At 40.8% G+C, this 72,089-nt stretch overlaps 1 protein-coding gene across 1 annotated transcript; it reads left to right on the forward strand.

Moving 5' to 3' along the window:
• The first annotated feature begins 661 nt into the window (after positions 1-661).
• Positions 662-51,595, forward strand: UBE2E3 (ubiquitin conjugating enzyme E2 E3). Its single transcript, XM_080927010.1, has 6 exons — positions 662-1,186; positions 2,264-2,485; positions 4,197-4,247; positions 43,716-43,848; positions 48,249-48,396; positions 49,579-51,595. Exons 2-6 carry the CDS (start codon positions 2,292-2,294, stop codon positions 49,674-49,676), a joined length of 624 nt encoding a protein of 207 aa, XP_080783136.1. The 5' UTR covers positions 662-1,186; positions 2,264-2,291; the 3' UTR covers positions 49,677-51,595.
• The last annotated feature ends 20,494 nt before the right edge of the window (positions 51,596-72,089 follow it).

Genomic DNA, 72,089 nt, shown 5'->3' on the forward strand with positions numbered 1-72,089 from the left:
TTGATCCCTCCCATGGCTTCTCTATCCAGAAGTGGCTGTCCCTCTTGCAAAGCAGAGCCTGCCGTCGGACGGGTCAGGTTATAGCCCCTAAACTCCCTTGCTCCACTTTTTCCATCTTGAGCGGGACGTTTAAAAAACCAGTTTGGGGTTTTTTAAGTTTCCAGAGCGTCCAGAGGGCAGTCCCCTTTGGATGAGCTGAGGTTGGTCCCCTGGTCTCAAAAGCCGATCCACCTCGCTCCAGCTCAGGACTCTCTACCTTGCCACTTCCCTTCGACTCACAAGGGCCAGAAAGCAGCTTTCCTCCGCCTGTGCGCCTGGCTCCTCAGTATCACCATTCATCTCCTGCCTCTCCTCTCGGGGCACTGGGGGGGAAGCCCCAGCCACGCGCCTGGGTTCTCGCTCAGGTACGGGAATCCCGGGGAACCGCCGGCCCCTAACCTCGGGGGAGGTGGGGGGGGGGGAGTGGAGAGGGGGAGGGGCGGGCAGTCCAATGGGCAGCGTCGGCGGGGAGGCGGGCTCAGGCCGGAAGCCACCCGCGGCCCCGCGAGACCGCGCCCCCGCCTCCTCCTCCCTTTCCAGGACGAGCTCCGGCGGCCAAGGGCGCAGGGGCCAGCCCGCCGGTCCCCGCCGCGCTCTTTGTCCCGGCCGCGCGCGGGCGGGCGCGTGCGCATCGGCCCCCACCTCCCCCCCCACCCGCACCGGAGGAGCGGCGGGAGCGCGCTCGCGCGGGGGCGCGCCGGAGCAGCTCGCGGGCTTCGCTCCCCCCCCTCCGCCAGGCGAGCGGCGAGCACGCGCGCCGCCGCGCCCGCCCCTCCCCCGCCCGCCCGCCCGCTCGGAACTTGCTGACTGCGCGCCCGGGAGGAGCCGAGCGGAGCCGAGCGGGGCGGCGGGAGGCAGAGCGCGCGGGGGGCTCCCGCGTCCCTGCGCCTCGGCCGGCGGAGCGCCCACCCCACCGTGGCTCCCGGAGCGCGGGGCGGCGCCACCCTCCGGCCGCAGCGCGGCACTGCACGGCCGCCTGCGACTTTCGATGTTCCACACTCCCGGGCCGGAGCCTCGGCGGCGGCTTTTTTTTCCCGCCCCCCCGGTCCCCCCCCCAGGCTGCCTCCATTTCCTCAAGGAAGGTTCCTCGGCGCTCTCCCTCCCCCACAGCGTAGCGGCGCACGAGCGGGCCGGGCGGGCGGCCGAGGTAAGGCGGCGGGGCCGGGGCCCGCGTGGGGGGCGGCGGGGGCGGGGGCGGCAGCTTTGTTCGCGCGGGCCGGGCGCCGCGCTCCTCAGTCAGCCGCGCTCGGCGGGCAGCGGCGCGGGGCGGCGGGTCCCGCATCCCCCGGCGGGCGGGCGGGCGCCGTGGCGCGGTCCCCTGCGCGGCCCTCCCCACAAAGGACCGCGGGGCTGCGTGGCCCTGCGCTCGCCCCGGGGCGGGCCGCGCCGGTTTGTTGCACTTCTGGGGTGGGGGGGTGGCGGGCCGGGGGTGGGGAGGGCTTTTGTTTGTTTGTTTGTTTGTTTTGCCCTCGGGCTTTTCTGGCCGCTTTGCGGATTTTTTTTTTTTTTTTTTTTTTGGACAAAATGTCGGTCGGTGAGGGAGGAATCGAGCGGGGAACGTCGATGGCACCGGGAGCTTTGCAGAAGGTGCAGTTTGAATCCTGCCCTTCCCTGGGTGGCAGCTCGGGCTCGGCCCGGTGAATCCTCGTCGCCGCCGACCGTGGGGACGGCCGTGGGGTGGCTGCCAGTTGATTTTTTTTTTTTTTTTAAATTCGAGTGCTGTGTTCAAAGGCTTTCGGTGCGCACGGGAGGACCCGCCACCGTAAATAAGCATATGGGCGACTAAGGGTATGTTTTCCTCTGGGATGGAGGATTTGGTGGCTCAGACCGGTGTCAGCCTGTAAATATTTAGACGCTATCAGTGACTTCTGAACATTCTCAGCGAGATCTGTTATTTACAGTTGTCATATGTTATTAATGCCCGTTGCCCAAGTTCCCTGGCAAATCTGTTTCATGCCTTCTGAGAAAGTAGACAATTGATAGATTGTCTAAGGGATGGGGGAAAAATGTGAGTGGGTTCTCTAACTTGCATTTGGTAAATCCCTCAAGGACTGCTTTATAATACATAGCAGGCTCCCTGTAACCTTGCTGTACCCTAAGTCCAGGGACTTTCGAATCCCTTTCAATAAAATACTCTCAAGGGTGATTACTGAGAGAGGAGATTGTTTTTTCTCCCCCCACTCCCAAGATCTAATATTTATCTATGGGTTCCTTCCCTCCTTAGAAGTTTTCCCAGAGATAACTTCACCAAGATGTCCAGTGACAGGCAAAGGTCGGATGATGAGAGCCCCAGTACCAGCAGTGGTAGTTCAGATGCAGACCAGCGAGACCCTGCCGCTCCAGAGCCTGAGGAACAGGAAGAAAGAAAACCTTCTGCTACCCAGCAGAAGAAAAACACCAAACTCTCTAGCAAAACGACTGCTAAGTTATCCACTAGTGCTAAAAGGTAATGTCTGTAAGGGAGGACTCACATTGTCAGCCTGACTTCCCTCCCATTGGTTGCTTTTGTTGGCTTAAGTTTGGTGGCAATAGTTCAGAAATACTTCTCCGTCAAACGTATTTGAACCGGAATGAGCTGTCATTCTGCGTGTGGGATGCATGCGGTTCTACAACTGTTGACTTGAAGGCAAGTGTACTTTGTTCTGTACTGTGGTAACTCGAGGATCTCCTCAAGAGGAGCTGGGGCTCCTTCTGACAGATGAAGGAGTTGGCAAGGGAAATTTGGTGAACCCAAATTAGATGGTCCATTGGAGAGGTTTCCCTTTGTGAGTCATGCTTGGGTAAAATTGGCAATTCTAGAGATCAGCAGCGCTTCCCTCCATAAAATTGAATGGTCAGAGATGACAATATTCACCAGAAAATTGGTAAATAACCAGGCTCGGCTATAGCGCAAGGCAGGTCTTGAAGTGTGCTTTAAATTGGCTTCCAAGTTCTAGGAAGAGGACTTTCAATCTCCCAGCACAGGTGTGGCTGCGGGTGAGTGATTGTTTCCTACCTTCTTGTGAGGGCAGATAAAACAGAAGTCCTGTCACAGTTGTAGATGTGACCTTCCTCCTCACTCCAGCACCCTGGATGAGCTTGACAGGTTAACAACAGGGGGAGCATTTCTGAGCTTCCTTGAAAGATCAGTTCTCTGGTGGCTTTTATTTTCGTGGTGTCTGAAAGGATTCTGCCAGTGCAACCCTAAGTGGTAGCAGTGTTGGGGTATCTAGAGAAACTAGTGATTAGGAGGAAATGTGCCCACTTTACCCGGGACAGGCGTTTTGCTGATTTTTTTAAAAAATTGGAGATAAATGAAGGAAGAAAAAATGTAAAAACTGGTCAAACGTTACACTTTTTATTGAGATTCATACTTCTCTTATGGCTCTTAACCATCACTCAAATGCTAATGGCTTTGGAGTATTTTATTAACCAGGACAGTATTTGAAATAATTTGAAACGTGTAATTTGTTGTAATATTGTGGAGGAACATTTTTGAGCATGTTCTGAGTTTTTGAAAAATGTCCTGAATTTGAAGAAAGATGGCCAGTTGCCTTTGCTTATAACTTCAGCTTACAAATTTATCTATCTTCTTCTCCACTGCAGATTTATTGACCCTTAAAGGTGTATCTAAAAGCAGAGACGATACACTCATAGCTAATATGCATGCCAACATGAAATTTTCATTGGCAAAGATATTTATAAATTTTAAACTTTTCTGACAGCTAAAATATTGCCAGAACCATTAATAATGCTCTTGTAGCCGTCTAATAATTTTTAGCTCAGTAAAAAGTGACTTGAAGTCATTGTCAAATTCTCTGGTGTTTTCCCTCCTCCCTTTTTGTCTCATTTGCATATAAGCTTGAAAAGAGAATTTCTTTGGTAAAACATGTTTTTTAATAGATTATATATCCTTTACTGAGTAGTCAGAGGGGCATCTCCCAAATCTGGTGTAAATGGCACACTTCTTTACAGTTGCACGTGAGAAAAAGAGCTGCAAAGTTTCTGCCAAGGGATTTGTGTTATGCCTCTGAGAACAAAGAGGAAGCAGCCATGTTAGCATTACTGAAGGCAGAGCCAGCCTTGCGTTTAACTGCGTGGTGGTAGAGGGCAGTGTAATCCCCGCTATTCTGTGGACTACCTCAGATCCTTTTGGTTTGTTCTCATTTCACTAACAGAATTCAGAAGGAGCTAGCTGAGATCACCCTCGACCCCCCTCCTAACTGCAGGTAAGAAACAAATCTTGTTGTTTGGGTTGTGAGTTGTGGAGAAATGCTGAGCGATGGATGGATGGTCTTGCTTGAATCAGTGTGCAGCCCTAGGAGCTGCTTTCATTTGTTTCCTTTTATCTTTGGCAGTGCACAAACTAAAAGTGCACTGACTAGATCACGTCAGTGAAGGGGAGAAAAGGTAAAGCAGGGAAGCAGGCTCGGTGTGGGCTTAGGACGGGTGCAGGCTCTGTGCAGTGTGATGGTGCTGATTTTGCCTGTGTGTCTGTGGAGCATTTTTGTTCACAACCGTTTTTTTAGCGGTTCCTAAAATTTTCAACCTTAAAGAACTGTTTGTATGCTATCTGAACCGACCTTCCCAATTTAGAAATTGCTGAATGCAGTGTTAGAAAATGGAAATGCAGTAAACAAGAGTGTAGTTGGTTCTTTTTGGTTTATTTAGTAACTTGCCTTAAGGGTAACTTTTATGTGCTACATGATGGGTCTCAGTTGTTTTTTGAAGGATGCATTGTTGGAATTTTATTTGTGTTTTAAGCAATTGTCCTAATTACTTGAGAAAATTCTTAGTAAGTAGCAAGTAAGTTGTAATTGTGGGAAGAATTTCACTGGGACTCAAGTAGCTAGTGGCTGCATTTTTTTTAATTGTAATTTTTTGTTTCATTCTGTACGTTACTTTTAAAATTTTTGAACAGTGATTATATGGCTTATGAAATGAATTGAATTTAGAGATAAATTTAAACAATTTGCATAGAGAGCTGCTGGCCTAGTTGAAGTGATGCTACATTTTGGTTTAATCTGTTTCTGCTGCAAATTCTGTAGTTGCTTGTGTTGATCAGACAGATCTCTGAAGTCACCTATAAACACAAATGTAATCCATTGACCTCTTTGTATGTTAATAAGATCTGTTGTTAAAGTGATCTGATTCTGCATTTTCCAATGAATTAATAGTTCTTATTAAAAGTAGGTATGCCTAACCTGAAGGTGTTAACTTATAACCTGTGTTATCCAATGCAGTAGCCACTAGCCACAAGTAGCTATTGATGGCTTTACTTGTGGCTAGTTCAAAATGACATGCTAAAAGTGTGACGTATGCACTGGATTTTAAAAGCTTAGCAGAGCATAAAATTTTGCTTTTACATATTGAAGTGATAATACTGTGGCTATGTTTAATATAAAATTAAAATAGTTTTCATTCTCTTCACTTATAAAATTTACAACTAATTATGAATGACTAATGCTACATTTATGCTGCTTTAAAAATAAGTAAATTGAGGTATTTTTGTCCACCCTCTTAAGTGGTCTGTGGAATCTGTGTTCACTTAAGAAGGCCAAGTTGTTTGCTCTCTGGAAGAATAACTTAGTTTATAACGTATGTATTTTTCTTGCCCAGTATGAGAAATGTAAAGATCAGAGAAAAATCTCTGCTGTTTAAAAATTGTGTGTAAGATCAAACATTTTAAAAGGTAGTTGATTTTTCTGTGAATAGCAAAATTCAGGGGACAGAGTGTGGTGGAGGTGTTGAATGCCCTTGGAGCAGAGCTCTCGTGGTGATAAAACAGCCTGTCCATTATCCCCAGGATGTTTCCACAAGGTCACCACGAACCATTGTAGAGGAGATAGGACCTTTCTATGGTGCAGAGAGTTTTATTTGTCCCAAGTTTTTCTTTTGTGTATCAGTCATGAGATAGTGTTTGGCATTTGGCTGTTAGGCACGTGGGAACGTGAGGCTCTGCTGGTGCTTGTACACAGCATCCTGTCTGTTTTCCCTGGCTGGGCTTGATAACTCAGTGTTGCACATGATGCTGTGGAGTTCTCCATTTCTTTACTACCTGACTTTCTTTGCAGCTGTATAAGGAATTAGAAAAAAAGTGGGCATTATAAATTCTTTCTTAGCACTTTGAAGTTAGGCTTTCTTCTCTTACTTGTAAAAAGGTCAGATAATTTTGTAAGGAAGGTCTACTCCTTACTGGGTAGGAACTTTGCAGATTATTTTAATGTAGGCAATGTTGAATTTTGACAGAGAAGCCTAAATTTGGTGTGTGTGTGTGTGTGTGTGTGTGTGTATATATATATTTGGTCTTATGGCAGATCTGGGGAAGAACACCACTGTGTTCTCACAATTCCGATATGCTTAAATGTTTATTATAAGGCTTTACTTTTTATTTTGGCTAGCATATATCTATGTATCTCAGGAAAAAAAGTTGAATGAAATGCAGGAAAATTTGGGGGAAAAGCCAAATTACTCAGACTAAGAAGTTTTTTTTCTAAATTTCCTTTCCCCCTTTCTTTAGCATTCTTGAGTTAGGTCTAATCACCCAGAGTGATAAGTATTTGTTGAATTGTATGCCCTTAAGCAAGCTTGATGGTAGATTGGTAGATTCCTTCTTTTTCTTTCTTTCTTTTTTTTTTTTGGTAGTAAGAACATTGATAAAGACATTATCTCCAGTGATTTGTGTTTCCGCTTGGGAACTATGAGATGCTGCTGCTCCCAGGCAGGATAGGACTCCCTTCTCAGTTCTCTTGTGAAACACGCTCAGAGGCATGTCTTCTAGGTGACTTCAAACCGAGCAGGTTGCCCGTGAGATTAGCCCCCTTATGTTCACTTACTGGTTTACATTTATAGTTTGCCATCCAGGCTGTAAATAATCTTATGCTATTGATGGTGAACGAAAATTGTGTGTGCATTGCTCTTCTAGAGAAACCTGTTGATGTGACCATGGGGTGATGTGTAAAAGGGGTGACCTTGTCTTACTGGCAGTGTAGAAACTGAGTTTAGAAAGGTGCCATGCCTCTATCCATATAAACAAGTACAAATGTATTCTTCCAAGATGTTCCTTAGCATGTTTAGATAGAATCCATTAGTATGCAAACATTTAGGGTATTGGTGTAGTTTTTGGATGTGGGAAATGCCCAATTGGAGTAGACGTTTATAATGATATCCTTCTGGTAAAACCCAAAAGCGGGTGTTTACAAATTATGACACCTTATCCCTGAAGAAAAGTAAGACTAGAAACCTCGGTTGTGAATGAGACGCTGGTAACTCCTCACTTGTTCCTGACTCATTCTGGAGTTTTCTTCTCCCATCTTCTGGAGGTTGCTTAGACCGCTTTTCATGGTAGGTCAGACCTTGTTAGGTGAGCTGCAGACCAGAAGCCTGTGCATCACTAGTAGAGTTGTGAGACTTACAGAGTGCTGTCCATCACCCCACTTCCTCCTTCAGCCTCTACCTGAGGTGTGGGGTCATAACTTGAATTTAATAGGACTTGAAGATTTATGAGTTATGGTGTGGAAGGTCCTAGTATAGAAGTCAGTCTGTCCTCTCTGCAGATCCTCTCTGCTACTCAATAGCATGCGGCACTAGCAAGTTATGTTTTATTTTAATCCTCCATTTTCTCAGCTGTTGCAGTAAATATTAAATGGGTGGCTTATCGTTTTATCGGCCCCCCGAGGTCTCACCCCACGGATGCTACTCTAGTAGCTCAAAGACTGTGCCACACGGTCCAAAAGCTGCCCTCTCCACACGATTCCCTTCCCAGGCAGTTCACTCCTGCCCTGTTGCTTCTGTTCCTGGTGGATACGACAGCCACAATGTGTTTCTTTCCTCCACCGCCCGGCACAAATATGACTCCAAAGCCCGGAAGCTTATCAAGCAGGTTTATATATTAAATTCTCAATCCACAAACCCTCTACACAATAAGGTTACATCCAATGGACCAAGATACAAACTGCCCTTCCATATGAGATATAAAGACCTATAGAAACCCTTAAAAGTATTAATATCTACCCTTTGCCAATTAAGTCCACCTGGATCTACATCCTCCTTTTCCAGCTCCATCTTGATTCCTCCTGGAATCTCCCTTTTCTTCCTCCTCGTCCATTTTCCTAGCCTTTCCCCCTCCTATCTCTCCACTGTCCAATCATGTATCACCTTAGCATCAACCCACACTCAGGTCTAGGTAGCATGGAATTCCAGGAAAAGAATCATTTGGATTGAAGAAGACATTAAAGAGTGCACGTTTGTCCTTATTTCAGTAGTGGTGTTTAAGATGATCATTCTAAAATAATTCTAAGCTGTCATCTTTATTTGATTATGAGAAGAAGTTGAAATTCACAGTAATCTTACTTTTTGCATATAAACCAGTAGAAAAAGACTTGGATTGCTGTAAAACTAAAGATATTTCTTCATTTCCCAGAGCAGTAACTGGAAGAGTGCCTCTGTAAAGGTTGGACGCAGCCTTAATTAGTATTAAATATAATATATATGAATATATATATATAATATACTATGTTTTATACTATATAATATATAGTAGCCTATATATTAGTATCTGTTCGTGCTCCATTCAGATGAGGTCAGGAAGTTGGTGGGAATAGTCAGCACTTTTGAAAAGTTATGTGCTGTAAAGTATATTCTCTGCACTCAACTGTTTGGTACTGTGTACCATATTCTCATCTTGGATTTGACTTTGTAACAGCAGATGCATTGTGTTTGGTTAAAAACAAATCAAATTTACTTGGGTGTTCAGATTTAGAATGACTTATTACTACTACTACTACTACTACTACTACTACTACTACAATAACTAGGCACGGGTTAAGAGAATAGAGTATGATTATTTTCTTTCTGCGCATGTCTTTCAACAGGAAAATGCATCCAGACATTTTTCTAGAGGTTTAGAATCTAGAGCATAAATTGTATTAAACTTTATGTATTTTTCTTTTGCCTTTTAATCAGTGGTTTTATATTGGGGCAGTGCCCTAGGGCCTCCCACCCCTGTCTTGGGAACAGTTGCCAATGCCTAAAGATAGCATTGTTCTTCAGAATTGAGGGAGAAGGCTACCAGATTCAAAGGGTAGATGTCAGAGGTACTGTTACTGTAGCTCCTGTAAAGCAAAAGACAGCCGTCCCCCTGCCCCCACCCCCAGGAGTGATGAGAACCAAAGCATCAGTAACACTGGGAAAGACATTGTAGATACCTATTCCTCCCAAGTCTGCCTCCTAAGTTTGCTTTTGACTGTTTTCACTTATGATTCTTTCCTAACTGATGCCTCCATCTCTTGCCAGTCCTGTAGTAGCTTGTGTCTTATATTACAATGATCACAGTGTATGCTGAAGCCAGGAATTGATACCGTGAGGGCCTGCTACCTCACAGCTTCGGAGCTCAGAAAGCAATGGTAGTGTTGTTTTGGGTCTCACAACTGGATAATACTGTTGGCATGGTTGGCGTCAGGCTGAGTGTGTCTGTGATGTTCTAAGAGATATTAAGGGAACATAAGGGACAAGTATGCAGGGCCAGAGAGTGGTCAGTGGCAGGGAGCTTGCTTAGCATGTATGAGGCTCCAAGTTTAACTCAGGCACCACAAAACAAACCACAACAGGAAGAAAATACTGTTGAAGAATCACCAAAGTTCAGTTTTAAACTGAAGTGCACACAAGCAACAAAGCCATGCTCTTCATGTGCTTTTTGCTTTCATCATTAAATGCTAGCCTGCCTGTTTGGCATCCTATTGCCACAGCAACATACTTCTTGATTTCAGACAGTGCGCTGGGTTATGTTTCACTCTGCATGAATTGTCAGGTTCTGGAAAGGTGGTCTGATGTGATTACTGTGTTTTACGTTTCCTTGAGACAGCACTCCATCATCACAATATGAATATTTCCACACCAAAGAAGGGCATATTTGTCCTAAGTGGGATACGTAGAAATGATAAGAAGCTTAAGACTCATAATTTGGCTTTGCTACCAAGTTTTTTTAAACTCTCTGGGTTTTCAGAGGACTTGGAGCACAGCGTGTGGGTAAGTAGGTGCTGCGCAGTGCAGCTGTAGCTCCTAATGGTGGTAAGCACAGCCACGTTGCCCAGCAGCGGATTCCGGTTTCTCAGTGGTTAGTTTTGGATTATTGGGTTTCTGTTGTCGTTGTTTTATATGTTGTTTGCTTACTAGAAAAAAAAATAGATTTAGAGTTCTTTACTCTTGAAGTGTAATTATTTATTAGTGCATTTCTTTTAAAGTATTCTCTTTATATTGGATTATTTTCTCACTTTGCTTTCAAAATACTGTCCTAATTGTTCTGTTCGTTCTAGATATACAAAATTATGTAGAATATGCCCTTTAACGCATACAAGACGTGTCATTTCAAATCCGTATTGTCTTGGCATTTACTTCAGTTAGGCTGTGAAGAGAAACACCACATCCTGACAGTTGCCATCACAGCAGTGCAGATGAGGGTCTGGTTCAGCAGAGAAAGGTGCATTTCTTACTCACGCAGACGAGGTCCATGCTTCCGTCCTGTGGCTCTGCCACTCAGAACACGTGTGGAGACTCGAAGGAGTCATGTGGCAGGTTTAAGTGCTTTGGTTTGGAAATAAGACAAAAACTGATTTCACAGCTGTGCTTAACAAGCTGTAAGGTGACTGAGAATGTGCGAGTTCATGGGCTTTCCAATGTGAAGCCAGCTTCTCTGTCTTAAAACATGAATGCTGGGATAGATGATGCCTAGCAGTTCAGTACCTTTCTAATCCGTAAGTGGATAACTTATTTCTCTTGGTTTAAATTTAAAAAGTAAATATAAGAGTTGTTGAGAAATCTAAAAGATGTCATAGGGTGTATGTGAAAGAGTCAGATATACCTCTTAGCTAATTTCAGATCTGAAAGTAAGCTTTTTCTCCTTTCAAACAATACTGTTTAGAAACCTGATGAAAAGTATTCAGAGTTTGTGGGGTTTGGGTTGTTTATTGTAAGTGTATTCCTTTGTCTTGTTCTTCTGTGAAAGCATCCAAAAATGTTGGTTCTGCATGGTTTTAGAATCTGGCCCAAAGTGAGGTTCATGTGGTTAAGTTGGGAGGAAAAGGCTACTTTCTTTGTCTTAGTGTACTGACCTTTCCTTTTGGGGAGTGAGGTATCATTCTGAAGGATCTTGTCCATAGGAAGCATTCCCAAGGCTGTCAGCTCTTTGTCCCCTGCGAGGACAGAGGTAAAGGGTTGAATGTGTTCCTAATGGAGAAAATAAACTTGTTTTCTGCTTGTGGCTTTCCTGTGCACGAATGAAATATGTATGTTTTTCTCTGGGTTACTGTAAGAGTAGACCATTTTTATGGGTTTTGAATTTGTAAAAGTCTTTGTGCAGTTAGGAATTTCCATGCTTCATTTGGGGAAAGTTATCAGCGCCAGATTTTAAGGGAAGCTGAAAGCTGATAGCACGTCTATGTGGGATAGTGTTCTGGTGGCTCAGTGGTTAGAGCACTGACTGCTCTTCCAGAGGTCCTGAGCTCAATTCCCAGCAGCCACATGGTTGCTCACTATCATCTGTAATGGGATCTGATGCCCTCTTCTGGCCTGTAGGCATACATGAAAAATGATAGTTTTCTAATACTGATACCAGACCCAAGTTTTTGCAGTTGTTGGCTTTATATTAGATTCCTCATAATTGTATTTTGTTTTCAGTAGTGTTACAGTTTGTTTAAAAATTACTTCTTCTAAACACAATTTTATCCAAAAATGGCTCTCAAATTACTGTAGTTTTTTCCCCTCTAATATGTCACTAGGAGCTGATCTTTTTTAAGCAAAATTGATACATTGTTCTGAGAGTGAGAGGCCAGTTTTATAGAACTCGTCAATCAAATTATACCTTACATTGTGTTTAGAGCTGACTTAGAATTACTTTGAAGTCACATCTTTTAATGTTGTAGCAGTTTACTGGGATCTATAAGAAAACAGACTTAGGGACACCTGTGGTGTTCAGTTGTGATTCAAGTAGCATCACTTAGCAATGGCTCCACTGGGTGGGTTAGTGGTGAAAGTTTCTAAACCATAAGATCTGGTCCTCTGTTTGGCTTTTACTGTGTACAGTTGTTTTACTTTGGAAAGAATTGGAAGGAAGCCCAGTAGCAATGCTCACTCCCTGTCATGGGCCTGTGTGGTGGGGTTTTGACCAGTTGTATATATGTCATTCACAAGAGGCTTTTCTTTTTTGCTCCTTCAGTTTCCCAGAGCAAATATACGTCGTTGTTGTATTTAACATCCAGTTTGTGGAAAAATAAAGATGTATCTAGTGTGAAATTGCTTTTGGGAGTGAACTGTGTATCTTTGGGGCTGAATGCAAGGCCTAGGGAATGTAAATTTGCTACCTCTTCATTTTCTTTTCCTTACAGTCATCATGCTGATCTTCTCCTATATCCATGTTCCCGTTTTTATAAATACCATTCTTCCCTTCCCCAGGTCATTATTTCTAGGTAGTTTAGTCATATAAAACTATATAGGTTCCTTACAAATGTATCTTTTCCTCCACATTAAATTTTAAGTCGAGCATCCAGAGTCCACAAGAGAGTGAATTTCATCAGTGTGTGGCTGCATTTTTTATGGCTTTTGATGCTTTCTGCAGTTCTCTAAACTTAAAAAGTAGTGGCAGCAAAATGTAGAAGACACAGGAAGGCAGCGGCTCAGTGATTTTATTCTTGCTTCATACTAGAGTATTTGACTGTTTGCTGGATTTGTGGTGTGTGTGTGTGTGTGTGTGTGTGTGTGTGTGTGTGTGTGTACACATATGCATGCTCGTACTGTTACCTGTTATTACAGTGAGTTAGAATCTCCCACTTGGCCTGCAAACACAATTTGAGGCAAGTATGTGACTTATGAAAAAGCCCTTTTTTAAAATATAATGTGTTCGAAAAAATTTAAAAGTCGTTTTTGTTAAATTTGCTTACACTTGCTATTAGCATTTCTGCTAAAGGACTTGGTTTAAAGTGTATTTTATTTTTTGCTTTTAACCCTGAACTATGTTATAAATGAACAGGTTTTTGCTGAAGCATTTCAATGTTTTAACCATACCTTTTATGGAGAACATGAAAGGTGTAAGAAGACAGCAGCAGCACACTAAACTATGCGGTGCTCAGCGCTGTGTGGTTCTTCCTGCGTCGTCTACTCAGTCCGCAGCCGTCGGCCCTGCCTCCCCCTTAGATAGACACCGTAGTACTAACCACACGCATAGTTCCTTAGTCCCCACTCAACATTACAAATGTGCTGTGCATGACTTTGCTTCCTCCAGACTTAACTTGGACCAGAATCCAAACAAAGCAGGTAAATCAAGATTGGTTGATGAGACTTTAATGCAGTGGTTCTCAGGGCTCCTCACCCTTGGGTCAGGGACTCTTTCGCAGAGGTTCATTTTCAGATATCCTGGACATAAGATATTTGCATTACAGTTCGTAACAGTTAAGTAGTGGCAGCTAAAATAGTTTGATGGTTGGGGGTCATCACAACGTGAGAAACTGTATTAAAGGGTCACAGCATTAGGAAGGTTGAGAATCACAGCTTTAATGTATTTTGGGCTCAAGATTCCTCCATTTTATTTTATTTTGCATCTTACTTACTTATTAGAAACTGACCTGAATTTGCTGTGATGTATATTTTATTTATTAGTTTTCTACTAGGTAATTTAGGATTATTTATTTCCTTGGTGTGTCATTCCTTTTCCGTTCTGCTGGCTACTCATGTCAACCTGACAAAAGCTAGAGCTACCTGAAAGGAGAGGATCTAAATTGAGACAATGCCTCCAATTTTCTGTATTAGTGATTGATGGGGAAGGCCCAGTGGTCCTGTGGTCTGTAAAGAAAACAGGTTGAGCAAGCTTTGTGAAACAAGACAGTACTCAGCAGCCCTCCATGGCCTCTGTATCAGCTGCCACTCTAGGATCCTGCCTTGTGTCATTCCTGTCCTGACTTCCTTCAGAACAGCCTTTTCTCCCCATCTAGTTTTTTGGTCATGGTGTTTGTCACAGCAATAGAAACCCTAAGACACCCATTGACTATTGACTTCCTTTTTTTTTTTTTTTTTTTTTTTCTTCTTAAAGCAAAACTGCTAGACAGAATGCCTTTGTGACAGCTTTTTTTTTTTTTTTTTTATGTTTCCTGACTGAACAGCCCCTTCTAGGCTTTGCGGCAATGTTTGGGGAGGCTGTATAGGAGGTGGGGCCTGGCTGACAGATGTTTTCCCTTTGAGGATAGGTAGTCCAGGCCTGCTTCTGCTTCTGTTTGTTTGTTTGTTTGTTTTGTTTTCTCCTGCCTTCTTCTAAACAGCAGAGACCTGTGTCATATGCTCTCACCATCAGGACAGTGATGTGAGGTCTCCCCTCCCCCACTGCTCACTCCCCTAACAGTTTTTTGCTCTCATGGACTGAAACTTTCTAAAACAATGAGCTCAGTTCATTCCCCCTTAAGTTGCTCATGTCAAGTGTTTTGCAGCAGCTGTAGGAGAAATCATCACACACCAGTGGTATGAAGTCTATGGCTAAAGCAGGACAAATGCATAATCTCTGGTTAATAGTATGTATCTCCTTTCTCATCAGATAAGCAGTTTTCTACTGTCTTTTGTGGACTCATTAATTCCTGGCTGTTGTCTTTCAGTGAATTGTACTGCTCTAGAATGTCACCATTATCCTTTTATAACTATTTAGAAAAATTTTAATCAATTTTTTGTGTGTTTACATATGTGCATATATGTGTATGGGTGTGCTTTCATGTGTGTACATGGGAGGTTGTACACTGACTTGGATATCTTTTATTGCTCTCTGATTTTAATGTTTTAATTATAGTCTCAATAATAAAAGATAATTTAAAAACTGTTATGAGTGTTGTCTGCTTATATACAGATATTTGTGTATATGTACATATATACCTGTGTTGTTACCTGCAAAGGCCATAAGAAGGTGTCTGGTCCTCTGGAGCTGGAGTTACAGGCAATTGTAAACTGCCCTATGAGGGTGCTGGGAACCAAATTCAGGTCCTCTATAAGAGCAGCAAATGTTAAGATCTTACTTGCGGAGTCACCTCTTTACTTATTTACTTAATTATTTTTATGACATTATTCTAAAAATTTTCATACAATCTATTTTGGTCATATTGCTTTCTCTTCCTCCTGCCAACATAATGGTTAGATCTTTTTGCTGAAGATACCACTTAAAACCATTGAAAATGGAGAAATCCAGCTAGTGTCCAACTAGAAGCTTCATGTGTCCTGACTTGCATTCATGGTGTTGGAAGGTATTGTACTGGAGAAGACAAATAATTAGACTCGCCCAGCCCAGCTATGAACCCTGTGACCTACAACAGTGACCTACTTTATTTTTTGAGACAGGATCTATCACTGAACCTGGAACTTGTTTGAGTAGAGCAGGTAGCCATTGAGCCACTCGGGTAATGTTTAACCACCCTTTCTCTCCTTTTACCTCTGGGGTTCAAGCCACCATATCTGTCCTCTGTAAAATACTGGGGAATTGAGCTCTGTCTCTATGCTTGAGCAGGAAGCACTTTATCTAGTAAGCCATCTCCCAAGCCCTGTTACTTATATAAGCACACTTTAGGTTAAGTCACTGTGCCTTATGAAAAATTAGAAATAAAGGTATTTTGAAAAGTTAATAGAAGCTATTCCTTTAAAGATAATGTCCTGGTCACTTGTTATTGTGGAGAAATTAAGTCTTAGTAGTAGAAAAATAGGAACATCTTTATATCTTTGAGAATGGATTCTCTGTCTTAAAGGTTGGCTTTTTCTTTTTAATTTTTCTTTATGGCTGTGGATGCTTTGCTGACACGTGTATCTGCACTGTGTTTGTACCTGGTGATGTAGAGGTTGACATTGGGTGTCTTCCTTTGTTACTCTGTACTTGAGACAGTGTCTAGCGGAACCTGACACTTCCTAGTATGGCTAGCCTACCCAGCCTGCTCACCCTTGGGAGTTCTTTGTATCCTTTTACAGAAGGGTTGGACTGCGATTCCGTCTGAGTCCTTGGATCCAAACTCCTGCTCTCATGCTTCAGGGCTGTGTTCTCTGAGCCCTTTGCTCAGGCCCAAATCTTATAGTTAGTTCCAGGGTTGCAGAGCTATTATGTGCTGTTGTGCATGTGCACGTGTGCGTACACACACACACACACACCACTGCTGCTGCCACTACCAATGCACCTCGCTGTGAATCCCTTTGGGTTTTGCTTGTCTGGCTTTGTTTTTGTTTTTCTTACCAGTGAGTTTTTATTTACAGGCAAACCTGTGTTACTAGGATTTTCATCTGTTACTTAAAAATGTGCCCTTATCTCTTCTATTAGCTTCATTTGTATACTAAGAAAACCCATTTTTAATGCCTGTTAGTCTCTTGTTTTTCATGCCTTTGTCACCTGAGGACCAAGTATTCAAATATATGAACCTATGGAGGCCATGCTCTTTGAAATCACGACAGATAATGGTATTATTTATGTGTGCATGGGACGTTTATGTGAGGTTGAGGGTGCGGCATGAAGGGTGATTTGTGTGTTCATGGTGTGACTGTGTGTGTGTGTGTGTGTGTGTGTGTGTGTGTGTGTGTAGGTGAGTGTGCCCCAGCTCCAGCATATTTGTGGGATCAGTTGCCTGCTTCCACCTTCACGTGGATTCTGGGGATTGAACTCATGTTGCCAGTCTTAGGCAGCCCGTACTTTACCTGGCAAGCCATTTCACCAGCCCTTTCAAATGATTTTAAATAGAATCAAAGTTGTATTTGAGTAGTTGGATTCCAGCAGAGACAAAATTAGTGTGTTTTTGTATGAGGTGCTCTTAAAAATAGCATGTTTGTATCGGAAGTCAGTGTTGCAGATACAGGAACCCAGAACAAATTGGCTCACACACAGGATTAAAAAGCTCAGGGTCTGTTTGGCCATCAGGATTTCATTACCTTCAAATTGTACTGACTTGCTTTCAGTTAACCCCAGCTTTAGACACCCCCTTTTATGTTCATAAAATAACTGGTAATCCTTCTAGCTTGGATTGAATTACCTTTTCACATAACATGACTTTCCACCCTAGGCTTTTTTCAAAAGTTTTCTTATTGCATAATTAGTATTGGTCTATTTAGATTGTTGGTTATATTTGTAAGGTAAATTTTATCACTGTTATGTGTATATTGGACAAACGCAGTGTGTATAGGGCATGGTGCAGCCAATTACTCACTAGCAGTCTTTTTTTTTTTTTTTTTTTTAGACATTTTATTCATCTGGCTCTGTGGCCTGTCTTCCCTTTCATTATATTCAGGACATTTCTCCTGCCCAGCTCCTCTCTAGAGACGTCACCATGGTTTTAGTGTATGTACGGAGGTGTCTCACCTGCGTGTATGTCTGTGTACATTGTGTGTGCCTAGCGCCTTTGGAGGACAGAAGAGGGCATAAATCCCCTGGCACTAGAATTACAGATGGTTGTGAGCTGCCATGTGGCTTCTGGGAATTGAACCCAGGTCTTCTGGAAGAAAGGCAGCTTCTCTTGACTGCTGAGCCATCTCTCCAGCATCTGTTCAAATTTTTCCAAAGTGTATCTTACACTGAGCAATATAGTTTACATATTAAATGACACTGTAACAATGATTTGGTATGTTTTAAACAGGAAAAAGGAGATTTTAGATTATAGTGCCTATCCCATAAAATTATTTTTTTAAATCATTTTTTAAGTGGATCGATGTGATTAATGTGTTCCCTGATAGGTTAGGTCTGATTTCTTTTTTTGTTAATAGTCAGTGAAAGTAAAAAGGCAGCCAAATGTGTATCCTCACTACCTCAAAGGAATAACATGTTGGATTCATTTGGAATTTAAAAAAGAACCTGGTATTTGCTCTTTCAGAAAGTTGACTTGCCTGTCTACAAGAAAAGAGCCTGTGGAATGAAAACGTGGAAAACAATTGTATATCTTCTGTCCTCATTACCCTCCCTTGGTCTTCTTTCCAAATTTTAGATTATATCGACACTTCTGCCTGCTTTCATGTATGCATGTGTGCATTCTAGACCATGGCTACATATATGAGAGATGTTGTACATGTATGTTCTTTCTTAGCTTGGATCCATTCTCTTAAGTATACTTTTCAAGTGTGTCCTTTTTTCCTGAAAGTGTTATGTATGGTTTTCGTTTCCAGCTGAATAATATTTTACTTTGAGTCTGTGACACGTTTTCATTATTCAGTTATTTGTTAATGGACATTTGTGCTGGTCCACTCTTTACTGTTGTAAATAGGGAAGGGACAATCATGGTGTGCTGCCTTGGTGGCAGGGCATGGAGCCTTTTGGCATTTGTCGAAGAGTGGCATGGTTGTATCGTACAGTAGTTTGATTTCTGATTTTTAAGGACTATTCCGACTGATTTCCATACTGACTGTTAATTTTTACTCCTGTGAGTCGTGAGTTAAGGGTTGCTTTCCGCCATATGCTCCCAACATGTGTTGTCAGATTCTTGACGGCCATTCTGTTTGGGGTGAGGTGTTGTCGTAAAATTGTTTTAAAATAGGTTTTCCTGATGGCTGAACACTTTGAACACTAGTTACTTTTTGTTGTTGTTTTAAGAACTGATTATTGTTGATTTCCTGCTCTGTTTTCTTAGTGATTTTAATTTTTGAGTTATTTTTAAATTTTGGGTATTATCGCTATCTGAAATATAGCTGATAAAGATTTCTCCTACTCTGGTCTGCTAGTGTGCATTCAGTTGGTAGCTCTTTGCCTTACTGTTCAGTTGGGTGACTCTTGGCTCGTTCCTGTGACATTGTGCTTGTGCTCTGAAAGTTCATGCTCTACTCCAAAAGTTCCAGTGTCCCCTCTGCAGTCTCAGGGTTAACTCAGGTCTCGGATCTAACTCTGTTTCATTGTTCTGTGAGGTGAGTGGTGTGGATCCCATTCATTCCTAGTGTATGTGTCCAGCTTTCTGAGACAGTGGTTGAGTAGGCTGTGGTTTTTGCAATGTAGTTTTTGTTATTTTAGTCAGAGACTAGGTGACTGTAGCTTTGTCAGTTTATTGCCAAACCCTCTTATTTTGCTCCAACCATCTGTTTGGTTTTATGCCAATACCAGGACATCTCTATCACCATAGCATGCTGTAGTCTAATGTGATGTCAGATATGGTGTCACCACCTCCAGCTGGAGTCTCGCTCCCAGGATTGATTGGCATGATGGTTGCTGTGTTGTTTGTTTTATTATGTGGTTCTGTATACATCCTTAAGTTGGGTTTACTAGACCCATCAAATATGATATCAAGATTTAGAAGGTTGTATCACTCAGTCTAGATTGTATGTTGTAGAGCTTCCTTCACAATATTACAGGAGAGTGAAGTTTTTTTTCAACTAGTGTCATCTTTGGTTTTGTTTTTTCCAGTATCTAAGGTTTTCATCATAGATGACTTTTGCTTTGGCTAGTATATTCTCAGGTTTATTTAGGTGTTTTATCTTTCTTTTACTTTTTTTGAGTATGTGCATGAATTTTTCTTTGTCTGAGAGGGTCATTGCTATCTAGGCAACCCTTTTATGTTTGTATCTTTTAATTGCTTTTTTTTTAGTAGATTCTATAAAGTCTTTAATAGATTCTACAGTCTTTTAAGTATAGAATAACATCTGGAAATGAAAATAGTTTGATTTTCCTATTTTTTTAATCATTTTTATTGGGTATTCTCTGTATTTACATTTCAAATGTTATCTCCTTCCCCTCCACCTAGATCCCTCCTCCCCCTCCTTTTGCTTCCGTGAAGATGCTCCCTCTCCCACCCATCCTCTTCTTGGCATTCCCCTACACTGAGAAAAAGAACCTTCACTGGACCAAAGGCCTCTCCTCCCACTGCTGCCAGACAATGCCTCCTCTGCTGCATATGCACCTGGAGCCATGGGTCTCTCCATGTGTGCTCACTGGTTGGTGTTTTAGATCCTGGGAGCTCTGGAGGGTTTGGTTGAAAATATGTTCTTCCCATGGGGTCGCAAACACTTTCAGCTCCTTCAGTCCTTTCTCTAGCTACTCCTGGGGTCCCGTGTTCAGTCTGGTGGTTGCCTCAGGCATCCTCCTGTATCAGTGTGGCTCTGGCAGAGCCTGTGTAGAGGCATCGGTATCTGGCATCAGCAATAGTGCTTGGGTTTTGTGGCTGCTCCAGGGGTGGTATCCCCAGATGAGGCAGTCTCTGAATGCACTTTTCTATTTTTAAAACTTTTTGTGTCTTTCTAGCTTAGACTTGGCACTGTATTAAATAAGAGAGGGCACAGAGGTAGTCTTCTGAATTTGCTTCTGTTGAGTGTGATACTGCTGTAGGTGTGTTGTGCGTAGTCTTTATTATTGTGGTTTATGTGTCATCATTTCCCAGTGTCACCAGTACTTGTGTTAGGAAACAAGGTGTTCTTAGACTTTGTCATATCTGTTTCAGCATTGACAAAGATTATGTCATTTTTGTTAGGTTGGTTTACATAGTGTAACTTTTATGTGTTAATTTTGTTACTTTATTGAACTTATTGGTGATTTGGGGTAAGAGCAGTGGTAAGAGCTGTGGGGTAAGAGCAGTGAAGCTGGCATGAATGTGGTTTGTGCTGCAGCCATTGTTTGAGGTTGAGGTGACTGTTAGAAAGGGACATGTATTTGAAATGGCTTGCCACAACTTTAAGGAATGAAATAGCATAGCAGAATCAGCATCTGTGACTTTGAGAGTGACAATCATACATTTCACCTCACCTTTTCCACTTACATTGTCTTAATGAATTTATATTGTATTTTTAATGCCATAGAGAAACTTTGGTATGAATGTCTGGTTTATAGCTATTGTCAGAACTGTGGAAGAATTATTTATGGATATGAAATTATATATCTTTATTCCATTTAATGCAAAGACCTTTTTTATACTTTTAATAATTTGGGTATCTGGTATCAATCATATTTTTGTGAATGTGAAGTTTCTTGTTTTAATTAAGAAAGTAATAAAAATGCATATAAAATAATTCTAGTTTTCAAATGACAATACCAAAACAGATTTACTCCTAGAATTAGTTAACTTCAGTCAGAATTCATGAAATGCTGTTGAACAGGCTGAGGTCAAGATTACACACACGCACACAAACACACACATGCACATACACGCACACTTGCACAAACACACACACACACACACACTTTGAGTATATAATCACAGATAAGCCAAGATCCCTCACCTAAACACCAGTGGGCAGCTTGCGGCTTGTAGGAGGCTGCTGCACAGAGACACTGAAAGCTAGAGTGAAGCATTCCTGTAGGAACAGTTTCCTAACAAGACTCGCTTATTCAATTCAACGGCATAAAGTTGACTTACGTAGACATGCCTACACTTTTCCAGCTAGGATACAGTATCTTTAGGGATTTGACCTTCGAATTTTGTGTCTTTCTTAAATTCCATGAAGGCTGCTTCTGAGTCCAAAGTGCAAGATAAAAGAAATTGTAATTAAATTCTAATTAAGATTAAATTCAGATCAACAGTGAATTATTTCATACAGACACACGGAGTGGGGGATGCATGTAAGAGTAGGTGTGCATCCGTCCCGTCCAGGCATGTAAGAAGGCATAGGACTTGGTATGTACAAACTGAGTATTCCTAGGTCTTCAGCGTTTGGACTTGTTTTCCTATATCTTTATATATGATATGTGTCCTACGATTATATATATTTTTATATTAGCATTTAATTATGGATAGTAGCCCATAAGTTATCTTCCCATTTCTGTGGTGTTTCTTGGAATATGTTGTATTTATTCTTTGATTTTATTTGGGTTTTCTCTTTTCTTGCTCAGTCTAGCCAAAATATTTTTCCAGTTGTGTTTATTTTTTGAAAAGTCACTTTTTAATCATTTTTTAGAGTTCTGTTATATTTCATCTGAAATCCTGTTATATCTCTCCTTGTATTAGTTTTGGATTTAGTCTGTTCTTGCTTTTGTCACCTGAAGTGTGTCCTCAGGTTGCTCCTTACTGCCCCAAACTTTTTTCTCTTAACATCCGTGTATCACTTCCAACGTCTCTCTGTGCTGCTTGCTCTGTTTTATATGCTCTTTTTCTTTCCATCTTGCTACCAAGATCTTTAAAAATGTTCCCAGGGGCCCATTATTCATTCAATACTATGTTTAGTTCTGTACAACTTGTAAAGATTTGTTTCTTTCTGTTTTCTGTGACGTAAAAGTGGGCATGTGCGTGCACATACACAGACATGCATGTGTGCATGCCATAGCTTCTGTTGAGTCTGAATAGTACTTGTCCTGTTTATCAGTCCAGACCTGAAAATATGAACAGTATTGTGTTTGTTACTTGTTGTACTCTAATATCTGAGAAGATGCAACTTGGGGAATGAAAGAAAGGTTAGGGTTCATTTTGGCTCACAGTTTGATGGTTTAGTCCATTACGGTGGGGAAGCCATGACAACAGGATCTTGAGGCCTCTAATCACTTTGTATCAACAGTGAGAAAATTGATTGATGAAGTCTCATGCTCAGCTCCTTCTTAATCAGTCCAGGTCCCCAGCCTGTAGAATGTGTCATAGGTCATGTGCACTGTTCAGTTAAATTGGTGTTGACACCTCTGTGAATGTAATGTAATTCTTCCCAGTCATGCCCAGAAGGTTGCCTCTTGGGTAGTCCAAGATCCTGTCAGTTCACAACCAATATTGGTCATCACAAGCATTTATAATATCAAATTACAAAATCACTTTTGACGCTTGTGTGTATGTGTGAGGTGATGCATATGTGTGCATATGGGGGCTAGAGACAATTGTGGTAACTATTTTAAGGAACACCTTCCAAATTATTATGAGATGGGTCCCACAGGCCTGGGATTTGACAGTTGGTTGTCTAGGGAGTCTCACAGATCCATCTGTCTCCCAGTCCTTGGGATTACAAGTGTGTGCCAATAGATCTCAGTTTTTACTTGGTTTCTTGGGATTGAACTCAAGTCCAAAGGCCTGGAGATAAGTACTGAGCCTCGCTTATTACAGATCCATTCAAGAGTAATCGATGGAAGAGTGGAAATGTGCATTAATTACACTGAAAGGATGTGGTTAATCCTGTAAAATGTAAGCTATCAGAATGTGTATTGTTGTAGCATTTGAAGTATTGTTGGATTCACTTTAATACTGCTTAACTGTTTCTTTGCTGATTTTCTTTTGGTATGGAGGTGGTCTCTGTCTTTTGTCAAGGATAAATTTAGGGTATTGAGCTTCTCAGTTACTTGAGTGCTTAATCAGGTTCCCTCTTTAGATCTTGCATATTTTGCTTTGTGTAATTTGGTGCTATTAATATTGTATGTGTATGTCTATTTAAAAATATTTTCTTTTTTACATTGATTTCTTTATACTGGATGCCATGAGTAAGGGGGCTTTACAGCGTGTGAGCTCAGTGACCCTCTTTATGTTCAACTACAGCTCACCTTTAGCGAGATTTGACATCTGCTTTAAATATTTTACATTGTGTGTGTGTGTGTGTGTGTGTGTAAATTAGTACTTCGTTTTCAGTGTGTGTGTGTCTTTAGTGGTAAGTGAATTTCTTGTAGCTGTTTATTTTTAGCTATTGAACCCATTCTATATCTTCTGAGAAATTTTATCGGTTTATATTCATGGTTGTTAAGTGGTGGAAAAGGCACACTTGGATCATTCTGTTTTCTTTTGTTCCATTCTTGTTCATCTTCCTGGTTTAGGGATTTCTGCAACAGTAAGATGGGTTTTCCTTTTTTGTGTGTATTTGCTGCACTATTGAATGTGGCCCATCAGCTTCTGTGATTTCTATCAGTCCTTTGTTCTAGTTCAAGTCTCCCTTAAGCATATCTTGGAGGGTCACTCTTGTGATAATTTTACCATCTTTTTACCTGTTATGAAACTCTGTTTATGAAAGACAGCTTTGTTGAGTATGGTAACCTTAGACTAGAATGTGCAATATTTAAGTGAAGTAGAAATCTTGGAAAAAATGTTTTCTCCCTCATGTGGATCCTATTCTACGTGTGATTTGTAAATTAAAGTCACAGCTTCTTGATGATGATGCAGCTTTAACTTGGCATACAGTAGGTAGGGTCCTTACAGGCTAATTTAACTCTATCTTCTCAATCGGGTGCCTTAATATTAGATGTTATTAAGTTTAGATTTCTGGTTTGAGTGGTCTTACTCAGTCTTATGTCACTGAAACTGATAGCAGAGATCAGGTTCTTCATTCCTAGCAGATGAGTTGTGGGTTTGGAGCAGGGTCTGATGTGGTGCTGACACCTAGGAAACCTCATCTCCTGGGCAGAAGGAAAAGGTAGAGGTCGTATGCAGCAAAGGATCCGGTCTCCACAGCTCTGGCATCCCCCATTCACGAGGGTGGACTCTTCCGTCCATCCCCTCTCATGGCGCCTTCTGATGTGGTTACCCTGGACACTAAACTTACAGCGTGAGTCTTACAGGGGACAGTCTCACCATAGCAAGTCCGGGCTCTCATGGCATGGCACTGTCAACCAGGCCACAGTTTGGTTTTTTGTTTTGTTTTCTGTTCTTTTAGAAAATTAGCTCTGGCTACAAAGGAACTGTAGGAGGAAGACCATTACTTGGAACTTAATTTCTCGCTCAGGTCCCTCCGTGTGTGTCATGTTTATCTCTCTGTGAAAGTGGGCCCACTGAGGTCCTTCGATAACCAGTGTTACAAAAACAGTTTATGTCTTTACTTTCTGGCTTATTTTTTTAGATCTTACAACCAATCAGTCTTTCCTAGTTTAACTGCTTTTTAAAAGGAGCAAATGCTATGGAGTCTTTTTCTTTTCCTAGTTAGCTTAGCATGAGCAGTATTTTTATTTGATTTAAAGTTCTGTTTATGAGTTTTATTACACAAATATATATTTTATAGAAAACGTTATGTTTTCCATTGTCAGAATTAAATTGCCATTTTATGTAGCAGGACAACTCTACTTGGCTGAACTGCAAAGTGGAAGTGTTACTTACTAGTCTCTTGGGAAAACAAATGTCGTCCTGTAGAAGAAGCTGCAGTGATTTGGTTTGGTTTTATGGTACTTAGGATCAAATCCAGGACTGTGCTCACACTGGACGAGCTTACTGCTGCTAGCTCCACACTTGGCACCTGCAGAAGCTGACCTCTTTGAATAGTACACGCTTCTTCTTGTCTTGCAGCAACACAAGCTAGATTGGTAACTGTGATTTGGATAGGTTTAGTGTTTTGATTAGTGATTTGGCTCAGCAGTTAAGATCTCTTGTTGCTCGTCAGGAAGACCCATGTTCAGTCCTCAGCACCCACATGGTGGCTCACAAATAACTCGTTTCAGGGGATCCGAGGTCCTAGCCTCCACAGGCATGAATCATGCACATGCCTGTATGTATGGATGTAAGACACCTTTGAAAGGGGGCCCAGGGTCCCAGAAACCGTTACATGTAATACTATGTACTGTTCATTTTAAGATTAACTTAAATATTATGTATCATTTTTGGAAGTGCTGATTTAGTTAGTTTTAGTGACATATATAGTAGATGCTGTAGATTTTAATATACCTCAAATATGCATGTTCAGTTGTCAGCTGCAATTGACATTTTAGTGTTACCTTGTTTTTTCACCATTTCTTCCTCAATTGTTTTATGTAGGTGTGTGTGTGTGTGTGTGTGTGTGGCTGGTGTCTGCAGACAAGAGTCACTTACCTTCACTCTATGGGTCCCAGGCATAAATCTTAGGTTGTTGGGCTGAGTATAGGCCCTAGTTCTAGAGTTTTAAAATAAATTACAATTTTAAAAATCACAATGTGTCTGGGGGTTGGTATGTACATGTGTGTATGAATGTTTTCTGCACACTTTTTACACACTCAAGAGCATGTGTACTCCTAAGTAACTTAACTAGGATTCACACAGAGCTTAAACATGTAATAATTGCAGCTGTCACCTGAAGCTGAGTTTGAAAGCATGTTACATGACTCTATTTGGTGTGTACTAACTGTTGAAGATACACCACCAACTTTGTCTATAGACGTACTATATGTTTTTGGAATTTAAAGTTTAGAATTTGAATTGAGCTATTAATTTGATGACACAGTATATTCAAGCTTCACCATTATCTGACATTTTTCTAATGAATTTAGAAAACCTTATACAATTTCAAGTTTTTCTTCTGTGTTGATAAAGCTTCTTATCTAGTGGGTGCAATTATGAATAGCTGGGGCTTTGTCTAAGCCTCTAGAAGACTGAGAAACAAATGGATAGTGTTGCTGTCACAGCTCTGCAGGCAGTTCATTTCGTAAAAGGGTTCTACAAGATCTAAACTAGTCTAGCAAACACACTTGGCTAAGATGTGTTCTGGATAGAAGTATCGTTTTCTTATCAGGTCCTGTATATTAATACTGTAGTGTTAGATCGAAGTGGAAAACAGTAAGGAAACATCCCGAGATACATCAGTTTAAACTTGGAAGGTTTAGGGGTGAGAATAGTTTGAACTAGACAGAGTAGAGGCTGTGGAGGAGACAGGTCTTGAGTTTTGTCTGACTTGTGCTGGATTGAGGAGTGTGCCCACACTATGCTCTGCTGCGTCACAGCACGTCAGCAGTTTGTCTTCTAACCCTGTGAGATTGTCATTCAGATGATTATTCACTGTTGCTGTATGTTATTACACTATGACTCTGGATGCTTACTAATAGCTAATGCTATGATTTGAATCCAGAATAACTATAGTAGTCTTCCACTTGTCACTTCTATGACAGAGTTCAGTAGTATAGAATAGTGGTCACTGAAATGCTGAAAAAGTGACATACATTTAACAATTGTAGTTAGATGTTACAGACAACAGAAAAAGGAACAGCCTCAGGTGGTCTATGTCCCAAGTAACTATGTGTTCAAAACATAGTAAGTAAAGAAGCAAAATCCATTATATAACAAAATAAATTTATTTTAATATCCCAAATTTGAAAATAGGTAATATTTTCAGCATCGAAATCAACATTAGACACTGGATGTCGTATTTGCAAATGAAATATTGGAAAGACATAAAAGCATTCTGGAAAGCAAGCTATGTGTGTCCTCCACATTCATCGCTCCGGATGCTTAAGAGTTTCATCTCCACCTAAGGATTTAATGTATTGGTTAAGATACCTGGTTTCTGAACAGATTCTAGACCTACCCTAACTTATGACCTGTGCCTCAGTGTAGCATATACTGTTAGAAATACTTGATGTTTTTAATTCAACAGCACAGACAAGGAAGCTTGACTCCAGAGGAACTAGATAGTTCTAAATGGTTAATCTAAAGATACAGGTTCTCAGTGTAACTATCTCAGGTAGCGATGTGGAGGTTTTCACTAGGGAAACTCTACTGTTTTGAATTCATAAGTTTTGAGTTTTGAAATTGATCAACTGGATTTTTCAATTAGGATCATTAAGCTTTTAGTTCTGTCTCTGGCCCCAGAATCTTCCAAAAATGGCTCAAGCCACACAAAGGCTGAGCTGAATTCTAAAAATATTTATTAATAATTTCTTTTCACTTGACTATCCTAGTAAGGAAATGTTACTTAACTCTTAAAAAAAACTAAAATGAAGCAGAATAGTAATCATTAGAAAAGTGTATTTACTACAGTCTAAATGCTTCAGCTCAAAATTACCTAGAAACAGATATTACTTCATTTCCTAGAGTGTATGGTTTTTATTAAGTTGAGCTCTAGTAAACTGCTTTTATACAAATAATTATTAATGAAAGAATATAGTAGATATGTAGGTTTACACTAAATTTCTTTCAGGTATTAATTTAAATGTGTTCACAGTAAGACGTTTAAAAGTAGACCACAATAACAATTGAACATACATGATAAGGAATCCCCATTACATAGATTGTATACATCACTTGTCAAATTGGAAAAGAAATTTAGAAAACCTTTCAAGGAAAAATGTATGACACTGTTAAAAACACGTGGTTCACAGACAGATGACTATCTTCTTCCCATTTACAGTGATCGTAGGAAGGGCAAGAAAGTAGCTGTGAAGAGCAACAGCAAACGTAGGTGTTGAGTGATGACGTAACCAGTGTAGGAAGAGTCCCAGAAGTCCGTCCCTCATTCCGTCACTATCACACAAGAGGAGGGGAAAATCCGAAAGTACATGTCAGAGTGGACATTGCTAACTTATGTAGCAGATACTGCTTTGATCACTTCTGTGTAATGATTTCATTCTCAACTAAACTAAAAATGTAGACACTAGTACATCACTGTACAAAAGATACCGAGGAAAGGAACATAAAGATCCTAATGTCACATAATAAAGAACCTGTAGTCACACTAAGTGCTGTTACCAAGAGAAAAGTTGTCAGCCATTCTGTTGTACTGGACAGTTCATGAGTCTTACATCATCCTGTAATAAAAAGGCAAATGCATTAGTTAATACGTGGTTCAGGCACCTTATATCTTACAAGGAATCTGAAGGCTGGTGCAAACTGTTTTCATTGTGAAGACTAAAAAATTAAAATAAAAAACATATCTGAATGTAATGAATTAGTAGTATATAGTGAATAAGTTATCTTTGTACAGAACAAAATTATATGCTGATACCTTGACAACATTTTGAATGTAGACATAGAGAACCAAGCCCTCTCTTCTAGAAGTAGTAGTTTAATTTTCAGTAGTTCAAAGATTGTGAAAACTTTATACAGTAATACCATCTAAACAGTTTTCTTTATCTAACCATCCATGTATGGTTCCTGAAGTGGATAGTTATCAAAATAAATAATTTGCACATTTATAGAAGCACTTCACTTCCAGAACTCTATTAATTTATTATAACAATATTAGTCACATCTGATGTTCTATTTAAATTCTAAGTTTTTAGTGGAACTCAAGTGTATCTGTCCTGCATTTTATTAATTTCAGAACTGTTCCATACACTAGAGAGATGCCATGGTCTGTCAAGTCAAAGCCTGCCTTATAAGCACTGAGTATCTGAATTTGGATGGGTGCTCATATAAAAGCTGGCACCAGCCATGCAACACATGCTTATAATTCTAGTACCTGGTGCATTGGAGACCAGGTGTGGGGGAACCCTGGGGCTCACCGGCCAGTCTTTCTCAGTTGGTGAGCTTCAAGTTTGGTGGCACAACCTGTGTTAGTAAGTAAGGTAGAGAAACAAGTGAGGGAAATACATGAACTGGGCCTGTAGCTACCACGCAGTCTTATGGTAGACACACAAAGCTGTGTAAGTAAATTTACCTATTAAGATCAATAAAGTCACAGGGCCTCAGAAGTTTATTAAACCTCCAGATACACTTAGAACCATTTAAGAAACAAACCCAGAAACATTTTCCAACCCATGCCATTTTTTAAAAAATATGGAATGAAAACTGTAAAAACACAGCTAGTTTGTAATTATAGTTAAAAAACACCACCACACCATCTGCCAGACACAGTCCAATCACTGTATTGTGTTCTATAACCACAGAAGGTAACTTTAAGTAAGAAGGTGACAAAGATTTAATTTTTAGCTGATTGTAAAATTCTGGACAAGAAAAGAAAAAGAATAACTTAAATGAGTTATTTAGCTGTTATTTGTAAGTACAACTCACAATCTTGGCTAATCCCAAGATTTTTAGTCACAGCTATATTATTTGCACTGTAATAATAATTGATTTATCTCTTTCAAAATGACAAATGATCTCTACTGCTATTTCTATAAAATACCTCTCCTAAAATAACTATTGCTCTTCCTATATTTTACTGAGTCCTTTGGGATAAAAACTCAGGAAGAATGTGTCTAAATTGAAAAATTTGTCTAACTAATACATTTGGAAACCATTGCAGATAAACCACATGGTAATTATTCTACATCAACTATATCCATGTATCTATCCGAGAATATTTTACCACATGTCTAAACATGTATGTGTATTTAATATGTATATATACATTAGTATGTGTATATACATCATCAGACCAAATATTTCTTTGAGAAACAGAATCTCTTTAGTAATCTTCAGATTTTATTGTCATTACAACACTTTTCATTAGTGTTTTGAGACTTTTTTTAACAATACATAGCCAAAAACATATTTAAAGGAGCACAGGAAGTGAAATCCTAACAGAATTCTCTTTAAGCTCAAGTTTTTCAACTTTTAATACATATTAATGGGGGTTTTAATGTCATCCTAGGGCCTAAATCAGCTTTTGTGTTTGAGAAACAAATGAATATCCCAGGAGATGCACAGAGAGGGACAGGATATTGAACTGAGGTGTGTAGCAGTGGGGGATGGGCAACTGGGGGTAGCTACCAGGAAGTCCTAGATGCCAGGAAAGCAAGAGTCTCACAGGACCTGACAGGGATGACATTAGTGAAATACCCAACAAAGGGGAGAGAGAACCTGTAGAGACCTTATCCAGAGGTTAGGAAAGGCTCCCAGATGAGGGATGGGGCCACCCACCCATCTCAAAAATATTGACCCAGAATTGCTCCTGTCTAAAGGAAACACAGGGACAAAGAGTGGAGCAGAGACTGAAGGAAAGACATCCAGGGACTGCCCCACCTAGGGATCCATCCCATCTGCAGACACCAAACCCAGACCCTTGCTGATGTGAAGGAGTGCTTGCTGACAGGAACCTGATATCAATAGCCCCCCCCCCCCCCAGAGGCTCTGCCAGAGCCTGACTAATACAAATAGGATGCTCACAGCCAACCATTTGGCTGAGAGCGGGGACCCCAATGGACGAGTTAGGGGAAGGACTGCAACCACATAGGAAGAACAGTATCAATCAACCAGACCCCCAGATCCCCCAGAGACTAAACCATCAACCAAAGAGTATACATAGAAGGCTGGAGAGAGATGGCTCAGCGATTAAGAGCCACTCACTGCTTTTTCAGAGGTCCTGAGTTCAGTTCCCAGCGACCACATGGTGGCTCAAGACCGTCTGTAATGGGATCTGATGTCCTCTTCTGGTGGTGTATCTGAAGACAACTACGTTATACTCATATAAAATAAATAAATCTTTAAAATAAAATAAAATAAAATAGTACACATGAGGGACCCGTGGCTCCAGCAGCACATGTAGCAGAGGATGTTCTTATCAGGCATCAGTGAGAGGAGAGGCCCTTGGCCCTGTGAAGGCTCGATGTCTCAGTGTAGGAATGCTAGGGCAGTGGTGTGGGAGTAGGTGGGAGGGTCCCGGAGTATCCTCATAGAAGCAGGGGGGCCATGGGGGATGGGATAGAGTTTTTTGGAGGGGAAACTGGGAAGGGAGGATAACATTTGAAATGTAAATAAATTAAATAACCAATAAAAAAGAAAAATTAATTAATGATAAATGTTAATGAAATAAATGAACTCAAACAAGTCCAATTTCATCTAACATGGAGACAAACAGAAATGTTACAAAATTAACCAGCCCAAGTTTCTGCATAAAGGGGATGGCAGAGGCTGAGGAACGACAGACAGAGAGAGGTGTAAAGCTCCTTTACTGGTGGACTGAGGTGGCTGTTTACATAAGGAGCCAGAAAACCTGCTTAACCCACTGTAGTGTACTGTCTGTGCTTACTTCTCCGTACTGTGGCTTTCACCACAGCAAAGGTGTTCTTGGACTTAACTGCAGCTTTCTTGTTCATTGTTTGTTCGTTTAAAGTTTAACCTTGTGTGAGTTTTTATTTAAGAGTTGAGCTCGGTCTCTGAAAATGAAGGTCTTGCCTTCTACACTCTACTTTCTTACTTGGAGATAGAATGTGATCACAGGTGCAGTCACAGACGTCTGCATGTTGTACGTTTCTACCGATAGTTTTGGGGAGCAGGAAGTGGTGTCTCCTGGAGCATGTGATGGGAAGAAGTGGGAAAATGTGATGTGTATGGATTTTGTGGATGAGGCAGGGCTGTATGCACTTGTTTCTTAAAACAAGTACATGTTTATTTGCATTGAAAATACAATGAGAAACCATTTGTTTTAAATTGTATTGATACACATTTTGGAAGTCATAAAATGTCTTAAAGGCCATTGCAAATTCAAAAGGGCTGTGTTTTAATAATGTAGACTAATTGGATAATATTTTTTGAGACATGAATATGGAGAAAAAGTAGTTGTAAAATAGTTGTCTTATTTGGCCATTTGGACACCTTTTAGCTAAGCCAATAAATACTTTACATGGCTGTGTCAGTTCCCTCTTCCCTCCCCTTGGTAACTAACTACCAGTGTGTTTCTGGCACTACAGTGACTGCATTTCCTCATTTAACATAATGCCTTGTTAGACAAATCTATATTATTATCTCGATATCTTTAATGTATGTGATAAACTAAAGATAGTGCTTTTAAAACCTTACTCTGTGTGAAAATGAAAAGTGCCTCACACACAGTCATGCATGCATAAACTTGAGTTTGTGGTCGGGTGTGGTTCTCAACCTTGCTAATGCTGGGACACGTGGATACAGTTCCGCATGTTGTGATGACCTCAACCATACAGTTATTTTAGTTGCTGTTCATTACTGTAATCTTGCTGTTGTTAAGGCACATATCTGTTTTCCAGCAGTCTTAGGTGACCATTGGAAAGAAAGGGTTGTGCAAACCAGCAAAGTCACAGCTCACAGGTTGAGAGCCACAGTGCCAAGTGACAGTGCTATAACCACCTTCGTATTCCGACTAGGAGGCTAGCATCTTGGTCTCACTTGTGCTGTATTACATTTAGCCATTTTTTTATCTGTGTTTCAATCATTTGGCATTTAAAAAACAATCTCTGTTGCTCTAAAATCTCTGGCGTAAGATGTATATGTAATAGGACAGGAAACATTGTGTTTTTTTATTAGTCAGTTTTTGGGTCATGAGGCATTTTTATCATGTGATTATTCAACAGGCATTTATTTAGTAATGTTGCATAGCAAACATTTTATAAACTGTTGGTGTGTAAGATGTTGTAACACACACACACTTAAGTTAGAGTACAATACAGTTCTTAGTTAATACAAGGGGTAATATAAGGGACGTGGGTGGGTGTATCACCGTACATTATAGAACTTTAAGGATTCTCAAAGTAAAAATACTGTATACAACCATTATTTAAAATGTCACATAACACGACTACTTGAGATTTTAAAAGTAAAATCTCTCCCCTTCGTTGTTAGTGGAGTTATGCATTTAGTACACTGACTCCGAGAGGAACAGGAGACTGGAGTTGTCATAAATTATGCCTTGAAAGCTTTGCTCTGATGTTAGCACATTTCCTCGTCTCTGCAGGCATCCGTGGAGAGTTAGGCTTCTCGGACTCATAGAGGTTTTCTTCTGAAGTAGAGTTTAGTTTTCGTATGGAGTGTTAACACTTGAGCCAAATGCCTTTGTCTCTCCTCGGAGAATGGGCAGTAACAAAAGCTTCAACCTGAACATTTTTACAGATGACCGCTGTGCTTCTGCTAAATGTTAAAATATGTGGTCACACAGGGTTCTTACTAGCACAGGTGGTAGAGCTGCATTGATGATTGTGCTTTCATTTGGTGGACTGAGTGACAGCTAAGACTCCTTGAAGGGACACTGGAATGTGGAAATCACTTATGTCCATCACAAGGTAAGGGTGATCTGAGAGAACCTTACATTTGCAGATCTACAGACTGGAAACACTTTAGTGTTACTTGTCTGAGACATTTGGGAAGCCAGTGCTGGAGGACATAGTAGAGATGTAATCCCTGTTCTTAGATTTGTCAATAATAAGTTAATATTGGTGATTTTTAGTTAAAGTCTGGGGCATATTCAGATTTTTCTGACGTTTTTGGTTTTTATTGTGGGATTCATTAACCATCTCTGTCTTATTTCATCAATTTTCAGACATACTCAAAGGTTCCAGATTATTTGGAAATTGATATATTTGCCTGTTAGTGAACAAAGACACAACAAATTTTGGGTTGCTCAGTTCTCTTAGCCTTGAAGCTGCTGTGATACTTCAGTTGCTTTTCTGGGTTCTGGCTGTTTGCACATGCTTTTCTTGTTTTCTAACTTGAGTGCACACTGTTGTGTTTCGGTGTTTCCGTCAGTGAGGTCTAACTAAGAAGTCAGATGGCGGTATATGTAGATAGATTCAGAATAAGGGTGAAGTCAATCTTTGTACTTTACAGAACCTTCCATTTATCCCTTGAATTCAAATAAAGACCATTGAAAGAGAGGGGGATGATCAAAGAAGTAGGAAAAAAATTGTGGCAAAGACCTAAGAAATCGTAAACCACTGATAAAGTGACACTGAGGCACTGTGCAGATTTAAGGGCGGATTTAACTTGTTCCTGGAGTGGAAGTGTGGCAGGCAGCAGCATGACTACTGGAGCACAGGCGGAGGGCTCACATCTTGAACTGCTAAGTAGGAAGTAAAGAGAGCAAACTTGAAATGGCTTGAGTGTTTCGATTCTAAACTCACCCCCAGTGGCATATTTTCTCCAACAAAGCCACAACCTCATAGACCTCCCAATAGTGCTATGGGCTGGGGGCATCTCATTCACATCAGCAAGAGTTTCATTATACAACTGTTGATTGTGTTTTATCCAACATAGCTTATCTCAGAATGAAAGCTGGAAAATGCAAATGATATTCACTTAACAAATATGATTGACTTTTATTAGAAATAAGGTAAAGTTTGGGATGGACCCATAGTACAACAAATGGATAGGAGGAAGTTACATAAAAAGATGTCAGTGGTAACCAAACTCCTAGCTAGTGGTAGCTGAAAACTCCTAGTAGCCTGTGGTATTTTATTATGAGGGAAACTTTTCTCAGATTTAGGACTAAGGATATTATCATTTATTTGTTTGTTTGTTTGTTTGTTTATTTTACAGCCCAGCCATTGCCTCTTCCGGGTCCCCCCTCCCACAGTTCCTTATCCCATCCCTCCTTTCCCCTGTCTCCAAGAGGATGTGCTCCCTTCCCTGCTGCCAGGCCTCTACACTTCCTGGGGCCTCAAGTCTCAAGGGTTAGGTGCATCTTCTCCAGTTCTCTGCTGTATGTGTTTGGGGCTGTGAACCAGGTTGTGTATGCTTTCTGATTGGTGGCTCAGTGTCCGAGAGATCTCAGGGGTCTGGGTTAGTTGAGACTGCTGGTCTTCCTGTGGGATTACCCACATCCTCAGCTTCTTCCAGCTTTTCCTTAATTCAACTACAGGGGCCCCAGACTTCAAGGATTTTAAAGTATGTCATAGAAGTTAATTCTATTTGATATTTTTATGACGTAGTCTTTTCTTCTGAAGTACTTCTTAATCTAACCATAGGAGACAATGTAGGGTAGATAGGCCAGAATTTTTTTTTTTTATTGTAGAACACCGGTCCTTTATGAAGACACTGAGTGTTTTCTTCTTCCTTCCTGACCTGGCAGGAAGATTGCACTGGTACACCTGTCTTTCATAACACTTTTCTAAGCTGCAAGCCATTGACATTCCCTTTGATTTGCTCTCATCTTTTCAGGATGGGTGATGGCAGTGGTCCCTCTATGTCACATCTGTCATGGGCCTGGCGTGTCTCCTTTCTCTGTGCTGTTTCTTAAGGCAGTCTCATTCCATCTCTAGGACTTAATCAGTACCATGTACCAGGTCTGAAACATTGTGATACATGCTGCAGTCCAGGCTGCAGACAGATCTCCATTCCCTATTTACATGCACCTATACATAGTGGGGCTTACAGGAGGCTGTTCTTCACCTTGTGTCCTTGGACACCACTCCCCGTGAACCTGAAGCGTGCACTTCTGAGTTAGGCTGACTCTGGTGAGTTCTTGGGATAAACTTGCCTGTGTCTGCCCTGACTTAGAACACACCCAGATCTGGGGCTATAGGCACACAGGCCCATAACTGGCATTTTTTATGTAGCTGTGATAATTTGAATGTCAGTCTTCTTGCTTGAATAGCCATCTTCCCAAACCTGTTAAACCTTAAATCCTTTCAATTTCACTGTTTTCTCCATATTCCTTCATCATAATCCAGCCTCCTGTCATCTTCCACTTAGACTGTTGTAGATCCTCAGCAAGTAGAAGACACTTAGCAGTGAGGCCAGAGAGGGAACAGTGGGCTGGTCCCTGGCTGACACTGCTGGGAAATGGAGCTGTATGCCACTGGGAATGTGCCTGGTAAGAAGGTTGTGAAATCATCATGTTTTCTTTCTCCTGTGCCTGTTCCTGTTGCTTAGGCGATCCACACACTGTGCTGTGTCTTCTCCCCCAAAGTTCTATAGCACCCCACCTAGACTAAAGCGATTGAATCTCCAAACCTTGGACCGAAGTCTTCAAAACTGATCCAAAGTTAACTATCTCTTGACAATGACGTGACACTTAACAGTACTCTGTTGTCTAAAGGATAAAGATGCAGGTCTATTTGGAACATTGGTTATTTTCTTATAAGCTCAACTCTTACTATGTCGTCATGTTTTCCCGGTCCTGTCACATTGTCCTGATTTCCAGTTTCCCCAGTGCATTTGTAAATGCTGCTCAGTCTTTTGGAGATTTTACTTCTTACCAACTAAAGCATTTAGGTCTCAGTTCTTTCCCATGCGCTGCTTCCTCCTCTGGGTCCTCACTTCTCTTCTTTCTGTCCTGCACTCTTCAACGCAAACTTCTCCTTTGTAATGTGTATCACATTTCTGCTTTGTTTGTTGTGGGTTTGTTTATTTAAGGTCTTTGTCCTCAGGTAAGCTATAGTCTTGACATTAGGGGCCTTTATATCGTTCTTGGTAAAGTACTCATAATAAAATAGTAGAAGTCAATAAATCACTAATGAAACGATACATTAAAGATTAAATTCATTGTGGATTCATTTTAACAAACCACAGTATGGGGGAATGTGCAGTACTCTGGCATGATTGGTTGTAGAAACTGGTAACTCCTGTCACTAAACTTTACAAGTTCATTTTTTAAAGGTATGTGTGTAGGAGGCGAGCAGGAATACAAAGTAGAAAGAACTGTACGAGGCTCACTTCCTGCCGTTCAACTCTAACTCTCCTCTGCTGTTGGTCTTTACTTGTCCTTAGTAACCCACAGAAAGACAGTCCCTTATAATAGCAACTTTTCACTTAAAAAACGAAGTTTGAAAAGGAATGAAGACAATAAGGACACGGAGTTTTCCGTAGGGAATTTAGGAGGCCGTTTTCCTAGGTTTCCTGTAGAGGTCACTCATGCTCATGGAAGCGTTTGCTGTAGCTTAGCCTGTCTTATTAATCTGTCTTAATGCTAGGAAATCCCAAACCCAGCCATTGATAAAGTTAGAAATTACATACTATAGTGATCATGAGAGATTGAAGAGTGTGCTGACACCTGCTGAGAACTTGACTTTGCGATCTTTAGGTTTGTGCTTCTAGCATCATCTCTTAGACACCAAAATATTACAGTACTAACTGGAGTTGGTCTTGAAAAAGTGTTTCACATCTTATCTGAGACTAGTTTTAGACCGATTCCACCTGACTTAGACAAGTACTGAGTAGTGAGCTGTGCGTGGCTGGCCTGCTCAGCTATCTCCTGAGGCATTCGCCACCACTATGTACAACCGGATTTGGACAGTGAGTGTCCGCACAGACGAAGCATGAGCTTCGTGGTACATCAGAGGCAGTATGGCTACAGTGGCTCGGTAAGAAAGGTTTGAATTATTTGCAATGCCTTTAGGCAGGTTCCATACCAACTTTTAGACCCCATCAGTCTTTTATGTGTACGCCTGTCAAAAATACTAATTGTTTCATAAGCATAATCCTGCAAACGTGTGTGTGTGTGTGTGTGTGTTAAAAACAAGTTGAATATAACTCCTTTAAGAAAAAGCTATGAAAGTAAATACTGCTTTTCCCCTGTAAAACTCTATGCCACTTTGTCGGGCTGGGAAGGACGAGGAATGCAGGTTATATGCCTCACTTCCAACATGGGACAAAGAGATGAAGTCCTCCCAAGCATAACTGCTTTTCGTGTGTCACGATACTTTACAAAAGAGCCAGGAGATTACACAGCGCTTTGCAGTCATTTGTGTAAAACATTTTGCTGGTACAGGGTGGTTCATAAATGTTCCAGACGGCCTGTGCTTTTGTGCTGACATATGACTGTGACAAGTCCACTCTGTAGGGCAGTATATTCAGTTGCAGCTCCTGGAATTGAGGAACAAGTTTTAGAAGAGTGTTACCTATAGTCTAGGCAGCATACATACAGTGTAGATGAGTTACATTATTTTTGAAGGGTGATGCTCTGAACTTTTTCAATTTATTGAATAGTGCATGACTCTTGGGAAACACTATCAGCCCTTGCCATGTAACTCTGAGAGAGAACAAATGGGGGGGGGGGTAAAACAAGCTTATAAACTGTTTTCTCTGGCTTTTTCAAATATTCTTGGTGTTAACTCCTCTTCCCTCTCCCCCTTTACTTCCCTTCCTGTTCCTTTGTAGTTTGAAATCTTTCCTACACTTTATTTTACGTGTTGCCTCTTTGAGTCTCCTGTCTACTATCCTCATTTCTAGAGCTCCTCTGCCCTAAGTACCCTCACTGTGGACTGTTTCTTCTTTTCTGACTTCTTTGGATTTGTCAGGTTATGTGCTCACTTCTAAGGATTTGGAGATAGATCACCAGTGAGAACATGTGTCATTTGTTTTTTGGCGCCTGGGTTACCTGACCAGTGTTTTCAGTCACCCCCAACTTAACTTGAACGCTTCATGTTTTTTTGAATAGCTGAATAGAATTCTATTATGCATATGTATTATGTTTCTATTCCTCAGTTGAAAAAGATTCTGGTTATTTACACTTCCTATCTGTTGTGGATAGACACTAACAAACATGGCTGAGCAAGTGTTTCTGCAGTGTGGCACGTCTTCAGGGCAGACGCCAAGGAGTGCTATAGCAGATGTATTTTCAGCTTTTTGAGATTGTCCACACTGATTTCCAGTTTTTCATCATGCCAACAGTAAATGTGGCCTTGTCTCTGCATCCTCACCAGGATTCCTTGTTATCTGTCCTGTCTCATCCACTCTAACTGGAATACGGTGAAATCTCAGAACAGTTTACATTTGCATTTCTTTAATTGCTAACACTATTAAACAACTACCCAGATGGCAGGCATGGGAACCACCCCCTCAAATCATTATTTGGGGGATACAAATCTCCCCAAACAGTACGGACTGTTTCTCCTGCCCATTGTTTTTCAACAGAGCTTGAAAAGACCTTATTGCTGAGCACACTGTACCTCAGACACAGGACTAGGAGGTATTAAGCTGGAATGGATCTGGAAGCCACCTTCTTGAGGACTGGTTCTCATAATATTGGTAGGTAGTGTGTGGAAAGGAGCAATTGATAGTCCTACCCAAGTGAAAGCCTACAAGTCACAACAATAACCACATTGACAAGGTATTCACAATGGTCTGGCAGTTGCAGTCTATCTTGGGATAACTAAGATCTGTTAAATTGGACATATAGCCCACTTAGTAGGAAGAGATTCATGCCTGGTACTGTAAACCAGCCAACTCCCCATGAGCAGAAAGGTTATAAACCTGAGAGGAGAACCTATTATCCTAATCGATATAATATATAACGGCATTCTAAATACTTTCATTATACCTACAAGTAAGTGTAGCTCTCACCTGCTTGTCAAAGAAACATCTTGTTGCAACAGAGACTATAAGAGGGATCCACAAATGGTTAAAAATGGGAAGAATAAGTGACCATAGGGTGCCCACCCCAACTAATAATCAGTGTAAGCCCTGTACCTAAAGCTCGGAAAATTACAGAAGAGGCTCATGGGGGTTGTAAGTCAGTAGACCCAGGACGCCTGCTAGGAGATTGTGTTCCCTGGAAATGACATGTAAATTGCATGCATGAACTCTTAATAGGATGGTTCTTCCTTAGATGAAGAGCTATAGGCAGGCAGTGGTTGCTGAGAGACAGAAAGGGTTCCTTTAGGGATGGGACACTGATGTCCAGGTGGTTACCCTGGACGTGTGTACATATGAACAGCTCTGAGATGATGCAGTAGGCTAAAAATATATCTGTGTATGAGCATATGTACAGACATTAGCAGTAACTAAAGAGGAAGTCAAATGTTACTGCTGAATCATATAGTAAGACATACTTAGTCTCTATGAGTTAAGTACCTTCCAAACTGTATTATCCACAGGAAAATCAGGGGCAATCTAGACGTTGTGCATTGCTTATGTCATTTTTATTAGGACTGTGCCCTCTTCTGACAAGCTGCCTTCGTCATTACTTTGGCACTTACAGGTATTCGGGCGACTCTGGGTTCTCCACTCTGTTCTCTTGCTCCTCCTTCCCCTTTACACGCTGATGTCCTTTCTGTGACTGTGCAGTTGTGTTGTAAGTCTTCGATTTGGATAATACCTGTCTTTGTTCAGAGTTCTTCTCTCCATAAACTTTAGAATCTATTTGTTGTATCTACAGAGTAATTTGTCGTGGTTTGGGGGTGGGTTAGCATTGACACACAGATGAAGTTAGTTCTGACATTTCCACACTAGTCTCCCTGCAAACTTGATGTGCAGAGTGTCTAATTAATCTTATCTTTACGGGCAGATGTTTTTCCTGTATATGTGTATGTGCACTACTCGAATGCAGTGCGAGCTGAGGCCAGAAGACGGCCTTGGCGCTCCTGAAACTGGAGTTACATTTGGTGATGTGCGGTGACGTGGGTTCTGGAAAGAACCTGGGTCCCCTGCAGAGCAGCCAGTGCTCTCAACTGCTGAGTCATCACTCAAGCCTCTTAATTTATTAATATTTTGCTTCTGTTCTTTAAATTAGCAACAGTTTTTCCACATGGGATTTTTATACATCATTTTGTTGACTGGTTTCTTGAGTTTAATTTTCTTTTCAGTTGATTTACTACTTTAAAATTTAGTGATTCATGAGAAATTACCTTTGGGCCCATCAGTGATGTCATTGCTGATCTTAGATCAAGATTATTTCTACAGAAAAAGGAGGAAAGAAATCGAGCTTGACACTGCTTTAAAAACAGGAGGAGAGAAATTAGAGATGACACAGAAAGAGAATACTTTTAAGGACTTTCATCATCATCATCATCATCATCATTATTAAAGGAACAGTAATTGGAGATAAAAGCTAGAAGGGACAGAGAAGCATGTTTGTCATTTAGTCAAGTAGTATAAAATGTCACTGCTGGATTCTTGTGGATGTTTTACACTTGAGAGAGAGAAGTCTGTGGCATAAGGCACAGTGGAAAGAAGGTTATAGATAGAGTTCTGCCCTGTGGAAAGGAGAGAGATCGAAAGCACGGAGGTCAGAGGAAAGATACAGGGCCATTTTTTTTCTCCCCACTCAGCTCTGAGGCCTCAGGGGCAGGTCTGCTGCTGTGAAATGCTTTGAGTTAATTAATTGACTCAGTCCTGAAGCTCTCCTTTCCCATGTCTCTTGGTGGGTCTGTTCCAGCCTCTATTCCAAGTGATGCTGTAAAGGAAATGAAAATGCACTCATTGGCTAGAGGCTCCTTTTACATTAAAGCCCTGATGTAATGGACCCTTTTCCATGCACCATAAGAGGGGGAAACAAACTTTAGAAACAGAAGTTTTGTTTCACAGTGGGAGTCTCAGCTCTTCTACCATGTAACAGGATTAAGATGGATTCTTTACCCTCTCCACCTTTTTCCGTCAAGGGCTGAAGGAATAAATCATTATTTAATCCAAACATTTTAGTCTACAATCCCACAGTTCATTAAAATACATTGACTTCAACTTACCTTCTGTTCAGTCGTTTGAATTTGGTTACTTGGAAGTTGGTTCTCTTTGGGAACTTCCACAAGTATTTGTAAAATCTGCTGGGAAAGCAGAGATAACCACAGTAAGATGAGAGTAGAAATAGAAATGTTTGAGGACAGTAAGAATAGCCCTTGTTGACACTTGTCATTTGAACTACTAGTTTTATGATGTCAGTTTTGCAGGATTAATAACATGTAGCTAAGCTGAAGCCCTGTTATTAATATGGTTGCAATACTGGTTTGCACTTACTACTTTAGATAGGTCTTCCAGATTGTTTCTAAATGGATGGGTAGTTTGAAAGAACAAAAGCATATACATACTTACAGAAACCCAGGATAGTTTGCAATGTAAAAACCTAGAGGAAAACTGGGGTGGGGTGGGGGAGAGGGTAGGACATACATCTCAGCCATTAAGTATGTTTGCCTTTTCAGAAAGGACTTAAGCTTGATTATCAGCACCCATATCAAGTGGCCCAATACTCTGGGCACCTTCACTCATGCACACGACCTCCCTGCCCACTCCAACCTGCATATGCACATGATGAAAGAGAAAATGAAATTCTAAATACATAGAGGAAAGTGGCAATTTGTAAGGTGTGTGAGCAGTGTTTACGGGAGTCATTGAGTTGTGTTACCAGCCCGAAATTTCGAGTTTAAATTATGTTGAACTGTTATATTTTTATTGTATAAATGATACTGATGTTTAGCACATTGCATTAAAATGTTTCTGTGGCTCAGTAGAATTCAGTTGACAGTCACAGACAAGGACTCAGGATTCTTGAAGCTGGTTCCAGGGCTGGGAGGCTAAAGCATCTTTTCATGCCAGGAAGGAGGAACGTGCTCTAGAATGACACTTAGAAGTATGTTGGAGCTGTTGTGTAGGCGCTTTCTCTGGGCAAAAATCTATGATGATTTAAGCACCAAAATAATTAAAAAGCAACAATGGATTATAAAGCATTGGAAAGAAATAGTACTTTATGAGTTTATATCAATAACGTAACATTTATATAAACACAATGCAAGAAGGAGCTAAGACAGTTGTTAAATGTGGAAGAATAACTGGAGTTAAATTATGATTATGCCAATATTGTGGGACTGTTCAGAGGATTCCGAGTGAGTGAGTGTTAAATTTAGAGGAGAGTTTAAAATAAAAAGAACGGTGTTTGCATGGTAGTAATCTAACCAAAGAGTACATACTGGATACAGAACAGTTAGTAACTAAGCAGTAGGAAATATAGAAAGCATCCAGTGAGGGACAAGACACCAAATTATGTGCTTCAAGATGTCATGACCCCAAAATGACATGATTTATTTAGCATTTTGGTTAGGAATGTATTGCTTGAGTCTCATGAGAGAACCACAAACTTAAATGTTTGCTGCATTTAGTTTTTAAAGGACTATATTCTTCCAAATGAAATTCAGAAAAAATGAATTCTGATAGGACCCATGTTACAAAAACGGAAAGCATAAATGGGCGTGCTGAGGTGCACAGGGCTGACTGAACGCCAGATGTTAGGGCAAGCTGATGGCAAGTTCTATTGGAGTCACAGAGTGGTGTCTTGTCTTGAACTAGGTTAAAGTATAAGATTTTCTTCACTCCCAAGACTGGATCTTTTTCTCTGGTGGGAAAAAGTCTATTATAGAGTTAGTTGACAATTTTATCATGCAAATTATAGATTATTATGGTTGACATTTAGTAACTATTAATTTATAAATTATTTTTGGAAGAGTCCATATGAGTATTTACTGTGGAAAGGATCACAATGTAAACAACTACTAGTGTGTGTGTGTGTGTGTGTGTGTGTGTGGAGAGGGGGTAACAGGAAATAGAATAGGAGGCAAATAGCAAAATGATAACAGGAGGTATCCAGTATACTTACATAGTTTTGTGTTCTTATTATAATTTTCTCTTCATTTGGATATTTCAGATTTTATACAAGTGTTCAGGAGCACATCTTGTTGGTCTTGTTGCTTATTGAACTTCTAATTTTGCATTTATCTTAAGAAGTTAACTAATATTATTTATAGATGTATATATTGATTTTTAATTTCTTTTAAATAGTGCTGGTCCTAAAGGAGATAACATTTATGAATGGAGGTCAACTATACTTGGTCCACCAGGTTCTGTATATGAAGGTGGTGTTTTTTTTCTGGATATCACATTTTCTTCAGATTATCCTTTTAAGCCACCAAAGGTAAGAGCTTATGTGTACATTAATATTTATCCTCCTCTAAAATCCAGTTAATGTAGAATTTATATGTATATTACTGTAATAATTTTTATTGTTCTTCATGAATTAATATGGAAACCTAGAACTAGATTTTAAAACCGAAATGTTACCGACTTCTGCCTTTTACAAATAACTTTATATTCAATAGTTTGTTAATAGTAATTAAAACTATGCATTGAAGAAAACAAATGTGAACATATGAAAAACTGCCTCTGAAATTAAACTCATTGGTAGCTTTCAGAAATAGGTTAATAATTTGTCTATTCTTAGATAAGCGAAACCTAGAAAACTAACAGGGAAACCAATACACTTTCATCTGTGCCTTCTGTGAATGGGATAAAAACTTGAAGAGTGGTAGGCTTACTTCTAATTTCTTAATTCACTTAAACAGATTATTTACTTGGGTAACCAACGGAAAACTATAGTTATGCAGAGCTTAAGCATGATACTTATCTGAAGGGCTTCTTCCTCTGACTTCTCATTGTAATTAGTCAAGTAAAACCCTAGAGCTTAGTCTGTGTGGCTGGGTTTGCTAAAGAGAAATCCAGCCCCCAACTTGTAAAATGCTTTTCTTTTACTTTTTTAATTAGATAAAACTTTAATGCAGTACATTCTGATTATGGTTTACCCTCTTCCAACTCCTCCCAGATCTACCCTACCTTTCCTCCCACTCAAACTCACTCCCTTTCTTTCTCTTCCTTAGGATTCAAACAGGCATCTAAAAAATAAATAAAGTAGAAAACCAACATTGGACTAAACAAATAAAAACAACAAAATATACTGAAAATACTTAGATATGTATATCTATTTATCTATCTTATCTATCCATTAAAACCCCCTCTGTGTCTGTCTGTCTGTCTGTCTGTCTGTCTGTCTGTCTGTCTCTCTCTCTCTCTCTCTCTCTCTCTGTCTCTCTGTCTCTCTGTCTCTCTGTCTCTCTGTCTCTCTCTCTCTCTCTCTCTCTCTGTGTGTGTGTGTGTGTGTGTGGTCTATAAAGGCTTACTTCATGATTTTTAGAAAGGACAGTTTTCTGGACAGTATTCTCTAACACAGTGTAACAATAGTTCCACCTAGTGGTGTGTACCTCAAATTACAGACAAGATGGTTTCTGTCTCTCTGACGCCCTCCCTACCCATATACATACACACTTCTCTCCCCTGTATCCACTCCTCACCTTCTGTTTTCTCACGAAGACAGCCAGAGGTGACTAGACAAGGTGAAAGCTCTCACATTGAGTCTGGACAAGACAACCCAGTTGAAGGAAAAGGTCCCTAAAACAGGCCGGGCAAAGCCCTGGTCTGTAAGTATAGCAGAATAGCATTGGGAATCTTTTCACTGGTTTTGTTTGTTTGTGTTTTGCCAAATGGTTCGGTTCTGCCTTAGCTCTCTAAGCTGACCAAGACCCTTGTTTCCTGGCCATCCAGGCTGTGTGGGGGTATGGGCTCTCAGTGGGCTTCAAGTTAAACCAGGTATTGGCTGGGCATCCCACATACTCTTCGCCACCATTGCTCTAGCACATCGGGAAGGCAGGACAGTTTAGGTTGAGGTTTTTGTGGCTGGATTAGTGTCTAGGCTTCTCTTTCTGCAGCCTATAGAAAGTTGTCTTGTGCTAAAGAGACTAGAATGTAGGCTGCAGGCTCCATGCAGGTACCAGTTTGACCTCTGCGCTCACTGAACTGAGCGAGTTACATGAATGTTGTCACAGCTATTCCCACCTCTTCACCTTCATGCAGAGAACACCCCTCCAATCTTTAGGGATCTCTGCGGGACCCCTTGACTATTGGTGGAAGCCTTACTTGGCTAGAAAAAAATGTCCAGTTCAGACTCAAAATCCTCAGTCAGTACGAGTCCTCACAAGGCTCACCTTCATAGCTTCCAGAAAGTTTTCACTGAAGCGTTTCCACCCTCAGTCAGTGCTCCTCACTTGAAGCTGTCTCTCTGAACTCTCTCCCTTCATCCCTCTTTGCTCCTGTCTCCACCTGTCCTAGACCACTTGCAAAATCTATTCCATTTTTCTTCCCACGAGCCCCTGGAGCTCTCTTTACCTAATCTCTTTAGTCTAAGGGTTTAGCTTGATGGTCATTTACTTAACTGTTAATATCCACTTCTCATATTTTCCTTTCTGGGTCTGGGTTACCTCTTTCTAGTTGCACCCACCCATTTGCCTACAAATTTTATCTTTTTTTTTTTTTTTTGAACAGCTAAGTAATACTCACTGTGTGCCATATTTTCTGACAGGATGGTCCTTTAACCGCCCGGGCAAATGTACTTCAAATTAAGAATTGGGTGTTTTACAGTGTGGCCCATTAGAATCTAAGATTCTAAAAGTTATCTTTAGAAGCTCTTAAAGTGAACATGTCCATCTTGCTAAGTCAGAGTCAGAACCCTTGTGCTATAGAGCCATTAATGAGCTCCTCAGTCAGAATGATGCGTAGTTAAGGTCAGCATATCAGCAGCAGCTCCATTTTCATTCCTTTGTTGTTTTCTGTATGTGTATTTTTGTAAATAGTGAAACTTTCACATGCATAGTTACCATATTGGAAATTGGTTTTAACCCTTTAGAAAATAGGGGGGAAAGTTAACAGAATATAGTTATGTGGTATTCTTGTATATGAGGAAGAAAAAAAATGTAACTTAGAAGATGCTTCCATTTTCCTAGCACTATTAGTGGGAATGCAAAGTGTTTAGCAGAAGGGCTTCGAACTATAGTCCTATGTATGGCTTGGCATTTTTATTAGTATATGCCTTTTTGTACATTTAGTATGCTATAAAGTTGCAGTGTGTTAATTTATAACTTTGTAATGTTGTTTCTCTCCTTGTTAAGGCAGATTTTTCCATTCTTAAACCTTATTCCCAAATAAAAGAAAAATGAAATTTGTGGTATCTTGGTAATAAGACTTCTTTGTCTCCCTCTCACTTTTTTTCTTCCCTCCTTCTCTCAAATATGTGGTTTTGTTTTTGTTTTTTGAGACAGGGTCTCTCTGTGTAGCTCTGGCAGTCCTGGGAAAGACCAGGCTGGTCTCAAACTCACAAACCCATGTGTGCCACCTCCACCTGGCTTCCTGTAGTACTTTGGAAGTTCACTTAAGGTATTGAACTTCCTAGAGAGGAACAAACGCTTGTGAATGGATATTAATTTGTTTAATTACTGTTGATAGCTAGATTTCAGTATATCAGTTGTATTTGAAAATAATTTCTGTCTTTTTAAGGAATCAGCTCAGTCATTTGGACAAGCAAATATTCCGTTTTCTTGAACAACACTGTCTATCAGAAGCACAAAGTACATGTAAAATTTTAAGTTTCCATAGCCATATTAAATAAATAAGAGGAACTAACTGAATTAATTTTAAAGGTATATTTAGCCCTATCTATCCAGAGCATTGCCATTTCAACATTGCTATAAGTAAGTAACATCTATAAGAATAATGTTAAGCTTTTATGTTTTTGTTTTTGGTTTTTGTTTTTTTGGTTTTTTTTTTGTTTGGTACTAAATCTTTGAAACGTGGTATGTTGCCTGGTTATATTTCAGATCTCTGTGTCACATGGTAACTGCTTTGTAGTATATCATGATATCGTCTGTAGTCCCTATTAAGCCATCATTAGGCAGCATGTTTATGTGTTCCTCCATTCTTCCTGCTTTTTTTGACCCCACCCCCTGAAAAAGCACTTGGGTACTTTTCCTGTTCCCAGATTCTCCTTTAGAAGCTCATAGTACACTGCTAATTCTAAGATTCGAAAATTCTTTTCCTATAAATCCAAGTGATGAATTTAGTTTTCAACTACCTTTTACATTTGCTTAGAAAGATGTGAGTGTTTATCCCTGGATGCCAATTTCTTTGATCCCGTAACCAAAAGCCTCGCCTTCCTATGTCAGTCCGTAGGAGAGTGACTGAGAGCAGGGACAGTCACAGCGATGGCTGCACCTTCCTCCCAGTCCGTCATTGCACCTGACACAGCCTTTACAGCCCAGTGCTCTTAACCACTAACCTTTTTACCTTTGATGCCAAACATCTCTCCACTTTCCATGTCCATGTGTGTTCACAAATATGTGTGTGTGGTATATGGCTCCCCGTATACATGGTTAATTGACCTCACCTATTCACTTTGTTCTTAAACCAGGGTAATACCTGGTATTGTATGAAGTGCACAGCAAGTTCATGCCAGCTAGACCTACATACCCAGAGACCTGTGTCAAAAACAGAATAACAATACCACAAATAAACAAACCAAGTATAGTTCTTTTTATACAAAGTATAAAACTATTTAGCTTACATCCAGTGTAAGACTAGTACTGGTGATTTTCTGTGATGTGTTAGTGTTGATGAGTTGCTGATAAACCTTGTGTGTGCTGTGCCTGTGCGTAGGTTACCTTCCGTACCAGAATCTATCACTGCAACATCAACAGTCAGGGTGTCATCTGCCTGGATATTCTGAAAGACAACTGGAGTCCTGCTCTGACTATTTCAAAGGTTCTGCTCTCTATTTGTTCCCTTTTGACAGATTGCAACCCTGGTAAGCAAATCTTCATGAATCTACAAATAAAATATGTTGGTCAAGACATAAATTTTATTATTAGGAAGATTAGCGTCAGAAATAAGCAGCATGTCCACTAAGAGACTATGTATTAAAAACGAAAAGTCTGAGCCCATAGGGAGACAGTCCTTATAGTATGTCAGGACACGGGGACCTTACAGATGCATGCACGCTGTAGTAATGTTGAGTTGTAGATATGTTATAGTATGTCAGGACACGGGGCCTTACAGATGCATACACGCTGTAGTAATGTTGAGTTGTAGATATAAGACGTACATGGCGTATCTGTAAAAATGACTCAAGGTGTTAGCAGTTGCACGCCAAGGACCAGAGTCTGTGCGGCCTTTGCATGCTACACTTTATACCACGTGTACATACTTTGCTTATACAAATTTTCACCTCAGATTCAACTTTTACTTCAAAATGCTATTTGAAATGAAGTGACGGGTAAGATTTTAGGTAGCTTATGTTTACAATTATAGAGATTACTGCATGACCAGCGGGAACATTTCATTCTGAGTAGCATTATAAGATAGAAGCTTTATGTGTAACTTATGTTAAGATGCATAACAAAACAGAAAATGTCACCTTCTATCTACCAAACTTTGATAGTTGAATGCAATGTCACGAATACCATGACAGGGAACTTGCATCAGTGACATCTCAACAGAGTACTTAGGATGCCTAAGCAAGACCCACAGGATGACATCGGCAGTTTCACTACCCTCAATAATGAGCTACAGACCGTGGTGGCTGCTGGGGACAAGAACATGTCTTTTCTAGTGATGAGCCCCGATAGGGTTATGTCTTTAAGCAGTCAGCCCTAAAGACAGCGACTGAAAAGAGAGGGAGAGAAGAAGGAATGTACGTATATGTAACATTAAAGGAAGGGGCCATGGCTTGAAAAGAGAGAGAAGTAAAAGTAACGTAAATGTAGTCATGTATGATTCTCAAATAAAATTAAGTTTAAAATATTTGTTAAATAAAATGTCTTTTCTAAACACTAAACTATATAGCCGTTTCTAAACTATTTTTAAAGAAAAAGTGAAAGCCTTCTGAATTAAAGTGCTGCCAAATATAACTTGTAGCATAATGCCTTTTGTTTATGTTTAACTCTATATTTAAAGCATACATGTTTTGATATCCTTTTCACTTTTCCAGCGGATCCTCTGGTTGGAAGCATAGCCACTCAGTATTTGACCAACAGAGCAGAACATGACAGGATAGCCAGACAGTGGACCAAGAGATACGCAACATAATTCACGGAATTTGTATGCAGTGTGAAGAAGCAGAGGCCTCTTTCCACTGCGCTGCGGATCTTTATAGCCTTTACAATACGGACTTCTGTGTATATGTTATACTGATTCTGCTCTTGCCTTTATCCTTTGGAGACTGGGAGGCTCCCCCAAAAGGTAAACGCTACCAAGAGTAGAACTTTGTAGCTGTAGATTAGTTATGTTTAAAATGCCTACTTGCAAGTCTTGCTTCTTTGGGATATCAAAATGTATTTTGTGATGTACTAAGGATACTGGTCCTGAAGTCTACCAAATATTATAGTGCATTTTAGCCTAATTCATTATCTGTATGAAGTTATAAAAGTAGCTGTAGATGATTAGGAATTATGTCATTTGTATTAAGCCCAGATCTATTTCTGAGTATGTGGTTCATGCTGTTGTGAAAATGTTTTACCTTTGTCAGTTTGTAATGAGAGGATTTCCTTCTACCCTTTGTAGCTCAGAGAGCACTGATGTATCATCTCAAACACAATAAACATGCTCCTGAAGGCTTAGTTTCTTGTCATAATGTTGAAAGTCTTGTCAGAAGGTGTGTCTGAGATGATTGTTGATGAAATAAAGATGTGGCTATGAAGATTGATTATTAAGGACTAGTACAAATGAATGAAATATTAAATTGAAAACATTTAAAAATCCTAAGTGTGTAGAGTTTTTTCCTTTAAGGAGAGAATACAGTGGGTTTAAATATGAAGCTGGATTAAACCATTGGTCTTAAAAAAACAACACATAAATTCTTCATTGACAATGTAGCATTTGAATTGAAAAGATGAAGTCCTGGGTTATTCAGGACTCTCTCCATGTCTTAACAAAGCATTTTGTTTCCAAATTGGAGATTTCTGTTCAACATTGGGCAATACTGTCAGATAATTGCTGTGCTGTGATTGATTTTCTATGGTGCTTTCCCCTTTAATCCTGATCTTGAATTTTTATGGTGCAATTATTGTTAGTGTGATCTATGGCTGGCAAGTGTAGCCAGAGGCTTAAAAGTTCTGTTTGCCCTGAAGGGTAGAATGTGTGTTAGTGTGCAGGCGTAGACTCTCAGTTGAAGACACACAAGTTATAAGACTTTAGAGGTTAAATTACTTGTAAGTGTAATTATTAAGTATACTTTTAAGCTTGTAATTATTAAGCTTGCTTAAGAGAATTGTAAACAATATAATTGTACTCCCTGTGCCTGGAATAAATTATCTGTGGTCAGTGTCTTTTCCGGTCCTAAGTATGGTAATACAGTACCATAATAAAAATTTGTGGAGATTAATTACTAGGATAAAAACAAACACTGCTTTGGGCTAGGGAATGTTAGCCCAGTGGTAGAGGCTAACTCGGCATCTCCAGCACCATCCACAGAAATGTCTTCAGCAAAGTGAATCTTACGGTCATGTAGACAACCACTATAAACTAGGGAACTTCTTTCTATTCAATATTTGATGATAGAAATCTTAAATCAGAGGAAAGCTTAATAAATTTACCAGTTCTCTACTTTTTTTTTGGCGATTTACGTGTGTGTGTGTGTGTGTGTGCACGCACACACACACACAACCCTTTTATAAGGGAACAGCTAACAACATGTCAATAGTTAGAAGATTTAAGCTTCATCTTTGAAAACTTCGGAGTCTTATTTTAAGTAGAAATTAAAAATCCACAGTTCAGGTCAGTGTGATGAGGGTGGAGGTGTTAAATGAAAGCTGAAGATTTTAATGAGCCCTTGTGAGCTGTGGAAAGGACTTCTTCCCATTGCTGAGATTAGCACTCTATACCCAAAGCACTGAGTCTCTCTGGTGCTAGAAAGCTCTCATTCTGAATACTAGAATATTGCGTTGCCAGTCCAACTGCAACTTGTAAGTATGGAAATGGCTGAGCCACTGCATCTCATCAGACCTGTGGGGTTCTACTGATCATGACCACACACCTTCTAAGGAGCTGGACAGCACACAAAATAATGGTGAAACATATATCGCCTGGAACTGTTGCCTGTAAAAGACTTATTCATGGGTTAATTGCAGCTTCTCTAATCAAATAAAATATATTTGAATAAATTTTTAAAATCTATTTTGGTTTTAGACTTGCTTCTAGTGAATATTGGGTAATTTAATAATTCTCGTTACAGAACACTTAGCACAGTTCCCCTTGTTTAAACACTTGAAAACGAGCCAAGTAATATCAAAAACAAAAACCTTGTATAAACACAAAAAAATGTTTGTATTGATAAACATTGAGACATTACTTTATCCGAACATGAACTTTTAGACTAGGAAACGTTAATTAATTGTGGCCATCAGAGTTTGTAGTTCTGACCCACACAACCCTTTCTCAGAAGAGTTGCTCTCGGGGATGTGAAGGACTGGAGGCGGTCGCCGCTGTCCCAGCATTTCCAAGGACTGCTGAGTGTGGATGTGAGCAGCGCCTGTCCTCACTGTATTAATATGTGCATCGGTGCACTGGTAGTCCCGTTTCCTATTGTGGACTTGGGAGAGATTTTAAACATCAGTTATTTTTTGTCAAACCACTTGAGGAGCCTCATCTTACAATAATTACCTCTGGTTGTATTTCAGTTAATGTTCCTTATTCAGAGTAAATAAATGTATAAGCCTCTTGGTTCTATATCTGGTCACATTAGGTTTTGCGAGTAATATCCAAATAAAAGTAATTACATTTTAGTAGATATAACTTATTAAGTCAGATCTCACTAGCTGTTCAGCCTTTCCTTAGAAGTTGTTGGGTGTCTTCAGTGTTTACCTCTAGTGTGCAGTGGACCGTTCCTGCATGGTAGACTGAAAGTGCTTTCAAAATGGTCGCCGAGTACATTGCTGAGTGGCTTGTGTGATGCTTTACCCATGGTAATGAGTGGTGGTAATGAACCCTTGCTCACTGGCGTCCATTCTGTTAAACACGAATTCTGAGGTGATCCTGACGAGAGCACGCACACCGGGAGAAGTCCCTACTCTTGCTGCTCCCTCTGCTTTCCTTCCTGACTGCTTGCCTCCTAAGCAGCTCTGTTGAAAATGCCCTGGAACCAGCATCTTCCAGTTTGTAATCTGTGTTTACAGCTGCTTGTGTTTGGACTGGCAGTCCAGAGTGAATTTTCAGAACTTCCATTGTCAACATACATACTAAGAAAAGATACTTTGTAAAGGGAGGAGGTGGGATTTTAAGCAGCTTATGACCCAGATTTGGGCACAGGGGTAGTTACAGACATCCTTTAGTAGCTTCATTAAGTGTAGGTTAGACAGCTGAGCTTTGTAGCTTAGCCCTAGACAGTAGAGCAAAGCACACCTAAATACATAGCTGGGCGTGTAGACACAGTATTAATTACCTTATTTGTGGAGGTCTGTCTGTCACATGCAAGTCACTGAAAAGTTTTATCCAATCCACCCCTTCAGTGAACATTTCTGTTGCACAACTCTAATTTGTCAGGGTTTGTTTTTTTTTTTTTTTTTTTTCCTGATAATGTCTATGCAACCATAACAAAGACTTAAGCATGTGTTCCTTTCCATTATCAGCAAAAAACCAAGTGGTGGCTAGAAAATGTGGCTATGTATAACTCCATAACTGGTTTACACTGTGGGCTTGTTCTGCACGGTTTAAGTGCTTGCAGATAGAATCAATTGGTTTATTTAGGGAGTATGACATACACAGAGGCGAATCCATTTTCTGCTGAAGGAGAAGTTGGACAGATGATGGCAGACATTACACCATCAACGACAACAAAACTGGTGTGATGTTCAGTGATTTACTCAATCTGTATAGTGTACGTAGTCCTGACAGTTTGAAAATACTTTTGGGCAAGCAAGATGGCTCATCAGAGAGGTGCTTACCACACAAGCATGAAAACAGGGAGCCCAAAGCCCACGTAAGTGCAAGGAGAAAACACCCCATACCCTTGCCTCCCTCTTAGTGCGTACACACAGAAAAGGAGAAAAAAAGTCTTTAACGTTACCTTAATATTTAATATCTGTCTTGTATTTTGGCATTTTCCTTCGTTCAGTTTAGCATCCTATTGGGATGTTGGATATTGAGCCTTGGTTATTTATCACAGAAGTAAACCACATGATGTTCGTCTGCATAAAGAGGTGTGTCTGACTCTTCAGCACACTGGTCGCAGTGTTTGCACGTGGTAGATGCTTAGATCACTCCTGTTGGAATCATACAATTGTAAGACTCATCAGTGCACCGTCTGTGACGTGTGATGGTACAGTTTCCTGTTGGCGCTGGTATTGTCTCAGTTCCCTTTGATGGTAAACGCCTTGCATGCTATTTGCTGGCATTTTGGTGAGTGAAACCCACTCATGGTGTTTTTAGGTTAGAAGTAGTCTAGTGTAGCTGCCCACGTTTGTGTAAGTGTACTCTGGTGTTTGTGCAGTGGTGAAGAGCTGTCCTTGGATTCTCAAGAGTGTAGACCGCCTTTGTTAAGAAGCTTGTGACTGTAGGAAAAATGAAAGGGACGGTGTTGGGGGAACTATTTGAACAAAAATAAGGGGAAGAACTAAGTAGGAGTATGGAAGATACCGAGTGCTGCTGTGTATTAGGAAGCTGCCCTTGGATGTTGAAAGCCCTTACGTTAATGAAATTTCCTATTCGCACAGTCTGAAGGGAAAGGGAATAACAAACCAAAATGGCTTCTTTTTACTGTGTCGTTCTCCTAAGTCTAATTGGAAGGTGACTCCCTAACTCTAGCTCCTTCAACATTTAAAGCCACTGAGCAAACTGGGCTCACCATGAGGCAATCAGGGCAGGAAGTAGCCCACTGGGACGTGGGGGTCGAACAGTGCTGGCATCAAAAGCCTGACAGACGAGATCCCCGAAGCGTGAGGGAAGTTGAGCATTTTCTAGTGATTTGAGATTGGGAAAGTTATGTCAGGCTTTGTGTTATTACCCATGAAGTGGTGAAAAATAATTTGTGTGGAGTACGAAGGACTAGGGAGTAAAAGAGTGATCCGCTCGTCCTGAGTGGAATACTAGCCTCCAAATATGTGTCTTTACTAAACAGTGAAGGTTCTATTGTATCTCTAAACAGTGGTAACGGTTACTTTATAGTATATATAATGAGAAATTTTTCTATAGGTTTTTAAGTGGCACATTTAAAAATGCATATTACACTTTGTGTGTAACATCTACATTAATGAGACTTAAATAAATCATTTAGTTGTACTTGGTCAGTACATTGTTATTTGTGTACTTGGGAAAATTAATATTGTCCTGGAGTCTTAGGAATATCAGAGACTAGAACAAAACAAAACCAACCAACCAAACCACAAAACACCCTATCCTTAAACACAGGGAGTTCTAATGAGAAAGTTGTGTTAGGTAGTAAGTGGTATGTACCAGGAAAAGGGTTAGGGAGTGGTGTGGGGACGAAGAAGGGAAGTCATTCCTCACTTACGAAACGGGTGTGGGTAGTGTAGAAACTAGGTTCCAAGTCTTCAAAGACACGGGAATAGGATTTTTCAGATCCCTGTACAACAGGTTTTTTGTTTTTTAAGAGTGTGTGTTATCTTCATTTCTCTGATAAAACTGCATCTTTAGAACCCAGCGGCTGAGTTGAGAGTAGCCAGGAAAGACGTGGACAGAAAAGAAGGAGATGAAATAGTTGGACACGAAGGGTAAGCTGGATGAGAGTGTGCCCGGGAATGGCGGGTGGAAAGACTGCAGCCCGAGAGTACTCAAGAGTGCAAGAGGAAGTGTACGAGGCAGGACGAGCTCTGGGGAAGAGCAGACTTTCAGGATGAGCTCTGGGCATCGTAAGTGGAAAGCTTCTGGAGGGTCCTTTTACACTCAAAGCTATAGGATGTGATTTGGCTTTGTCAGGATGAGTAGAGGCTCTAAAGGGGAGGAGGGCAGGGTGAGGAGACTAATCAGCAATCCAGAGAAAATGCCAGAGACCTTGACCTGGGAACAGTGTTACTGATAAATACCTGGGTCAGGATTAAGGATGGAGCGAACAGTAATAAAGTTTGTGTGATGTGGAAAAAGAATCAGTGCGTGGGGCAGGAGGATATGGTCCTGAGGGAATAAGGCTAAGAGCTTCCATTTTGACAGTCTGGCTTTGAAGTGCCTGGCTAACACTGCAGTGGGTGTGTCCGGACGGTGGATACACAGATTGGGGTTGCTGTCATACCTGGACCAGGCCTGTGCATCCAGGACTGTGCTCTGTGAAAATGCCCAAGCCTGTCTGCAGGTGGATGCTGCGAGGGCGGGGAAAGGGCTCAGCTCTGTCACGAAGAAGCTGAAGTGAGGAACCCAGGGGAAGGACCTGGAGAGAAGTGAGCTTTAGGGATGTCAGATGTCAGAATGGCCTCCTTGCGTCAGATGGCATTCGGGAACAGTCAGGACTCAAGTGGCTTCATTAGCTATCCAGGGCTGTTGTTCCTAGATGACTTTAACAGGTGTGGCTTTGTTCAAGTCCCTGATGAGGTCCAAGCTTGAGTGTAGATGGCACCAAAGGAGAAAAAGAGAGTGTTTGCTGTAATTGCTCATGTTTAAGCTCATGTAAATTCTGAACTTAAATAGGTGGTGCCCATTTTCCTAAGTCAGATTAGTCTTTTCATATAGAGGCAACTACAATTGCCCCATTTTTCTTATTTGCAAAGATTCTGAATCTTTTCTAGCCCTAATTAAATACAATGATTGGTTATCTCTTATCCTTAAGGATCTTGTGGAAAGAATGCCTTCTTGTCTGTACAGACTCCAATCCATTCTTCACGCTACTAGCACACAACTTCCCCATACACGCACCGTCGGGCAGTCCTTACTCAGGACTTCCGTGGTTGCCCGTTGCTCACACCTTGCTTTTGTCACTGTGCCATTCTGTAATGAAACGGCATCCATGAGCTCAGTGGCCCCAGATGTTTGTTTGGCAGTGGAATTCAAGGGTCTCCCTTGCTACCTCCAACATTGCTCAGAAAAATAACGGACAGTGAGACATTGTGAATACATCCTAATCTCCCGGCTCTTCAAGGCTTTCTGCTGTCAATCACAGGGCAGTTCTCGGATACTCGGACATCTCTGAACTTTCCTTGGAGTAGTTAGAAGTTGATGCATCTAACTCTGTGGACTCCGGCATGTTTAAGTTTCAGTTAAGCACCAACACAAGCATTGCTTAAGATCCTCTGCTAGGCACATTCATACTTTAAATGTGCTCTTGGTGCTTTGAAACAGATGGTGAGGTGGCACATTGCTGTCTGTACCTAAGAGCATTTGGCAGTGCTAAAATTGAGCTTTCTGTTTAGTTCAAAATAATTCAGTGATGAGTGGGCTACTTTGTACTTTTCTCCCCTCAGATTTTGGGTATTTGGAAGTCTTAGCTTCCAGTGACTCAAACTATATATTACCATATTTAACTATGTGTAAGCACCTTCAAAAACAGACTTCATGGGGGGCAAGTACCTAGTCAGTGGCTAAGTCCTATGTATCTGTTGGCACGTGTGTCTTGTTCTGTCTTAATGGTGTTTCTAGTGAGACTAGCAAGTGCTTGCCTCTATTTAATTGTGTACGCAAAACCTCCCAGTCTTAAAGGGAGCAGTTCATTAAGCTCATTGTAAACGGAAAGGTTCGTATTGAAGTGATTTCAAGGAACAGAGTGCCCCCCACCCCCATTTCATTTTATCCCCTGTGTAGCCCCTCTCAGATACTTTACTTATGCACTCCCCATACATGCCTGGCCTGGAGGGTCACAACTAAGAGTCTCGCGGGTCTGTATTTACAGAGGGGCATGCCACAAACCCATTTGTGCTTCTGAAATTGGAAAACCCCTTTGTATTTCGACATGTAGATTGTTATATCCTTCTCAATGTATTTTTTTTCCCTCTTGTATTTTCAAGGTGGGACTAACATAACCTATTTATCATTCAGGGATACTAGCTATAGATTGTTATGGGATTCCCACGGGAAGATGTGGTGTTCCAGTGGGACTTCTGCAGACAAAGTACAGACATATTTTCTTTGGCACTGGGGTGTGGGTGTTGCCCCTGGTGATGTTGGATCAGGAGGTTTAACTTAGGGAGGCACCACACTGGGGAAACCAGCCAACCCATTTAAATTCTGGAGAGAAAAAGCAAAGCTGTACTGTTTTGAGCTCGGGTTAAAAAGATTGTCTTGCTTGTTCTCATCGCTGGAAGGACAAAGAGATTAATAAAGTTCCCTTTGCTTCTCCAAGTCACACTTATCTGTATCTTCTTAATGTTCTGGGGAAGCCAGGTCACAGGGCGGTGGGTCTCTTGGTAGAAATGTTACTGATTCATCGGTGTCCCTTTAAATTCTTCTTTTCTGAGATCAAATACACCGGGGCTCTGACCACGTGTCTGCTCATCTCATATATAAGGTGTCCTCTTTTAACAGGTGCCTTCTCTTTAGTATTTACAACTTAGAACACGTTTGAAAGACTATTCCATAGCGAAGTTTCCATCTATAATGGAGCTAGAAGAGCATCGTCATAAGCTTCCCAGGGAAACCAAGCTCACAAAGGGTGGTGGGTTATCAGTTCTGTAGTATTGCTATAAACTCATTTTCTGAAATTAAACACATTGTTTGTGGGTGCTTGGAGCACAGGTAGATTCATATAACATGCCATGGACTGGTCTTGTCTCCTTTTTAGCATTTACCGTTTGGAACACATCTGGAAAACTATTCTGTAACACAGCCTCAGAAAATGGAGCTTATACAAGTGGTTCTTGTCCACCTTCCACCCATTGCCGCTCCCAGGTAATGCTGGCTTCTGAAAGTGACCAGAATCTGCTTATCTTACAAAGGAGGGATAATAGCCTTAGTTCTGAAATGGGAGCCTGGCCTATGACTCTCATATTGCTATGAAAACCTACCATCCAGTGAAAAAAAATCACAATATGCATTTATGAAAACATTACCAAGGTTGCATCCTGTCGTACTTGACAGTTTCCTTTGGAAGGAACAAACATGGAGATCATAACTTTTAAATTCCAGTGTATGCTCAGTAAACTATGGAAGGAATATATCTAAAACAGTCTGAGGATAGCTGATCCTTAACCTTCTGATTTTTCGTCTTTACTAAACTGAACTTCAAGGACAAAACCGTTTTACCACCAGTTTTAATTACTATCTTGTTCTATAACTAGGATATTTTTTCCTACTTCTTGAAATCTTTTTCCTTTTTTAACAGTTGGGTAAGTGTACTAAAGCTAATGAACAGCACTGTGAAAATTGTAGTGAGAAAAATTTTCAATGGCAAAACAATGGACATTGTAAGTTATTTGGAGAGCAAATTTTAGAAAATAACATTAAAATGACACCACCTCTAGAATATACTTTTGCTCACTCTCTGACTGACATCTTTTTCAATTGCTTCTGTTTGCTTGTTTTTGTCTCAACTCTGAAGATTGGAATTCACTCTTAATTGCTGAGGGCAGACATGTTACCTCTTTTACATTAGAGAATGCCAACAGTTCTGTTTGATGATGGATAGTTTATGTAAGCAGCGGTTGCATTAAGATTCACTTACAAGTTTTACACTCCAAGGCTGGTCACGCCAATCATTTCTAGATAATTCAGATTCCCAGAAGCAATGAAAGGGGAAACATTTTAGGAATGAGAATTATTTTGGATGTAGTGTCAACAAACTCTTAACTCATTCTCAGGGGGAATCATGCTTTGCCTAGTTTTCAAGCATTTCTTTAGCACTGTTCCTTCTAGACGAACTGTAAGGTTTTCTGTTTCTTTGTTTCCTTTGTTGTTTTATTTTCATTTTGTTTTCCCAGAAGTGATGTGACGGAAGGCATGCCTTGAGCAGAAGCTAAGCATAGAGCCATGTGCATACAGTGCACAGCCGTGTGCATACAGTGCACACAGCCATGTATGTACAGTGCACAAAGACATGTATACAGTGCATACAGACATGTATATACAGTGCACACAGACATGTATACAGTGTACACAGCCATGTATGTACAGTGCACACAGACATGTATACAGTGCACACAGACATGTATACAGTGCACACAGACATGTATACAGTGCACACAGACATGTATACAGTGCACACAGACATGTATACAGTGCACACAGCTATGTATACAGTGCACACAGCTATGTATACAGTGCACACAGACATGTATACAGTGCACACAGACATGTATACAGTGCACACAGCTATGTATACAGTGCACACAGACATGTATACAGTGCACACAGACATGTATGTACAGTGCACACAACCATGTATGTACAGTGCACACAACCATGTATGTACAGTGCACACAGACATGTATACAGTGCACACAGACATGTATACAGTGCACACAGACATGTATACAGTGCACACAGACATGTATACAGTGCACACAGCTATGTATACAGTGCACACAGACATGTATACAGTGCACACAGCTATGTATACAGTGCACACAGACATCTATGTACAGTGCACACAGACATGTATATACAGTGCACACAGCCATGTATACAGTGCACACAGACATGTATGTACAGTGCACACAGACATGTATATACAGTGCACACAGCCATGTATGTACAGTGCACACAGCTATGTATACAGTGCACACAGACATATATGTACAGTGCACACAGACATGTATATACAGTGCACACAGCCATGTATACAGTGCACACAGCCATGTATACAGTGCACACAGACATGTATACAGTGCACACAGCTATGTATACAGTGCACACAGACATGAATATACAGTGCACACAAACATGTATACAGTGCACACAGACATGTATACAGTGCACACAGACATGTATATACAGTGCACACAGACATGTATACAGTGCACACAGCTATGTATACAGTGCACACAGACATTTATACAGTGCACACAGACATGTGTACAGTGCACACAGCTATGTATACAGTGCACACAGACATGTATGTACAGTGCACACAGCCATGTATGTACAGTGCACACAGACATGTATATACAGTGCACACAGCCATGTATACAGTGCACACAGACATGTATACAGTGCACACAGCTATGTATACAGTGCACACAGACATGTATACAGTGCACACAGCTATGTATACAGTGCACACAGACATGTATACAGTGCATACAGACATGTATACAGTGCACACAGACATGTATCCAGTGCACACAGACATGTATGTACAGTGCACACAGACATGTATATACAGTGCACACAGCCATGTATGTACAGTGCACACAGACATGTATACAGTGCACACAGCCATGTATACAGTGCACACAGACATGTGTACAGTGCACACAGATGTGTATACAGTGCACACAGACATGTGTATACAGTGCACACAGCTATGTATACAGTGCACACAGACATGTATGTACAGTGCACACAGACATGTATGAACAGTGCACACAACCATGTATGTACAGTGCACACAGCCATGTATACAGTGCACACAGACATGTATGCAGTGCACACATCCATGTATGTACAGTGCACACAGACATGTATATACAGTGCACACAGCCATGTATACAGTGCACACAGACATGTATACAGTGCACACAGCTATGTATACAGTGCACACAGACATTTATACAGTGCACACAGCTATGTATACAGTGCACACAGACATGTATACAGTGCACACAGACATGTATGTATAGTGCACACAGACATATATATACAGTGCACACAGCCATGTATGTACAGTGTACACAGACATGTATATACAGTGCACACAGCTATGTATACAGTGCACACAGCCGTGTATACAGTGCACACAGACATGTGTACAGTGCACACAGATGTGTATACAGTGCACACAGACGTGTGTATACAGTGCACACAGACATGTGTTTACAGTGCACACACATGTATACAGACTTCTTTATTGCAGCTTCCAGAATTTCTCCTCTTCACCTTTTCCTGTCCATTCAACAAGGAAGCCCATCTGTGGCTGGAACCAGCGAGGAACAAAGAGTCCTTCCCACCTTCTCTAAAGCAGCAGAGGGAACGTGGTTTCAGTTCATTTTGTAACAGATGAAATGTGATTGTATCAGTCAGATTTTACTTGTTTGGATACTTGTATATTAAATATTACATGAGAGTGCTGTACTGACTTCCTCCAGGACACTAGGTTTTAATTCTCAGAAAAAAAAAATGCCATGTGTTTATTGATGGTACTACGCACTTTGAAAAGCTTGGGACAATAGAATAAACATTTTACATATTTTATTAGAGAGTGTTAAGTAAATAGTAAGATCAACGCTTAGTGACATGACACACACACATACATACATATAACATGCTTGTCTGGAATTCATAAAGTTCTAACTACGGAGAATAGTATGCAATAAAAACCTGAAAAGGGCTTCTCACCTCTCCATTTTCTTTTACTTGTATAATTTTTAAAATGTATTTATTTGTGTATTGAAGAGGGATGAGTGACCTGGAGAGGTGTACATGGAAGGGAGGTTGGGGGACGTCCGCAGCATCACAGTACCAAACAGCCCTCCACCTCTCACACTTGGGCCTTTCTCTGACTACTTTCTGCCTCAAGCACTGGCCAGTGTTAAAAGCAAGATTTAGAGATGATATGCCTTTAATCAATGTTTTCATATCTTTTCTTGATGTTTAGGATAAAAGTGGTGGGTTTGCCTCTGTCTCCACCAGAATAGCTTCTCCTAAGGCAGTGGTTCTCAATCTGAGGGCCAGTGACCCTTTAGCAGGGGTCGCATATGAAGATGCTTGCATCGCGATTATTAGCAGCAAAGTTACAGTTAGGAAGTGGCAATGAAAATAATTTTACGGTGGGGGAGGGGGTTGCTGCAATATGAGAAACGGCATTAGATTGGTGCGGCATTAGGGAGGTTGAGAACCACTGTTTTAGGGTGTAAGGTCTCCCATAGCTCACTATAAATCCCCACTAGATGTCAGTGTGTGACTGAGAGAATCCGGTCCATGCAATCCAGCTTTCCAGAACTTACAGAAACCTGTGAAGGGGTGAATCTATTTATTCCGAATGGTACAAAGGCATCTTACTGGGGCCCATGCATAAGAAGTGCTGTTTTTCTAACAATCCTTACTGTTTTCAGGTAAGGAAACCAATGCCTTTATCTGAAAGTTTCAAATGCTTACATTACCTTCACCCCATCTATAACAACACTGAAAACTATGTTCCATGTTCAGTTTGTAGTAGAGTTGTTGGGAGACACTGACTGGCCCGAGGTTGCACCAGGCTGGTCTCCTAAGTCCTTCTGTATCCTTGGTAACGGCATCGCATCCCTGCTTTGAGCTGCCTTTCCCATAATATGTTCAGGACGACTGGCATATGTCAGAGGACACCATGGAAATGCTTATATTAAAACTTAAATTTTGAACTATAGCCACACAGAATGCAAACCAGCTGTGAGAATAATTGCTCTACAGTGTTCCGTAGGCAGTTCCAGCAGAAGTCTCATCCTAATCCATTTCCTTAAAGGTGATATGTGGAAGGGGAATTTAACCTGGGCTGAGGACAGTTATTCAGTAGATTATTGTGCTTGCTTTATGTTGTACATTTGCACTAGCTTCCTAAAGGAGAAGTTTGAATTCTAATATTACAACTTAGTGATGGCTTTTTCCTTGCTTGTACAACAGCTTGCACCCCTATGTAAAAAGTTTGCTTGTAAAAAACGTGTGTATATATATATATATATATATATATACACACACACACACACACACACATACACACACACACACACACACACACACACACATAGCAGTGACGTTAGGTTGAAAGGGTGATTGGAAAGTGTATTTCATTTTCATGGATGAGTAATGTTGTATAGCATATAAACGTGTGAATACATGTTTTGGGCATTTAATTGCACAACATCAGCCTTGAAGGGTCTCATTCATATGTGGTTGCATTGAACAGGATTCTAGTTGAGAGATGGGGTTAATGTTCTTTGTCTATTTTAAGTTATCAAGAGCACAAAGGTGAACGGATAGGGTCAGGTTTCCAAACAATGTAAATTTCAAATTCCATTATGTTATTCAGTGCCTTCTTGGGACTGTTGAAAGTGTAAGACGGTGTAAAGAATTGAAGAACCTATCAGAATTGAAATCACTATTGGCTTTCACATTTACTTTCATTCAGAACTGTGTAGCAAATACACAGTTATCAAATTAAGGCCTCCAATAATGTTCTATAAGCATAAAAGAAAACTGACGGTGTGTCTGTTCACACGTGAGTGGTACATTTAGTGATGGTGTAGCAGCCACTATATTATGTGTAAAATCCTTGTATCCAATCAACTTGTGCTGGTTGGTGACCACCACTGAGGTTGGATATGTGAATCAGAATTGCTTAGAACATTTTAAAGCCACCCCAGGTTTCTAAGCTTGTAGGTGTGGTTATTGGAGTTAAAATGGTACAATTTCAGGAGTTTGGAGCGGGTTGGGGTGCTGCGGGGTCTATGCAACATACTTTGACATCAACTCCTAACCCTAACTCACCAAATATATACTTGGTTGACTTAATTCTTACATGACTCAAGCCATTGGAATATTCCTGACATCAGTACGAAAATCTGAATTCATGGGAGTGCGCAGGTGCATCATTGAAGCAAATTTAAGTGACAGGTTATCCTAGGAGAATTCTTTACCCGGTCGATTCTTGTTAAATCTGAAGGAAAAGAATTCTGTGCAAGACCAGACAAAAGTCAGTCTGCCAATTCTGATTCTAATGTCCTCATTAGAGATCCTGTAGCTTAAAAAACAGTATTGTCCAAGGTCTTTCTAATGGCTACGGCAGGAATTGGTCACACTCGAATTTTATGAGTGACTTCACAGATCATTAGCTCATGAAACTCCCTGCCCGCATCTGCTTTGAAGCCAAGTTGTGGGAATTTGGACTGAGAGCGTGAAAGATGCCCAGGGCATCCCAGCTACTGCCTGATCCAGCTGGCCTCCAAGGAACTGATTGCTCATGGACAAATCCTTGAGGACAACAGGGGATGTCAGCACCTTTCAGCTTCCAGCATGAACTTGTGAAGGAATCCCTGGAGACATTGAGCAGTGAGCCTTGGACAGGAAAGTCTGCTTGTCCAATAAGCTACACCATGAGCCCAGAATTCTGCCTGCAGGGACAGACATCTTTGTCTATAACAAATTCTGCGCTCATCACGTAGGGATCATCAGAAGTTCTAGCACGAGTTAGACTGGCTTGTTAAAACAGATACCAGTTTGGTGTAGTTGGAAAGGCTTGCAGATTTGTTTTGCTAAGGATGCTAGGTAGGTGCTGACTGAGTAACTTCGCTTTGGGCAGCACAGCCCTAGGCAGCTGCAGTCCTGAGAGCACCCTGTTTGTGGCAGACACCTGTGTTTGAATTGAGAGCTGCTAACAAACTGCAAAGGTAAGCCAGCATTTCCCCTTTGGCCAAAAGTGTTACCCAGACAAGCTCCCCATGCAAGCTGTCAAGGTGGCTTTCTTATCTTTGCAAGCTTAGAAGCCTGGGCTCTGGTGTCCATCACCTGTAACACTGTCAAGAGGGAAACAGAAAGTTCAGTAGGCACAGAGCCTCCAAATCTCCATTGCCTTGCTGTAGTGAGTTGTATCATTAGAAACTCCACACTTAAGGGTGTACAGCAAAAGACAACATTGACGCTAGGTCTTATAGGCTTTTCTTTACAAAATCTTCTCAAAGCTTTAAGATACTTTTTTAAGAACTTGGAAATGTATGAGATAAACCTTCAGAGACAGCGAGGAGAAACTCCTTAATAGCTAGAGAATAGCCCGTTGTATGAATGTGCTATATTCATTATTCCTTCATCAGTTGATAGATACCTAGGCTGTTTTTAATTTCATTGATTTTGTGTTTTGTTTGTGGAAAGAGGAAAAGAAAATAAGACTGAGTTGGTAAGGAGAGAGGTTGCAGGAGGGGGAAGCATGACCAAGATATATTTTATAACAAATTTCATTTAAAATATCAGTAGGTTTATTCATTTAAAACATAATAATAGATTTTTTTTTTACAAATGTTGTTAACAAGCCTGTGCCAAAAAGGTTAAAGCCATTGTACCTTTCAAAGAGAGAGAGAGAGAGAGAGAGAGAGATAGAGAGAGAAACTGCAATATAATTAACCCACTATTCATCATGGGTGACTTATACTATTGAGGAAACCTGCTCCAAGCATAAGACCTTTCCTACTGCAGAAAACTCTGTTGCCTGGGTCGAGTTTCTCAGCTCCCTAAGCTTTAGTAGTTCAGTGACAAGAGACTGTTCTGCCACCACCCCCATCGCACCCAGATGGACCAGTGTTCTTACTTAAAGTACAGTCAGGGATCTTGGTGTAATTAGGATGACCATCTGGATGGTCTTCCTGGCTGCCCTTCCAAGTGTATAAACACAGAAGCTACAGGGTTTCCCTCTCTTGACAACCAAAACTCTGCCAGAGCTCAGGAGGTATTTGGTGTCAGGAGTTTCTCTATGTTCCTATGTAACTGTAGCATGGTCCTAGCCTTACAGTCTAGGACAATCGGAAAATGCACTGATAGCCTTCTACTCCAGTTCCTCAAAATTTCTCTCTCCTAAGCAAAGAAGGGAATGGTCGCTTTAAAATCTCCCAACTGCCATCTTCTTTCCATTGCACTGTGGCTACCTTGGCTGTCTCTTACTAGCCTCCCGGTTCTACCCTGTACCTTCTCTGAGAACACAAAGGCTAGGGAGCTGGGTACACCCGAATGCTTGCTTCCCTGATCACTGGAAGATCTCTGTCTCCATTCTCCAGGACCCAGTAACCACTGTTCTCCTGGGACTGCTACAACCCCTCCCATTTGTCTACCATGGATCTCAAATCAAAAAGCAATTGTCATTTTCATGTGTCTAACATGGTAACAGACACACGTGTCCCTCATAAATTTTTTCTGGCAAAGTACATTTGAAGGATGTTATTTGGTTTTTGTGACAAGAATTTGAGAATTCTGGTTTTGTTTTGTTTGTTTTTCCCCTCCGATTAAGCAAACACAAGGATCTCCTAAGAGCTACTGCCTCCGAAGTTATCGTTTGAAGTCTTTCGGGGCTCCATCCAACTCTGACAATATTAGGATTCTCTATCTTCTTTCATGTGATCTACAGCACGTGAAATTCCTTGACATATGTTCTTATAAACGTATGAATTCATGTCTTAGCAAGGGACATCAATGGAGATTTATAGAAGAAAATGGTTTACACCAAACTTAACTCTACATTTAATATTATTTTTGGGGGGTTGTAGATGTAAAATACATGGTTCAGCAAGTTTAACACATACACACAAAACGATGTATTAATCAAGTTTACATTCACTTGTGAATCATTTGTACCATGTGTTACTTGTCGTTTTGGAGAAAATATAATGGTATTATTCTCTAAGAACCGTATTTTATTAGCATGCAGTGCTTTTTACGAATCACCCTCTTTTCTGGATTCATTTTTAATTTTATGTTCAACAGAAAAGAAGACTTGATGATTATCTTTAAATGTGGAAGACACAGCATTCGGTTTATCACAGAGCACATTTGCTTCAGTGGCATTTCTGACAGGAAGACTGGCGTGCAGTGTGGCAGTTACCGCCGTAGCTTGTCACCCACAGCAGTTGTTTAACCAAGGCTAAACTGCTCAGCTCCGCGCTTTTATATATATAAAACTATATATTTTTATAGTTTTATTTGTAAACTGCAAATGCCAATCGTCCCGTGTAGGATGGGGCGAGACTCTGCCTTATTTATAAAAGCCAGAAGCTGGAAAGGACCCACGGTTCTTATGCAGTGCATTAAAGAATAGAAGAAAAATGCACTATGTACCATGGCATGCTACTGCAGACTCTGGCGGGCCACAGGCACCACCAGGCTGTTCTCATCTCAGCAGATTCACTGGCCTGGAGCTCCCGAAACCTTTCACCCATGTCATGTTGCTGCCATGCTAGAACTCTGTGGTGGGCTTGGTGTATCCTGCCACCCTACCTTTCTCTGGAACTCACCTGAGTCACCTCGTGAAGAAAAACGCCATACGATCTTAGAATCAACAGGTAACTCAATTGCTGGGCACTACTAGCGTCTTAATTAGTAAGCCACACTAAATTACAGCCCCCAGCATCGGATCTTTGTTAATCTGCTCTCTAACCATCTCAGGGGGGGGGTAGTTCTTTACAGCTTGTGTCCCAAAGGCTGCCAGTCTCTTCTCTTTCCCCCTCTGACCTGGAAGTCCCGCCTACTCCTCCTCCATTGATTGGTCCCCTGAAATCTTTAATCATTAGGGGAAGGTCCTTGCCACATGTAAGGATCAAACAATTTCTTCATTCATGCTTGTTAAGCATTTCTTTCATTATTAGTTTTTACTCTTTATTGGCTTTCTGTGAATTCCACATCATGCACCCCAATCCCGCTCATCACCCTCTGCCCTTGACACTCCACCAAATAGAATAAAATGAGATAGAATTAAAAACAAACAAGCAAACCTTGCTGTAGAACACGACCCCTTTGTAGACACATCTGTACTTGAAAATGTTTATTTCAATGAGTCACTGCCCACATTTATTACTAATATAGCTTCTCTTTCTATCTGGATTATAGTTCTAAATGTGCTGAAATCCATTAAAACAATGAGTCTGTTTCTGCATACTGTCTGTAAAAGAGATAATTGTGATCTTTTGGGGCAAAGGACTGTTGATCCCCGTCCTAGAGTATAAGAGACATGAAGCAACAGAGTCATCTCAGGTTTTCACCTGACCCACGGGAAAGTGTGCAGAATCTTAGGCTATTCTGACGCTGGAAACCCCATCAGAGATACGGAGGGATACGAGAGGATATTCAGACACCAAGCATACAAACCTGATAAGGTAAAAGCCACCTAGTGAAGCTTGTAGGAAGTGAATATGTAGGTTTGGTATTTAGTGAAGTAAGGGACATAAAGATGGGGCTGAGTCTCAAAGTTATTTCAAAGAAGTCCATGAAGGAATCATCACTGGGAGGTGAGCAAGGGACAGACAGAGACAGAGAGAACTTGCAACCACTGAGTCTTGCCATACATAGGCATAGTTGTCTTGGGTCCTTTCAAATTCCCCATATAGAAGATTTTGACACTGTTAAGTTATAAAACTAATGTGGAAAAAAAGAACCAACAAACCAAAAAACAAAACCTGGAACTTAAGATCTGGACCATAAGTACAAAGGCCGGAAGGTAACCAGGCTCATGGTGAACACCCTCTGAATTAGGACACTGTCTACACTGCCAATGTGTGCCCTGAATATAAGCCAGACTGGGTCTCCTAGTTGCAACTGCACCAGAAAATGACTATTACTGGAGGGATGTCATGTGTGCCACAGACCGAATGCTGAGTATTTAGAGTGACCTAGGCACGTCATTTACTTCACCCTGAGAGTATAGCACTTGCGTGGTCTCTTTTGTCCTGTTAATTTTAAGTTTGATCACACAAAAGCCAGATAACAAACTCTCCTTATAGTGTTATAAGTGCAAGACATATAACCCATCTTGTTGGAGATTTTAAGTTAGAAGTCCCTAACTGCCTTTGAGGCCTGGCTGGCTCGTGTCCTGCGGGGGAAGACTCATCCGAATGTTTTCTACTCACTGCAGACACAAAAGGACCTACATCACATAAGACCAATGCAGTGTTTCTCAAAACGTGATCCAACTATTCATCATTTCAGTTGCTAAGACGGCAGTGTCTGCATCATACTCAGAATATACTGGAACAGCATTACAAAATGACTTGGGAGTCTACTGTGTGTGTGTGTGTGTGTGTAGTTGTGCCTGCATACACAATCATTTGTCTGTGATTGCAGGTGTGCACATGCTAAGGCCTACATGTGGAGGTCAGAGGATAACCTCAGGGGTCAGTCCACATTCCCCACATTGTCTGAGACAGTCTCTTTGTTGTTTTGCTGATGAATGCACCAGACTAGCTGGTACCTGAGTTTGCAGGGAGTCTCCTGCCTCTGTCTCCCATAGGAGTTCTGATAACGCATATGCTCACATTGTACGTTCTTATTTTATGTGTGTTTTGAGGATTCCCATCAGACCCTCCTTCTTGTGCAGCAAGTAGGTTTTATACCCACTACCTTCTCTCCTACCCCAGGGGTCTACTTTTAACACCCAAAATGATTTTCGTACACTTCAATGTTTAAAACAATTGGCTAATCTACAGACAGGCCAATTTTTTCACAGCACAATGCTGCTCAACATCAGAGATTTTTCTTCCAGAGTTATAGACCGAAACCATCCTCAGTGGTTTTCTCCCACTGTTAATGGCTTATGATTTTTTTCTTTGTGTTTTGAGATCAGGATACAAAAATAAGAAAACCACCCATTTTCATTTAGTAAGAATCCAGCTGTAGGTAAAACATCTACATGATAGCCACGGCCTCATAATAGAATCCTCCTGGGTCTTGGATATGAGCAACAAGTTATTTCACAAAACCCCAGGCATCAAATCTTCACGGCTAATCCTTTTTGAATTTTGATAGTGGCCATCTGCAGTAATTTCTGATGGAGTTAGCCAAGAATATTTTTCTCCTGAGCATTGGTACCATTTCTACTGCCTGTGAGTGTCACCCTAATACAAGTCTTAGTCAATGAAATCCCAAAAGTGTCTTGTAGGAAGCAGATGTGCTGTGGGCACGCTGGTTTCTTGTCCAGTCTCAGGCAGCTGAAGGTGAGTGATTGACACAAAGTAGAGTGAATTATTTGTAGGGATGGTTTGTTGGTTCCACTGCCCTTAATGCTTGGAGAAATCAATACAGTAATTGATTCATTTCATGTACTTAAAGGGTTGGCTGTTGTTAATTGGAGAACCCATTCAAAATACGTTGTTTCCAGGAAACGATGTGATCAGGGACTCCTTAGGAAGAACTAGTCATCGTCTTAGATAAATACACACAATAACTAGTTGTTCTCATGAATGGAGACCACCTTAGCCTTCTAGCATGAAGCTGGTTTACAGTAAAATTGAATTAGTATTTCTTTTTTATCCACTGGTGGCTCACAATTCGTGTATAATTTCAGAGAAATCACTGTGTTATATGATTTTCAGCAAAAATTCCTCTGCTTTAACTATAGAAAGGTGAAACTCTAGTCACATCCCTTGCTATCTTATCTCTCCCATATCAAGCAGCAATTCTCAATCTTGACATTAACTAGTCAATTACTGAATCAATTAGCCTCTTCTCTGTAAAGGCTTGGACTCTTTTTGCAGAGGTCAAAGGCTTCATGTCTTATTCCACAGCTCTTCTTCTGTAGATGCACCCACTCTAGAATATCCAGACATGCAAGAAAGATAGACTCAGAGGATGCACCCCTCACTGCCCAACTGTTTGCTACTCAAGAGTTTGAAGAAGGGAAAGTTACTGCCTCCGGTTGTGTGACTCCATTGGATTCCAGGAGATACTTGGGATGGAGCATCCCACGGATGGTCTTGGTTAAATAAATGGATCACAAGCCAAAACCAGGATACAAGAAACTGGGAAAGGGATGGGGTTGGGGTGGCTGTAGTTTGACAGTGATGGGACAAGAATAAGATGACGTTAGGGAGGGAGCGATCAGAACAAATCATTTCCATGTGTAAAACTGTCAGATGGCACAGTCAATAAAAACGATTCACATGCAATGATTAAAAATGCTATCAAATTAATGATATGGGTATATCCTAAGGATTAAAAGCTGGGGTGAGGGGAGTAACTTTGTTCTAGGGTAACCAAAGCTGACTTTTCTGGAAAAGAAGCCCTAAGTCGAACCTTGTAGAGGAATTCATCAAAGAGCAAGAGGAGGAATGAGATAGGACCAGTGCCTCTAATGAGAATGATAAGCGTATCTGGTAGATTTTCTTTAAATGGTGACGGGAGTGAGTGCATTTTAAGAAGGAAGAAGATTGGTGAGTAAATGCACTGAATATGTGAAGATTCCCTGGGACCTGTATATGATACCTCTGTACTAGGGACTTAAAAAAATATGTTCTTTGCTGGGTTGGCACAGGCCTTTAATCCCAGCACTTGGGAGACAGAGGGAAGCACATCTCTGAGTTGGAGGCAAACCTGGTCTACAGAGCCCAGACAGCCAGAGCTACACAGAGAAAACCTATCTTGAAAAAGCCAAAAGACAGCCAACCAACCAAAAATGTTCCTAAGACCATGTGTAGATAAGAGAGCCTTTCAACGTGCACAGACTTGGTCAACCAGGATGAAGTTTCAGAACACAAATACCATGTCCTCTCACTGCGTTGAAACCTGTGTGTAACCCGAGTGTACCCTGGTTCTTCATCTGACCTCTCTCCAGGAAGCTTTGGTTTTTGTTATCATTTTTAAGATTTTTTTTCTCTTCTTTCCTCTCTTTCTTCTACCTTTACTCATTTATTCATCTTGTATCCAGTAAGTTCAGAAAGAGAGAGAGACAGAGATGGGGGAGGGAGGGAAAGGAGA

This window comes from Micromys minutus, assembly GCF_963924665.1.
Source record: "Micromys minutus genome assembly, chromosome: 13".
In the NCBI taxonomy this organism is placed as follows: Eukaryota; Metazoa; Chordata; class Mammalia; order Rodentia; family Muridae; genus Micromys; species Micromys minutus.

What these genes read in the sequence shown, in the direction of transcription:
- UBE2E3 (XM_080927010.1), top strand. Translation starts at nt 2,292, where the DNA reads ATGTCCAGTGACAGGCAAAGGTCGGATGATGAGAGCCCCAGTACCAGC. An exon ending in TTATCCACTAGTGCTAAAAG is followed by an intron (nt 2,486 to 4,196) that starts GTAATGTCTGTA and finishes TTTCACTAACAG; the next exon opens with AATTCAGAAGGAGCTAGCTG. An exon ending in ATCCTTTTAAGCCACCAAAG is followed by an intron (nt 43,849 to 48,248) that starts GTAAGAGCTTAT and finishes GCCTGTGCGTAG; the next exon opens with GTTACCTTCCGTACCAGAAT.